Raw genomic sequence first — 72,089 nt, 5'->3', positions numbered from 1 at the left:
AAGTTTTAGTCAAAAACAGCATTTAACTCGACACATGATGACTCACACTGGTGAAAAGCTGTTTTCATGTGTGAACTGTGGAAAAAGTTTTAGTCAAAAACAGGACTTAACTAAGCACATCATGATTCACACTGGTGAAAAGCCGTTTTCATGTGCGATCTGTGGAAAAAGTTTTAGTCAAAAACAATATTTAACTCGGCACATGACGATTCACAATGGTGAAAAACCGTTTTCATGTGTGACCTGTGGAGAAAGTTTTCGTCACAAGGTGAGTTTAATTCACCACTTGAGGCGTCACACAGGTGAAAAGCAGTAGAAGTATTTTCCATACATGTTCTATGTTGAGGTTCACTATAGAACTGATTTGGTTTAAAACTAGAATGAAAGACTGGAGGGGTTTCATGTCTATAAAGCTGAAAATTGTTGTATTTGTTAAATGTGATCATTTGGATACTTGTAGATGTGCAACCATGACACATTTTCCTTCAGAGAGGCTTTCTTGTTTTTTTTTTTGGCATATTCTGTATCAAAAAACAATAATGATAAACTGTATGTTATTGTATTAACATACTGTTTATGTCAAACTGTATGTTGTGTGTGTACAACGTGAAGAGCAGAGGGCTCAGCACACAGCCCTGAGGAGTGCCAGTACTGATGCTGATAGATGAAGAGGCTTGGGGGCCCACTGACTATTTCATGCATTAACAGAGTTTGACCGGACATGGACTACCTTCCAGAACATTCTCACATGATTGGACTTGAGGGATTGATTTGTATTATTCTGTACCATAGAGAGTGAGTGGGGTTTATTTTTGTAGTTTTTTAAATCAACAATAGAATGTATATAATGGTTGAGTGTTTTTAAAAAAAATCTACAAAACAGTATTTGTGTTAATTTTGTGTTTAATGTAAAATGAGATTGAATCTGATTTCATTTCTTTCAAATTATGTTAACCAGTTTTACTCTACCTAATTAAAATCTATTCAAATAAAAAAAAATCATTTGTACTTTAAAGAAATGCAAAGTTAAACAGTGCAAATCTGTCAGCTAAACTGAATAATTTAAAATCAGTACCAACATCCCTGCTTAAAACTTTAAATATGGCATAGAAATGCTTGCAAAGGTAAAATATAAGGTCATATATTGAATAATTTCAGTATTAAAGAGAGTAATAGCATTTAACCCATCTAGTGCAGAAGAAAGAGTGTATAAACTAACATTAGCTAAATAAATATTAGTGAGGCAATCGATGGTAAAAATACACAATTATTTAGTTTGTTGCCAACAACGCCACCTGGCAAAGAATCAAAGAACCGAGCAAAGAATCACCAAACACCGTGACGTCACAAACACTCGTTGGATTTTCCTCCATCGATTTATGTTGATCACAGGACAGCCACAGCAACAGGGGGCGCCACCATCTGGGCCAAACGCACCACCTTCAATCCTGAGAGCTAAAACATAAATAATTACAAACTATTATTAAAATACCGGTAGAAAATTCAAGTAGAAAAACCCATTAAAAGTCCTTTACACTCGACCACCAGCACCGCACATTTAAATGAACGTGATGATCGTAAGATCCACAAGGTGGCGGTAATGCAATGGCATGAATGAACGACAGTCATAAAATCCCAAAGAAGAAGAAGACAAAGGGTTGAAGATGTCGGCGAGATCAGAGGAACTTTACAGTTTGATGCGGAGATGATAGCGTTGAAGCAGAACTAGTCGGCAGAACGAGCAGACAGGAGGAGGGCTACTCTGACGGAGCGTGGTTCGGTCACGAGAAGCTAAGAAGAGGAAGAGCGGTTTAGAGGCATAATCTGGACTGTGAGTGAACTAAGATGGCGAGTAGTAGTGGAGGGTGCTCAGAGGATGAAGGAATGGAAACAAGTTGGTCGGTAGTAGAAAATAAGAAAGGTGGAGGAGGAAAAGATAAGGGCAAGAAAGGGATAAATTACGGTGGCCGACAGGTGCAAATGCGCAGCAAAAGAGAAAACATGCAAACAAACAAAAAACACGCGCATAAATTAAATGCGGCAAGCAAAAAGCGAATAAAATGCAGCAAACAAAAAGAGAGACGCAAACAAAAAAGAAGACACCCCCGAATGAAATGCAGCAAACAAAAAGTGAGACGCAAACAAAAAAGAAGACACCCCCGAATGAAATGCAGCAAACAAAAAGTGTTGAAAACGGAAGTGCTCCAGACCACTAGGGGGAGTCAAAGAAAATAGTATTCATTTCTATGGGACCAGATGCAAGATTCAGAGAAAGAAATTTGAAAGAAAGTAAAGGTACGTATAACTATATTTCTTTTCAGAAATATAGTTATACGTACTATATAACTATATTTAGTACGTATAAATACTATACGTACTTATATTATAAAAAGATACGTCGTCTTTTATAATATTATAGAATAACAGAATAATTTATGGGTAGTGTGATAGACTTTGTGTCAGTCATACCGTTCTGGGCTCGGTCTCGATTTTCTTTGACTCCCCCTAGTGGTCTGGAGCACTTCCGTTTTCAACACTTTTTGTTTGCTGCATTTCATTCGGGGGTGTTTTCTTTTTTGTTTGCTGCATTTCATTCGGGGGTGTCTTCTTTTTTTGTTTGCGTCTCTCTTTTTGTTTGCTGCATTTCATTCGGGGGTGTCTTCTATTTTTTGTTTGCGTCTCTCTTTTTGTTTGCTGCATTTCATTCGGGGGTGTTTTCTTTTTTTGTTTGCGTCTCTCTTTTTGTTTGCTGCATTTCATTCGGGTGTGTTTTCTTTTTTGTTTGCTGCATTTCATTCGGGGGTGTCTTCTTTTTTTGTTTGCGTCTCTCTTTTTGTTTGCTGCATTTCATTCGGGGGTGTTTTCTTTTTTTGTTTGCGTCTCTCTTTTTGTTTGCTGCATTTCATTCGGGGGTGTTTTCTTTTTTGTTTGCTGCATTTTGTTCGCTTTTTGCTTGCCGCATTTAATTTGTGCGCGTGTTTTTTGTTTGTTTGCATGTTTTCTCTTTTGCTGCGCATTTGCACCTGTCGGCCACCGTAATAAATACAGGAAAAAGATCTCTCGAAGATGAGGAGGAAAACGTCGAGACACGAAAGAAAGTAATGATGGAGGAGTTCAAGGTAATTTTGAAGTTCAGAGCTGGACAGGATTTGACAGGAGTGAGTCCATTCACTATCTATTGGTTTAAAGAAAGTAATTGGAGATGTGGATTTAGCTAAAGTGTTAAGAGATGGAAGCCTGTTGATTATCTGTAAAAATGCTGAACAAAAGAACAAAGCGTTAAAATTACAGTCGATTTGTAAAAAAGAAATAACGGAGAGGAAAATAATGGGAGAAGAGAGAGGAATAAAAGGGGTAATATCAGGGATTCCATTAGGAGAAAACTTAGATGAGTTAAAGAAAATCATTAAAGGAGGAGAAGTGACAAATATCAGACGACTGCAGGCTTTTAGAAATGGAGAAAGAGTGGATAGCACTTCTGTGCTATTAGAGTTTAAAGGAAAAGAAAAACCAGATAAAATAATGATTGGTTACCTGAGTTTCAGTGTTAGGAATTATATTCCTCCACCGATGAGATGCTACAAATGTCAGAGATATGGACATACAGCAAAAATATGTAATGGGAAGCAAAGATGTGGTAGGTGTGGAGGAGAACATTCTTATGGGGAATGTGGAGAGAAGCCGATAAGATGTTGCAACTGTGGAGGAGATCATACTGCAGCATATGCAGGGTGTATGGTGAGGAAAGAAGCAGCAGAAATTCAAAAAATAAAAACAGAGAAGAGAATGTCATATGCAGAAGCAGTAAAGGAGGTGAAAAGTGCAGGGGTAAGTCAAAGAGCTAAATTAGAAAAGAAGACGATAGGTAAAGATCAAAATAGTGTCACGCTAGAAAAACTGATCCCGTTCTTAGCTTACATTATAAATTGTTCAGAACAAGCGAGGACTAAAACTGAAAAAATTAAAATCATAGTGAAAGCAGCAGTAAGATTCTTTAATGTTACAGACTTATCATGGGAAAGAATTCAGGATGAACTCAGACAAGGAGAGGGATCAGGTGAAAATGAAGCAAGTCAAATAGTCATATAATTTTAATATTACAATGGAATGCTAGAAGTCTAATTGCTAATGGTCAAGAGTTTAAAGGTTTTATTAATAGATTAAAGGAGAAACCAGATGTAATCTGCATTCAAGAAACTTGGTTAAAACAAACATTACAGTTTAGTATTAGTGGGTATTCAACTATAAGAAGAGACAGAGGAAATGGAAATGGAGGAGGATGTGCTATATGTATAAAAGAAAAGATAACATTTATTAAGATACAATTGGATACGGAATTAGAGGTTAATGGAATTAAAATGTGGACAAAAAATGGAAGTATAGAAATTATAAATTATTATAATCCTTGTAAAAAAATAGATAAAGCAAAGTTAGAAAGTATAATTAAACACAGGGGAGAGAAGCTAATATGGTGTGGGGATTTTAATGCACACAGCACTTTATGGGGTGAGAAAGATGATTATAACGGGGGTATTTTAGAAGGAATAATTGAGGAAAAAGAATTGGTAGTATTAAATAATGGGGAAGGAACTCAGTTGGATATGATTAGTGGTAAGGAATCTGCCATTGATCTCACTCTAGTATCACAAGGTATGGCAGATAGTTGTAAATGGAAAATAAATAAAAATAGTACAATAGGCAGTGATCATTATCCAATATTTATTGAAGTTGAGTTAGATATGGAAAAAGAACAGGTAAATACTCAAGGAAGATGGAGGTTTAAAGACGCTGATTGGAGGAAATATAAAGATATGAGTGAGAATAGATTGATAAATATAGATATAAATAAATCAATAAACGAATTAAATTTAGAAATTTGTAAGAGTATTATTGAAGTAGCAAAAAGAAGCAATCCCAAAAGGTAAAGGGATTAAAAAGAAAAGAATAGTCCCCTGGTGGAATATAGAATGTACAATGGCAATTAAAGCAAGGAATAAGGCTTTTAAAACACTTAAAAAAGATGTTAGTTTCCAAAACCTAATTAGTTATAAGAGGAAACAAGCAGAAGTCAGGAGGAAGATTAGAAATGCGAAAAAGTTTTATTGGAGTAAATACTGTGAGTCATTAGGAAAAACTACAGCATTAGATAGAGTATGGAATACAATTAAGAAAATGTCAGGAAAGTCAAAGGAATATAAATTCTCAATACTACAAAATAATGGAAATATGATTATAGAAGATAAAGATAAGGTAGAGTTATTAGTAAAAGTTTTAGCTAAAGTGCATAGTAATGAAAATCTTAGTAAAGAAGAGAAAGAAGGAAGAGAATTAACGATGAGAAAATATAATGAAAGGATAAATGAGGAAATGGTTGATAATGATTCTATAAATATGAAGTTTTCAATGACAGAATTAAAAAAAGCATTAAAGAATACAAAAAATTCAACACCAGGGGAGGACCAAATAAATTATGTTATGCTTAAAAACTTGAATGAAAGGAGTAAATTAGTTTTACTAAAACTATATAATAAGATATGGGAAGAAGGAACTTTGCCAGAGAAATGGAAGGAATCAATTATTATTCCTATATGTAAACCAGGTAAGGATCCTCAGTTAACTGAAAGTTACAGGCCAATAGCGTTAACATCTTGTGTCGGGAAAGTAATGGAGAAAATGGTGAATAATAGATTAATTTACTTCTTAGAATCGAGAGAAAAAATAAAAAAATATCAATATGGCTTCAGGAAAGGAAGAAGTACAGCAGATCCTATGGTACAGCTTGAAAATGAAATCAGAAAAGCACAGGTGAATAAAGAGGTTTTAATGGTAGTGTTCTTGGATATTGAGAAGGCATATGACATGTTATGGAAGGAAGGTTTACTGATTAAAATTAGACAAATAGGGCTAAGAGGTAAAATTTATAATTGGATTAAAGATTTTTTAACTGATAGAAATATAAGAGTTAAAATAGGAAATGAAGTAAGTTCAAAATGTTTAACTGAAAATGGCACTCCTCAAGGTAGTATTATAAGTCCAATGTTATTTATAATAATGATTAATGATATTTTTAGTAAAATCGAAGGTAAGTTTGGAATGACTTTATTTGCGGATGATGGTCTTATTTGGAAACGGGGAAGAAATGTAAAATTTATAAATGATAAAATGCAAGAAGCGTTAGGTAAAGTAGAAGATTGGGCGCTAGAATGGGGATTTCGAATTTCAAGTTCAAAATCTAAATTTGTTAACTTCACTAATAGGAAGGTAGGCACTAAGATAAAATTAAAAATGTATAATAAAGAAGTAGAAAGGGCAGATAATTTCAAATATTTAGGTTTATGGTTTGATAAAAAGCTTACATGGAAAATACATATTAGTAAAATAATAGAGAGAAGTAAAAAAATATTAAATATCATGAGGTGTTTAAGAGGTAAAGAATGGGGAGCAGGTAGGAAAACTTTAAAGATATTATATATTGGACTTATTAGATCATAGATTATGGATGTGTGGTATATAATTCTGCCTCAAGTAACTTATTAAAAGAAATAGATAAAATACAGTATCAAGCGTTAAGAATTTGCTGTGGGGCAATGAAGACAACACCAGTGTCAACACTACAGGTAGAAATGGGGGAAATGCCATTGGAGTTAAGAAGGAAACAATTAGGAGTAGGGTTTTGGGCAAACGTAAAAGGGCATAAAAAAAGTTATCCTATAAATAATATACTACAACCATGCCAAGAAAGTGTTAAGAATGTAAATGTAAATAGTTTTGGATGGATAATAAATAAAGAAATAAAGGAAATAGGATTAAATCAATGTTTAATTAGCCCGGTGGTGGATTTTTCATGTAATCCGCCTTGGATACAAAAAGAGATGAAAGTTGATTTAACATTGTTGGAGGAAGGAAGACAAACAGTAGAAGGAGAGGTGGAAAGATACATAAGAAGGGTATATGGAGAATACTTACAAATATACACAGATGCATCAAAAAATGGTAAATGATAGAGTAGTGTTGTTGCGCAACACCCCCCCCCCTCCTTTCTGTCTCTACTCTCTCACTCTCGTACTTCCTCTTCTGAGAGGGGAGATGTGCTACCAGCTCTCCGTCTAACGGGTCCGTTGAGTTTCCTAAATCTGCTGGGATTTACCCTGTCCAGAACTGAAGTAAACTCTGTTTAAGCTGGTTTCGAGAAACGATTCGCCTGGTTATCTGACGGCCTACATCCAGGTGTCCCACCCTTCTTCCCCCTGTGAATTAGCCAGACTGAGCAGCCTACAGCCAACTAGTTTCACAGAGCACACCTGTTAACGGTCGCTCGTTCTCTATTTTGCAACTTGCATTTGTTATTGAACCAGGTAGGTTTTAGTGACTCGGTCGAGTCCCAAGGATGAGGTTTTAAATATGGGCTACCAGCAACCTAAAAACATTTTCCACCTCTTCCTCTCCAGAATCAAACATCACAGCTATTTTACAACCATCAAAGAACTTTAAGGTGACTCATTAACTGAATGTCCACAACATCTTTTAGATTTTCTTTATGCTAAATATTTTATTAGTAAGGCATTTTTGCAAGGGTCAGTACAGCTTAATTCAGTAGCAGAAATAATCAAATAAGTAAAATCAATCATCTAGTCTATCTTTCCCTACTGCTGATACTGAGTACTAAAAAAGGGAACCTTTGAGAGAGACGGACGGAGTTTGGCGCCTCGAACCCCAGACCTGGCACGATGATGAAGAAGGTGTTGCAACAGGAGGAAGATGTTGATCGATGAAGGCCAGGATCTCCGCAGGTCTGATGAGCCTCCTCTCCGCATGGATGCTGAGGTCACACAGGACTTGGTGCTGGCAGGAAAAAAGGCACCAGTTCTTCTTCCTTGTCTTTGTCTTCATCTTTGTCTTTGGGGTCAGAACCCAGCCGATGAGAGAAGTGCGATTCGAAGCCACAGATTGTGGGCCAGACGGGTTGGTCTCCATGTGCAGGACAGTCTCCGGCTCCGTGGCCCCGGCTCTTCTTCAGCTGCAGAGTTCTTTGTCCATCTCGATCTTGGCTCGAAGCTGCCCGGAGGATCCAACAAAAGGTTCCTCTTTTGCACCCACCTTATATAGGGTTTATCTGTCTGCTTAGACAGATGATCTCATATCCGTCACTGTCTTAAGAGACATCATGTCATGATGTCTGTGCCAATGTCTCAGGGCTGCTCAACCTCCTGTTTCCATATAAGGTGCTGATCATCTCTGCTCTCCTGTTAGTTCCCCTTTTTCCCTTCCTGTCACCTTTCACCTACCATCTACCTCCAACATATCAGTGATGTTTAATTGCAGTTTTACAACCTTTTACACCATTTCAAGTTCAATGTCAAAATCACATTTATATCACATTTATTTTCTTTAGCTTCTCTGATTTAGCATTCATTTATAATTTTATAACTATAACTTATTAATTATATTTATTATAATCTTAATGTGAGTTATTACAGATGTTTTCTGAAAAGAAACCAAGAATAATCTATTATTCTAATTATTTGATACCAAAGTTACATTTGCTTGTTTTTCTTATAAGTGTTCTCACAAATATAAGTGTAAGTATTATTACAAGTAAATCAATATTAATATAAGTATTTTACTTTGAATCTTATCAAATTACTCAAAATGTTTAGATTTAATTCTTTAAAACTTTCATGCTTTAAACTAAGGAATAGTCTCAGCTATTTTTATAAATCTGCAGGCTGGAAACTTACCTCCTCTTTTTCCAGGAAACCTGCTTTTCTTGTTTAATGACTCTCTCTGACTGACTATGATTTCTTATGATTAGATAGAAAAAAGTAGAATTAAAGCAAAGTTTGCATGAGACAAAAACAACACACACAACTAGATTTATTTTATTGACACTTAAGTCTAATGTTGGGCCTTGATGTCACTTGAGTGATTCATTTTAAAGATAACTTTATTTATTATTACTGTTAAACTAAAATCTCCAGCATGGGGAAGTGGGATGAGCTCGGATTTTCTTGACACCCCCTCCACGAGGTCAGACCTTTCACATGCTGGGAGTCCATCACCCTCCTGCAGTTCGCCGTCCTCATCCCCTAGAAAGAGAAGAAGTTCGTCTGGGATGTGAAGATGCAGATTCTTCATCCTCAGTTTTCACAGAGGGCTCAGTGTAGTCATCAAAACTCCACTTCTCTTGACACCCCCTCCATGGAGTTTTGATTTCCCCCATGAGGTGATGAATGTCGAAGAAAACTTGGATCGCTCTGATTCTTCTACAGGAACCTTCGCTGGATGAACTGTCGGTTCTTCAGGATGTGGAATGATTCTTTAGGGAAGGGAAGATGGGCTGAGACAGAAGGCCTCAAAAAAAAATTTCTGGCTGTTCAGCAGAGCAAAGCAAAAAGCATAAGCATCATGACGCTTTATCCGTAATCATGATCCTTTTCCATTTTAATCCATCAGGTTGTGACAGGAGTTCTTCTTTAGCATAATCCAATTTCTTCACGGCCCTCCCAGTCCAAAGCCTTGAAGTTGTTCTTTGAACGGCAACCTTCCTGTAATAGTGGCCAGTCTAATATAGGATGGCATGGTGCTTGATTCTCTGGCCATCTTCTTGTAATGTTCTGGTTCGCTGTAGCTAAGAACTGGCTTGAGCACTGCTTCCTCATGGACCCCTTTCTTCATCAGTAGTACTGTGTTGAAGTTCAGTACTTACTTTACAAAATCTCGGGCGTTGAATCTCAGCTTGATCACCATAGTTGCAGGCCGATCTTGAGCTTTAATCCAAACTCTCTGCCCTGTTTTCAGTGACAATTTGAGCTGCAACTTCCCTTTTCCTTCTCTAAGCAAAAAGGAGAAGTGTCTTCGCCTCCCTGCTTTCTGTGACGTGAACGGAGTTCCTCTGCAGGGGAAGACCTGCTCTTCTAGCAGTTGTCACTGTGTCCATCAGCACCAAGAGGTACGTCTCACCTCTCTTTTCTGTTATCCCCATTGGCTCTGCTACATCCATGCAGACTGAACCCCATGGGACTGTGCTCTTGATGAACAAACCTTCCATCCGCTGCCCTGGGTGCCCTGCGTATCGACCACATACCTCAAAGTCACACAGCTGCATCGGATGGGCTGAAGGGACATCCAGCAGTCCTGCTTGCTCAGTTCTTCACGGGGGTGTAGCACGCCTGCATATTCGAGGGCCTTATGCACGCACCGTACTACCTGCTCCCCGTGCTACTCTAGGACCACCTGTCCTTAGGTGTTCTGTCCCACCTCGACACCGGCAGAGACAACCTTTCTTAGTGGCACGAAAGGTCGTCATCTTTGCCCCTCCATAGGGCTTTTTCTCAGGTGTGCGCCTTGTCGCTGCACCTCAAGTTTCGGGCGGAGCCTCAGTTCTGCTTTCTTCTTCCATAAGTTGTGATGAGCTACTTGTTTCTCTCTCGCACTCTCAAGCTGCTTCTCTCGGGTCTGCGTGATGACTTTAACCATGTCTGCGTCTGTGGGATGATGTCAGCTGCTGGTGTTTGTTCCTCTGTTGCCGGATGTCTTCTCGATGGCTGCAGTGGAGGACGCGGTGTGCTTCCTCATCCATCGTCGGCTGATGACACCTTTCTCCGTCTCCTGTGCATGCTTGCTGGCTGGTCTGGTCAGCATTACATCACGAACCACTCCAGCAAGAGTGAGCCAGCTTTTCTTTGTCAGGGGTTGATGTTTCAGTTCCTCATTCTTGGAACCAATTTCCCCACTTGCTTCAGGTCTGAGTCACAGTAGCTGTGTAGAAGCTGATGCAGTTCTGTTGAGGTCTCCTCCTTTTCCAAACGATCTGGGCGGCCGGCTTCCTCCGGTTTCTTCCCCAGATTTTCCTCCTCGAAGTGATCATCCATCACTCCGTCTCTCTGTCGGTTCGAGTTGTCTATCCCCCAAAGCCTCTCTTTAGCCTTCGAGCAGGGATGGGTCTAGACTATGTTGGCTACTAGCTTCACTGTCTGGATCCGGTCATTTATCCTCAGTAGAAGCTTTCCCTCACCTGTATGCTATACAGTTACTGCAAGGGTTGTGACTGACGGCCTTATCAGTCACCATTAACTCTATTCCTTAAGAGTTAACAAGCCAAGTGAGCTATTCAGATCCTCACATCTGTTTTTACTAACTTGGCCATAGGGCCCTCCTACTCCGTTGGACTGGGCCCCACGTTGGGCGCCACTTGTTGTTGCGCAACACCCCCCCCCCTCCTTTCTGTCTCTACTCTCTCACTCTCGTACTTCCTCTTCTGAGAGGGGAGATGTGCTACCAGCTCTCCGTCTAACGGGTCCGTTGAGTTTCCTAAATCTGCTGGGATTTACCCTGTCCAGAACTGAAGTAAACTCTGTTTAAGCTGGTTTCGAGAAACGATTCGCCTGGTTATCTGACGGCCTACATCCAGGTGTCCCACCCTTCTTCCCCCTGTGAATTAGCCAGACTGAGCAGCCTACAGCCAACTAGTTTCACAGAGCACACCTGTTAACGGTCGCTCGTTCTCTATTTTGCAACTTGCATTTGTTATTGAACCAGGTAGGTTTTAGTGACTCGGGCGAGTCCCAAGGATGAGGTTTTAAATATGGGCTACCAGCAACCTAAAAACATTTTCCACCTCTTCCTCTCCAGAATCAAACATCACAGCTATTTTACAACCATCAAAGAACTTTAAGGTGACTCATTAACTGAATGTCCACAACATCTTTTAGATTTTCTTTATGCTAAATATTTTATTAGTAAGGCATTTTTGCAAGGGTCAGTACAGCTTAATTCAGTAGCAGAAATAATCAAATAAGTAAAATCAATCATCTAGTCTATCTTTCCCTACTGCTGATACTGAGAACTAAAAAAGGAACCTTAGAGAGAGACGGACGGAGTTTGGCGCCTCGAACCCCAGACCTGGCACGATGATGAAGAAGGTGTTGCAACAGGAGGAAGATGTTGATCGATGAAGGCCAGGATCTCCGCAGGTCTGATGAGCCTCCTCTCCGCATGGATGCTGAGGTCACACAGGACTTGGTGCTGGCAGGAAAAAAGGCACCAGTTCTTCTTCCTTGTCTTTGTCTTCATCTTTGTCTTTGGGGTCAGAACCCAGCCGATGAGAGAAGTGCGATTCGAAGCCACAGATTGTGGGCCAGACGGGTTGGTCTCCATGTGCAGGACAGTCTCCGGCTCCGTGGCCCCGGCTCTTCTTCAGCTGCAGAGTTCTTTGTCCATCTCGATCTTGGCTCGAAGCTGCCCGGAGGATCCAACGAACGGTTCCTCTTTTGCACCCACCTTATATAGGGTTTATCTGTCTGCTTAGACAGATGATCTCATATCCGTCACTGTCTTAAGAGACATCATGTCATGATGTCTGTGCCAATGTCTCAGGGCTGCTCAACCTCCTGTTTCCATATAAGGTGCTGATCATCTCTGCTCTCCTGTTAGTTCCCCTGTTTCCCTTCCTGTCACCTTTCACCTACCATCTACCTCCAACATATCAGTGATGTTTAATTGCAGTTTTACAACCTTTTACACCATTTCAAGTTCAATGTCAAAATCACATTTATATCACATTTATTTTCTTTAGCTTCTCTGATTTAGCATTCATTTATAATTTTATAACTATAACTTATTAATTATATTTATTATAATCTTAATGTGAGTTATTACAGATGTTTTTCTGAAAAGAAACCAAGAATAATCTATTATTCTAATTATTTGATACCAAAGTTACATTTGCTTGTTTTTCTTATAAGTGTTCTCACAAATATAAGTGTAAGTATTATTACAAGTAAATCAATATTAATATAAGTATTTTACTTTGAATCTTATCAAATTACTCAAAATGTTTAGATTTAATTCTTTAAAACTTTCATGCTTTAAAATAGTCTCAGCTATTTTTATAAATCTGCAGGCTGGAAACTTCCTCTTTTTCCAGGAAACCTGCTTTTCCTGTTTAATGACTCTCTCTGACTGACTATGATTTCTTATGATTAGATAGAAAAAAGTAGAATTAAAGCAAAGTTTGCATGAGACAAAAACAACACACACAACTAGATTTATTTTATTGACACTTAAGTCTAATGTTGGGCCTTGATGTCACTTGAGTGATTCATTTTAAAGATAACTTTATTTATTATTACTGTTAAACTAAAATCTCCAGCATGGGGAAGTGGGATGAGCTCGGATTTTCTTGACAGTAGGGATAGCATTTATAATTCCAGATTTAAACATTATGGAAAATAAAAGATTAACGGATAGTTTGAATGTATACACAGGAGAGTTACTGGCTATTTCAATGGCGTTAAAATGGAGTGAAGAATTAAGTGAAAAGAAAGTGTTAATTTGTTCTGATTCGAGTAGTGCATTAAAAAGTATTATGGAACAAGAGTCGGAAGCAAGACAAGACATTCTGATAGATATAAATAAATCAATACATAAAATGGGAATAAATGGATCTACTGTTAAATTTATTTGGATTCCGGCTCATACCGGAATAGTTGGAAATGAATTAGCAGATACATTTGCAAAGAATGCGAGTAAGAGAAATGAAATTGAATTGGAAGTTAAGTATAGTAAAAACAAGATAAGGAGTATAAGTAAAATATATTACAAGAAGAAATGGCAGGAACAATGGGAGGGTGAAAAGAAGGCAAGGTTTTATTATAATATTCAAAAAAAAGTGGGGGAGGGTAGAAAGGAAAATAGGAATAAACAAGAGGAAGATATTATATCTAGGTTAAGATTTGGACATGTAGGGCTAAATAGTACTTTGAAAATAATAAATAAACATAGTACGGGATTATGTAATTTTTGTGGAAAGTTGGAAACAGTTATACATATTTTTATGGAATGTAATAAATATAATCTAGAAAGAGAGGAATTAGTAGAAGAGTTAAATAGGAATAAAGTTAAATTAAATATTAGAGGTCTGCTACAAAAATCATCTGGAGATGTGGTTTTTAATTCCGTGTTTAGGTTTCTTAGAAAAACAGGTCTAATAGGGAGATTATAGGGATTAGGCATCTGGTTCATACTCCAGTCCAGAAGGTGGCGGTAATGCACCTGAAAGTTGCTTGCCAACCGCCATAAAACAAAAAAAAGAAGAAGAAGACAAAGAAAATGGCGCATGGTCTGTTTGGTTGAATGTTCGACTGTTTCTCTAAACGAGTTTATCAACGAGCCGTTAACTGCTGCTGAAGAAACATTCACAGAGTTTAAAGAAATCATCGTCAAGTCGGAGGAAGAGATGGATGATCATCGCAGACTGCTGGATTTCTCCCGGAGGCCCCAGATAATCTTACACCGAATAGGTAGGAACCACCAGCGTTTGGATGCAGGTTAAGGTCTAAATGTCTGCACCTTTCTGTATGAGGATCATTTTAGTAAATGTTCTTTTCCCGTATAAATGTTTTGTTAACCGGTAAATGAACGCAGGAATCACAATTACGCTGTGAAAATGGTTTATTGATGTAGAAATAAAATGACCTTTTATGGCTTTTCCTCCTTTAACTAATCAAACTTACTTTTGAAAACAGGAGAAATGTAAACAATGCAGCGCAAGAAGGTAAAGCAAACAGCATGAAACAATAATAGTGTGTTAGTAGCTGTAAAATGTAATAATTTGTAATAAATAAATTGTAGTGGCGATTGTTTGTCAAACCAAACATCCTATAAAAGTTCAGTCAACAAGCCACTGCTGCACTGAGGTGATGCTTCGTACGAAGGTAAAAGGAGTTCAATGTCCAAAAAACTTGAAAATTGCTTTTATAGTTTATTTTTCAGTTTGACAAGCAAATAACAAAGATCAAATTTTTCATTAGTGATGTGTTGAGTAATGAAGCGAGTAAGACAGAGAACTCACCTAAACCTGAGCAGTTAAAGTTTTTATTTTTTAGTAATAAATCGTTGTCCCTGGTGACATAGCGAGTAACAAGCCAATCACAACCCTCTTTTCTATTTGTTTCTAGTTTTCTTTTGGATCCAGCCATTGTTTCATACAACCAGATTAATCAGAATTTATGTATCAGAATCACAAACATTTTAAACTTGTTTATTCATTGTAAAGCTTCATGTTGTTTTCACGTTGCCTATTTTACATATATTGTCCAGTTGATGTCACAGTAGAGCAAATGAAGCACCGCGGTGCATCGGCTCATGAGTCGAATGATTGGATGGAGTTCCTCAGGGCTTCATGAAGCTGCATCTCACCATCACTACTTTTCAATGTTTCCTTTCCTGCTCTGGTCAAAGCCCAGTGCATGCTGGTCCTATACCAGTCCCTATACTTACAGAAAATGGACCCACAGTTCTTAATGTCTAACTTACAAAAGTAAATAACAAACACAAAGCAACAAAAACTAAACAATTATTAACCTGTAAATAAACTCTGTAAATAAACCCCAAAAATATAAAGTGAACTAAAATCAAATTTTAATACAAATAAAAGTAATGATAGTTCCAAATTAAGTAATATCTTGAAATAATAAAATTTACTTGTAAATATTAACAACATTGGCAACTATTATTAATTTTATAATAAATAAAAAATATTTAATATCTGTACATTTGAGAACTCTCCAATTGTCAGCTGGATTTGTCGCCTGATCTGTCTCTCTGTCTACGCTCTTAAATTTTTCGGTGTGGGTTTTTTCATTTTTTTCATTTCTGTCGTAAACGATGAACGATTTCTCCCATTTACTTCAATAAAATAACGATTGTTTGTTTCCTCTGTTTTCTTGTCCAGATTGCCTGCAGTGTAACATTTATTACCAGGAGAGGAGATCCACTCTGGACCAGGAGGAGTTGGAATCTCTGCAGGTGAAACAAGAACAGGAAGAGCCAGAAGATCATCAGATAAAAGAAGAGCAGGAGGATCTAAAACACCAGCAGATAAAAGTGGAAGAGAAAGAAGTTTACTGCAGTCAGGGTGAAGAACAGATTGGATTAAAACAGGAGACTGATGCCTGCATGGTGGTTCCTGTTGATGAGCAAACAGACCACACTGAATCAGAACCAAACAGGAACCAAGTCATCTTCCAGGAAGCTGCTGAAGCTGAGAACCAAAATCAGGAAAGAAGAAAACCTTTCTCAAGTGTCATCTGTGAAAAGCGTTTGACTTTCAAATCTGTTTTTGATGCTCATATGAGAACTCATACGGGTGAAAAGCCGTTTACGTGTGTGACTTGTGGAAAAAGTTTTCGTCAAAAATCTAATTTAACTCGGCACATGATGATTCACACTGGTGAAAAGCCGTTTTCATGTGTGACCTGTGGAAAAAGTTTTAGGCATAAACAGTATTTAACTCGGCACATTATGATTCACACAGGTGAAAAGCCGTTTTCATGTGTGACCTGTGGGAAAACTTTTAGGCATAAACAGTATTTATCTCAGCACATGATGATTCACACCAGTGAAAGGCCATTTTCATGTGTGACCTGTGGGAAAACTTTTAGTCGAAAATTTACTTTAACTGAGCACATGATGATTCACACTGGTGAAAAGCCGTTTTCATGTGTGACCTGTGGAAACAGTTTTATTCATAAACCGGCTTTAACTGAGCACATGAGGATTCACACTGGTGAAAAGCCGTTTTCATGTGTGAACTGTGGAAAAAGTTTTAGGCATAAACGGCATTTGACTCAGCATATGAGGATTCACACTGGTGAAAAGCTGTTTTCATGTGCGAATTGTGGAAAATGTTTTAGTCAAAAACACGTTTTAACTCGGCACATGAGGATTCACACTGGTGAAAAGCTGTTTTCATGTCTGACCTGTGGAAAATGTTTTCTTCAAAAACAGCATTTATCTCGGCACATGATGATTCACACTGGTGAGAAGCCGTTTTCATGCGTGACCTGTGGAAGAAGTTTTACTCAAAAACATGATTTAACTCATCATGTCATGATTCATACTGGTGAAAAGCCGTTTTTATGTGTGACCTGTGGGAAAAGTTTTCTTCAAAAACAGCATTTATCTCGGCACATGATGATTCATACTGGTGAAAAGCCGTTTTCATGCGTGACCTGTGGAAAAAGTTTTACTCTAAAACATGCTTTAACTATGCACATGAAGATTCACACTGGTGAAAAGCCGTTTTCATGTGTGACCTGTGGGAAACGTTTTATTCGAAAACACAATTTAAGTAAGCACATGATGATTCACACAGGTGAAAAGCCGTTTTCATGTGTGAACTGTGGAAAATGTTTTAGTCAGAAACACGATTTAACTCGGCACATGAGGTTTCACACTGGTGAAAAGCCGTTTTCATGTGTGACCTGTGGAAAAAGTTTTAGTGAAAAACAGAATTTATCTATTCACATGAGGACTCACACTGGTAAAAAGCCTTTTTCATGTGGAAACTGTGGAAAAGGTTTTTTTTTACAAAGTTAGTTTAAATCGGCACATGATGACTCACAGAGGCGACAAGCCGTAGCAGTGTTTTACATGTGTGTCCTATGTTGAGCTTCACTATTAAATTGATTTGGTTAAAAACTAGAATTAAAGACTGGAGAGATTTCATGTCTATAAAGCATCTTGACATTAGGATACGTAGAGATGTGAAGCAATTTCCTTGAGAGATGCTTTGTTTTTTTTCTGGCATATTCTGTAGCAACAATAATGACAAACTGTATTGTTGTTATATAAACCATTCAATAAAATGACATGGATTATAACAAAATTGGGTGATAAATTGTACTAGGTGGCATTTAATGCCCTTATGGCTACTGGGTATAAACTGATCTTCAGTCTGTTTGTCTTTGTTTTAATGCTCCTCTATCTGCAGCCAGTTGGAACAAATTGTAACCTGGGTGTGAGGAGTCTTAAAATGTTCTTGGCTTTCCTGAGGCAACGGACCTGTGGAGTTCCTCGAGAGAAGGCAGAGAGTAGTCGATAGTCCTCTGGGTAGATTTTATGATTCTCTGGAGAGGCTTCCTCTGTGCTGCTATGCAGCTGGAGAACCACGCAGAGGCAATAGCAGAAAATGTCTCTTAGAGGTACCTCCTAAATTACACGGGGAGGCAGCCATTTTGGGTCAAGGGGCAAATTTTGGCCATTTTTCACTTTTATTCAAGTCAAACTTTAACAAACTCCTCCTATGGATTTCGACCTATTGGCTTCATTCTTGGCCAGGATACAGGTAATGAGTGGGGCTTTAAAAGTTATCAAAAAAATTCACTTTTTGTATATGTTCAGGTGGCATGGTAGATTGGCGAATTTGGCGTACTCGCCAATGCAAACAAAACGTTATGACTTTCACTTAAAAAGGTCAATTGGCACCAAACTTGGCATGAATGATCCTGGTTGGATCCCTGACAATCCTATGTCTTCATAATCTGACGTCATCTAATATCAAGGTGGAATAACATCCCCACATAAACTCCCAGGTGCATCAAACTTCATTTGTATCATCACAGACCAGAGCTCATCACATTCACATGGCCAATTAGTGACATCACCACAACCCCTTTCAACAGGAAGTCAGTGTTTTCCCACTCTTTTTCTTCCCTTTACTCGACGGTTCATGCAGATTTCAACCTGTGTTTAATGAAGTAGAACAACATGATGGTAAATCCTTCTCTCAACACTGGCTGGCAGCAGCATGTGGATGTGGCTGAATGGTGAATACTAATCCATCGCTGTTTGCACCTTTATCTCAAAATCATACATGCATCATTGTATTTGCACTAAACTTGTTATGATTGACCTTGGTTAACCTCTTAAGAACCCAATGGCATTAAATTGTCATTTCACTCCACTGCGCCCCCTTGGTTATTTCAACAGCTGTATCTCCTTTTTACATGAACCGATTTGCACCAGATTTTTTGTGCATCATTAGGAAGCACTGCTGAACACATGAGTGTATAACGGACAGGTGTGGGAACTGTAAGAGCGTTGACGGTGGCGCTGATGGAGCTCACGTGGTTTTTGCATTGGTGAAATAAGAACATGTTTAGTTTACATTCAAGGATGTACTTACAGCCAGGCCCTAGCCATACAGGACACAGTCTTTCATCCCTGTTACCTTTTCCCTTTTGGAAGTTACAACAGTAACAACCTGAAGAACTCTTTGATGGAAGAAAACTTTGAACTTAGTGTTCCCTCGCCCGGATGTGGGTCACCGGTGCCCCACTCTGGAGCCAGGCCTGGAGGGGGGTACAATGGCGAGTGCCTGGTGACTGGGCTTTTATCCATGGATCCCGGCCGGGCTCAGCCCAAAGAGGAGACATGGGTCCCCCCTCCCATGGGCCCATCACCTGTGAGAGGGGCAAAAGGGGTCGGGTGCAGTGTGTGATGGATGCCTGCCGAGGGAGGGGGCCCTGGCGGTCCGATCCTCGGTTGCAGAAGCTGGTTCTTGGGACGTGGATTGTCACCTCTCTGGTGGGGAAGGAGCCGGAGCTAGTGTGTGAGGTTGAGAGGCCACCCTAGGCTACAGTTCGATGATCAACTTTGTCACCCTTTCATCGGATCTGCGGCCACAGATGCGGCCCATGTCTTGGACACTCGGGTGAAGAGAGGTGCATAGCTGTCCACTGACCACTACCTGGTGGTGAGTTGGCTCCGGTGGTGGGGGAGGATGCCGGTCAGACCTGGCAGGCCCAAACGTGTTGTGAGGGTCTGCTGGGAACGTCTGGTGGAATCCCCTGTGAGTCGGAGCTTTAACTCCCATCTCCAGCAAAACTTTGAACATGTTCCGGTAGAGATGCGGTACATTGAGTCTGAGTGGACCGTGTTCCGTGCCTCCATTGCGGAGGCGGCTTATCGGAGCTGTGGCCGAAAGGCTGTTGGTGTATTTAACAAGTTATTTACTTGTTTAAAATTGTTGACAGTCTTTTTCTTTTTTTTTTTTGCTTGTCAAATATGAGATTGCTGTAAAGTCAGAAAAACATGCATTATGCTAGCAAAGTTTTTTGTCTCTCTTCTAAAATGTATAAACTTTCAAATTCATCTATGTTATGAATTCGTACTGTTAAATTCTGTGCTATGTCCTGCAAGCAAGAACAGGTAGAAAGAGACAGCTGAGCTCTCTTCTACAATAATGTGCATTATTGCAGAAGATGTTTTTGATGTGTATTAAACACATCAAAAACTGATTGATCCAAACAAATGAAAATGTTTCTTATTGAACATTAAAATCAGCCACTGTTTTTCACACAATTAGAAGAAATCTTTTAGAACAAAAAAAATCATCTGAAAAGAAACACTGAGAGTTAAGTTTCTCCTCTAAATATTATGTGTTGACTTACATCAATCACATTAGTTTATGTGATGTAAATTTTTCACGAGTTACAAACATGAAATCCTTTAAATTTCGGGTTAGGGTTTACTGGACCCTTCCTAGCAGACACACTGATTAGACATAAATGTAATTATATTTGCATAGACATAAAATATTGTGGATCTCACCATAAAGGTTTTCTACAGTTTAACAGGTGGTTTCATCAGATTCATTTACCATGACATTTCTCATGTTGCATCTAGTTTAGGACTATATTTCTATATAAACACAAATGCTTTTAATACATAAATCTATTAGTTAACAGTGATACTAGATACTCAAAAAGGTCCCAGGCTACTTTACTCCCTAATAGTTTAATAGAGTGGTACAAATCATTCCCGGAATAAGACAACTCTAAGTAAGCAAAAATAATAATGTTTTTAAGAGTAAGCTGTAGCAGTTTGTATGTGTTCAATTTAAGAGTAAGTTAAAAAAATGTTGTTTTCTCCTCTGATACATTTTCATTCTTACTATGTCCTATAGTTGTATTTACTTTAATTTCAACAGCGAGGATATGCTAACAAAGGAATCAAGTACCTTAAGTTGCGCTACCCATGTATATTTAATAGGAAGGAATCTGATGGAGGGCTTTTGTGAAAACATGTATATTGGACAGTTAACAGGCTGGAAATTCGAAAAATTTTATAAAAGTTTTTGCTAACCATAAATGTTCCATTCTACACATTCTTCAATCCCTACTGACCTCTTCTAGTCTGAAGAGAAGATACATCCAATTGCAAGCCCACAGTATGCCTGATTTTAGCATTACCAGACATTCAAACCCATGTAGACAATGTCAAAATAAACAAAACAAAAATGGATGCCATACACCCACTTGCATTTCTCATACACAGAGATCCAACAACCAACCAGAACCAGGACCACCAGCTTAGGAATCATTCAAACCAAACCCTTATCCCAAGTCACAAACCCAGCCTGCCAACCAAAGGATCCACCTAGTCCCAGTGAAGAAGATCCAGCAGACATACAGGGCATTGGGTTGACTGAAAGAACCCCAACCCAAGAAATGGACTGACCGACTACTTCTTGAAGCTCATCAAGAAAATGCAGAGTGTGTGCAAAGCAGTAATCACAGCAAAAGGTTGCTACTTTGAAGAAACTAGAATATAAGGGGTATTTTCAGTTGTTTTACACTTTTTTGTTTAGTGCATATTTCCACATGTGTTATTCATAGTTTTGATGCCTTCAGTGTGAATCTACAATGTCAATAGTCATGAAAATAAAGGAAACTCATTGAATTAAAAGGTGTGTCCAAACTTTTGGTCTGTACTGTATATGGTCTAAAAGTGATCTAAGCTTAGATTTAAAACTTATAAGATGATAAGTTTCTCTTTAAAACAAAATGACATTGTAACTGATGCTGTTATTTGTAAAATTATATTAACCAGTTCAACTCCACCTATGTAATAGCTTAATGAATAAATAAAAAATAATTACTTTTAAAATTCATTATAAATTAATTTTCATACATTGATTGTTCTTGATTTTAGAAAGTATGGTTGATTATTATTGTCTTCAGTAATTTAGTGTTTCTGTTGTCTTAGTTATATTTTTCTCTGTTCTGCTGCAGCTGTTTTCTATTATAGATCACCATGTTTCTAATGCTGGAACTAATTTAACCTCCACACATAGATATATTATTAGTGTCTTAGAAAGTAAGTAGAACATTTGCCTTTCCTGTGAAAATGTCGTGTTAGTGCTGAATGTTACTGCTGAAAATTGTAGAAACATTTGAGTTCAACTGCAGAACACTTGCTGAAATGAAATGAGTAGAAGCAGCAGGAAAAAGTTAAACAGTGCAAACCTGTCAGCTAAACTGAATAATTTAAAATCAGTACCAACAACCCTGCTTAAAACTTTAAATATTGCATAGAAATGCTTACAAAAGTAAAGTATAAAGTCATATATTGAATAATAGAACTGCTCTAATTCCAAAACTACAACAACTACATATTTCAAACCTGGACTGGATTATTCTGCTCTAAAAGCAGAATATTTTAATCCATGTTTGGGATTAGTGAAACCTTTACGTGATTTGTGAAACTTCACTAAAGTTTAAATTACTATTCACACTTGTTCCATGAAGTTTTTTCCAATTCTAATTCAAAACCACTTTATTAATCCCTATGGGAAATTAAATGTTGGTGTTACTCATTAATTCTTCAAAAAATTATTGTAGATGGAGATGGCTGTTGGAAGGAAAGATCTTCTGCAGCCGTCTGTTAAGTGAAGTTTCACAAATCAGATAAAAGTTTTACAAATCAGAAACATGGTTTTAAATATTGTGCTTTTAGTTGAGAATAATTTAATTTAGGTTTGAAGTATCTAGGTGTTGTAGTTTTGGAATTAGAGCAAATCTCATGTGATTGAGACCTAAAAAAGGGTAAAAATTGCCCTTCATTGTGGTCGACTATTGTGGCAAATAACTCTAAGTAAGTAAGTAAGTAAGTATCCTCTGGTCTGGAAGAATAGGAGTCTAAAACGTAGTTGCTAAGGTAGTTTTTTCTGGACTCTAAGTTTGTTCTAATCCCTGTTTTGGGTTAGACGTCTGGGTTGCTAGATAATTATAAGTATTCTTTGGACTTTCTAAGTATGCTCTAAATTTGTAAAAGTAATGAGTACTCATCAGTTTCTAAGTAATAATAAAAACTAAATGTTCCTGTTCTGGATTTTATTTTTTCTGGATTCCAAGTTTGTTCTAATTCCTTTTCTGGGTTAAAATGAGTACTCCGCAGTTTCTAATAATATTTTGTTGATAGTGTCAGAGTCTCACTGAGGAAAAAACTGCGTTAGGTTTTCTATCACTTTATTATATAACTGATGTATGTTTGCATATAAAATAAAACAATAGAATTTAATTTACAATTTTTATGTCTTCGTGTCACGAGGTAGATCTCAGCCGGCTGGTGAGAGAAAAAGTAGATCTTGGTCTCAAAAGGTTTGGGCGCCACTAATCTGGGCCAAACTCACCACCTTCAATCCTCAGAGCTAAAAAAGAAATAAATACAAACTATTATTAAAATACCGGTAGAAAATTCAAATAGATAAAACCGTTAAAAGTCATTTACACTCGACCACCAGCACCGCACAATTCAGTGAACAAGCCGGTGCTGATTGGCTCTCAATAAGCCACAGGATGGGCGGAACCAGCGGTAACTCCGAACAAAGCAGCAGCGATCATTGTGGATATACGGAAACTATAGGAAAGGTTCTGATCTGGTGGAGTGAAGAAACTGTGAAACATGTTGCGGGATGTAGGAGATACGAATCAGAAGACAATATTAACTTTGGATTTGTGGAAAACTGGAATACTAATATTGTATTTGTTTTATTTAGATAAAGTGGAAGAAAAGATTTTACGTTTTTCAAAGAGAACTGGCACTGTATGAGAAATCTTTAGATGTGATGATCGTAAGATCCACAAGGTGGCGGTAATGCAATGACATGAATAAACGACAGTCATAAAATCCCGAAGAAGAAGAAGAAGACAAAGAAGAAGAAGACAAAGAAGACGGCACGTGGTTTGTTTGGTTGAGTGTTTCTCTAAAAATATCTTCAGTCCAGCTTGAACGAGTTTATCAACGAGCCGTTAACTGCTGCTGAAGAAACATTCACAGAGTTTAAAGAAATCATCGTCAAGTCGGAGGAAGAGATGGATGATCATCGCAGACTGCTGGATTTCTCCCGGAGGCCCCAGATAATCTTACACCGAATAGGTAGGAACCACCAGCGTTTGGATGCAGGTTAAGGTCTAAATGTCTGCACCTTTCTGTATGAGGATCATTTTAGTAAATGTTCTTTTCCCGTATAAATGTTTTGTTAACAGGTAAATGAACGCAGGAATCACAATTACGCTGTGAAAATGGTTTATATACACGAAGCTGAATTTGGTTTCCGATTCGGGAAATGGCTAAATGGTTATTCCACCTAATTTTTCACTAGCTTCCGCATCTTATTCGATTCTAGTTTAAAAACTACAACACCTGGACTCTTCAGACCTGAGCTGGATTATTCTGCTCTAACAGCAGAATATTCAGAACCTTGTTTGGGATTTGTGAAACCTTTTTCTAATTAGTTAAACTTCAATAAAGGTTGATTTCACCACCTTTTGGATCTCTTTCCCTAACATTGATTTAGATTATTCCACACAAGGTGGCAAAGACTCTTATTTATATGAAATTCTTTCACTCTGTCTAAAGTAAAATAGCTCCTGTTTTTGTTTTGAAGGTTTCATAAAGACCATGTGAGGAAGAAGTGGGGAATGTCTTTAAGGAGAGACGGATTCACTGCACTGATGAATCTCAGCTGCTGAATCTCTCTTAAGCTCCTCCTCGGCTGGAAAACATGAATAAAACCTATATAGATATTATGTATATATGCATGTCCATATAAATATGTGTAGTTTAATGCATATTATTCAGCATTAATAATTATTTAAGCATCTTTATTTCTCTATGATTGTATCATTTTGTGTTTGTATATTTATATAAATATGTATTGATATTACTAAATAACATATTTCAAAAATTATGACTGGTTGTGTGCTTTGTAAAATAATCATAATACAGAAATATCAACACATTCTATTGTGACTCTATTCTGTTTTCCCCACTAAGAATAGTTAAATATGCTCAACCTTATATCAGTCATTCAGAAATACTTTAAAAATCATTTCCTTGTAAATGTTGCTAACCTTTTAATAAGGTTTACAGAAAAATTGGTGAATATCTGTTTAGTGTTTAGTGAGTTATGATTGATAAATGCGCTGATACGTCATTGAGTCTGTTAAACATAAAGCTGAGTGGAACGGTCGACTGCTCCAAGATGGCCGCCCTAAATCTCTTCAGTAACAATAGGCAAGAGCGGTCCATGAGGCGTTTATTTATAGTCTATGGGGAAAAAGGGCACAATGACGTATGGGCAAAGGTGCATTCATGGGCCCAATATGAGTGGGAATTTACAGTTTCTTTATGTTTACGCCGTTTTCAAGTAATACACCAAACAGTTACATAGATAAAAGAAGTTCAATGTCCAAAGAACTTGAAGATTGCTTTTATAGTTTATTTTTTTCCAGTTTGACAAGCAAATAACAAAGATCAAATTTTTCATTAGTGATGTGTTGAGTAATGAAGCGGGTAAGACAGAGAACTCGCCTAAACCTGAGCAGTTAAAGTTTTTATTTTTTAGTAATAAATCGTTGTCCCTGGTGACATAGCGAGTAACAAGCCAATCACAACCCTCTTTTCTTTTTGTTTCTAGTTTCTTTTGGATCCAGCCATTGTTTCATACAACCAGATTAATCAGAATTTATGTATCAGAATCACAAACATTTTAAACTTGTTTATTCATTGTAAAGCTTCATGTTGTTTTCACGTTGCCTATTTTACATATATTGTCCAGTTGATGTCACAGTAGAGCAAATGAAGCACCGCGGTGCATCGGCTCATGAGTCGAATGATTGGATGGAGTTCCTCAGGGCTTTTAAAAATGTGGACTAAAATGAAATTTGAATATAATTTATAGTATTTGTTTAAAATCCGTTCATTTGAGAATTCTCCAAATGTCAGCTGGATATGTCGATTCATCTATATCTCTGTCTACGCTCTTGAATTGTCAATTGTTTTTTTTTTTATTCATTTCTGTCTTGAAAGATGAACAATTACTCGTATTTATTTCAGAAAAGGTAGCAATTACTCTTTCTCTGTTTTCTTGTCCAGATTGCCTGCAGTGTAACGTTTATTACCAGGAGAGGAGATCCACTCTGGACCAGGAGGAGTTAGAACCTCTGCAGGTGAAACAAGAACAGGAAGAGCCAGAAGATCATCAGATAAAAGAAGAGCAGGAGGATCTAAAACACCAGCAGATAAAATTGGAAGAGAAAGAAGTTTACTGCAGTCAGGGTGAAGAACAGATTGAATTAAAACAGGAGACTGATACCTGCATGGTGGTTCCTGTTGATGAGCAAACAGACCACACTGAATCAGAACCAAACAGGAACCAAGTCATCTTCCAGGAAGCTGCTGAAGCTGAGAACCAAAATCAGGAAAGAAGAAAACCTTTCTCATGTGTCATCTGTAAAAAGCGTTTGACTTTCAAATCTGTTTTTGATATTCACATGAGAACTCATACGGGTCAAAACCCGTTTTCATGTGTGAACTGTGGAAAAAGTTTTCGTCAAAAACAGCATTTAACTCGGCATATGATGATTCACACTGGTGAAAAACCGTTTTCATGTGTGAACTGTGGAAAAAGTTTTAGTCAAAAACATAATTTAACTAAGCACATGACGATTCACACTGGTGAAAAGCCGTTTTCATGTGTGAACTGTGGAAAAAGTTTTGGTCAAAAACAGCATTTAACTCGGCATATGATGATTCACACTGGTGAAAAGCCGTTTTCATGTGTGAACTGTGGAAAAGGTTTTTGTCAAAAACGGCTTTTAACTCAGCACATGACGATTCACACTGGTGAAAAGCCGTTTTCATGTGTGAACTGTGGAAAAAGTTTTAGTCAAAAACGGCTTTTAACTCAGCACATGACGATTCACACTGGTGAAAAGCCGTTTTCATGTGTGACCTGTGGAAAAAGTTTTAGTCAAAAACCGACTTTAACTCAGCACATGACGATTCACACTGGTGAAAAGCCGTTTTCATGTGTGAACTGTGGAAAAAGTTTTGGTTATAAACTGGCTTTAACTTGGCACATGATGATTCACACTGGTGAAAAGCCGTTTTCATGTGTGAACTGTGGACAGAGATTTAGTCGAAAACAGGATTTTACTCGGCACATGATGATTCACACTGGTGAAAAGCCGTTTTCATGTGTGACCTGTGGAAAAAGTTTTATTCGAAAACAGGATTTAATTCAGCACATGAGGATTCACACTGGTGAAAAGCCGTTTTCATGTGGAAATTGTGGAAAAAGTTTTTGTCAAAAACAAAGTTTAATTCGGCACATGATGATTCACACTGGTGAAAAGCCGTTTTCATGTGTGACCTGTTTAAAAAGTTTTAGTCATAAACATAGTTTAACTCAGCACATGACGCGTCACACAGTTGAAAAGCTGTAGAAGTATGTTCCATAAATGTCCTATGTTGTATTTGTTAAATGTGATCATTTTGATCTTCACATTTGGATACTTAGAGATGTTCAACCATGACACATTTTCCTTCATTGATGTTTTATTTTTCTGGTATATTCTGTATCAAAAAACAATAATGATAAACTGTATGTTATTGTATTAACATACAGTTTATGTCAAACTGTATGTTGTGTGTGTACAACATGAAGAGCAGAGGGCTCAGCACACAGCCCTGAGGAGTGCCAGTACTGATGCTGATAGATGAAGAGGCTTGGGGGCCCACTGACTATTTCATGCATTAACAGAGTTTGACCGGACATGGACTCCCTTCCAGAACATTCTCACATGATTGGACTTGAGGGATTGATTTGTATTATTGTGTACCATAGAGAGTGAGTGGGGTTTATTTGTGTAGTTTTTTAAATCAACAATAGAATGTATATAATGGTTGAGTGTTTTAAAAAAAAATCTACAAAACAGTATTTGTGTTAATTTTGTGTTTAATGTAAAATGAGATTGAATCTGATTTCATTTATTTCAAATTATGTTAACCAGTTTTACTCTACCTAATTAAAATATTCAAATAAAAAAAATCATTTGTACTTTAAAGAAATGCAAAATTCACCGCAAACTAATTTTCATGCATTGATTGCACAAAGTACATGTAATTATTTTTAATATTTTGCTTTTTTCTCTTGTTTTAGCTGTAATATTTTAATCTGTTCTGCTGCAGCATTTAGATTACTGTATTTTAATGTTGAAACTATTTTTATGTTTATATGTATTTTAGAAAGAAATAAACGTGTAACATTTCATTTAACATTAAAAGTTTTGAGTTTTCCTTTAGTGTATGTTGTGCCTGATCCTTGAACCCAGTAGATGGTGGTAGTACAGCTATACTGGTTGTAGCCACTGTGGTTCCTGTAACTGATGGGTTGCCGGTTCAAACTTCCCACATGTAACCCAGGTGTCCGCCATGACCCAATCACCTTCCCTTTAAGTTGATTCTCATGTGTGCTTCTGGGTTTTGTTTTTTCTTCCCCACCTTGCTGCTACTCACTGTTGGTTGTTTGTAACGACTGCTAATTATATTATCTAGGCAATTTTGAACTTGAATTATGAAGTGCGCTTTTTTTTAAAAAGATTTAAATTATTCTTTTTATCTTCTCCTTTCTTTTTTATTTTTTCTATGAAATTGTTAAAATATAGCAAGTACATATTTAATTGTTTTCTTGTCTCTTCCATTTAGTTTATATAAATATAATGTTTACAAACCAAAGGATCCACCTAGTCCCAATGAAGAAGATCCAGCAGACATACAGCGCACCGGGTTGACTGAAAGAACCCCAACCCAAGAAATGGACCGACCAGCCAGCTCAGCGCAATATCCAGAACAAGAATACCACCCACAGCCCTGAATCCCAGCCCAGCACCAGGCTGTGGCCACAAATAGGCTAGCAAAGCAATAAATCACACCCCATACCAACACCAAGACAGACAGACAGTAAACGATACCAGACCCAAAAAAAGGGGCCAATCAAAATGCAAACACCAGCCAACACAAGCACTTTCACCACTTCATACACAAATAAGCCAAAAACACAAGCCTCTCACCTTGCCGACTACACCACCAGTAGGAAGGATGCTACAGAAATGCCAACGCACCAACTGTGAAAAAGGAAGCAGCCCCTCACAGGTCCATAAACATCCCAGCCGCCAAGTGATAAGTAAAAAAGCCAATCCTAACCTGGTACAAGACGATGGTTGTTGTTGTGAAGTCCAACATAATGAGAGCTCAGCGACCCCAACCCTGACAGACCCACACAGAGACAGGCTCACACAGAGACTGCTGGATCATCCAGACACAGGACCACCACCACCCCACTGCGATCCACCTCACAACTGAGGACAAGACGTGGCATAAAGAGCCTAAAACCATGTTGAAAATTCACAGTGCAAACATGCAGTGCATGAACCGGCCCCAAATCCAGACTACATACGGATCAGAACCCAAGTCTCAGGGTTCAGCCAGGATCCAGGGAAAATACGCCCCCAGAATCCCAAGACTACCCCAGGAACAATACGGCCACCATGCCAGTAACCCATCTCAAGCTGTAAGGAGCCCCAAACTCACCACATGCTGCCGCCAGAAGTCATTCACAGAGTCACTAATATCCCTCCCCAGATGAGGGCCACAGACCCCAGATGCCCAAAACCTAGACCCGTACCAGCAACAATGTCCCACAGGACGGCCAGGTTCTCCAGAGTCGAGCAATTATGTGTATAAATCCAGATTTTCTTCTTTTAGACAAATAAAAAGAAAGCCATAAAAAATGTAATGTTGATATAAAGTTACATTTGTTAAAATCTGAGGGTTAAAGCATAATTTCTGTCATGAGGAGATTGATCCGCTTGACCCACATACAGAACAAACATGAAGCCGGTGAATCAGTTCAATACAGTTTATTTTGTCCAGAGAATTGAATGAAATGTGAATCTTGTTCCGGAGTCCACTGTATAGGATCGACTGCATCCTGGAGGAGGGAAAGGTGAATGGTGAGTCTGCGTTCTTTAATTGAGACTGAAGGAGAGGATTTAATTACTTACTTGATGAGATGCAGTTAATCTGCCAGGGAGGAAGAAGCGGTGGGGGCTGCTGGAGTCGAGGCTGCTTGTTGGTGGCGTGTGGAGTCTCAGAGTTTGGTGTAGATCGCTGGTGGAGGTGGTGTTGGAGGGCGGACAGGTAATCGAGCAAACGGTGACCAGAGGAGCGAGCCTTCGCCGGTTCCCACACAGCAGACCGGCCTGAACCGGATCTGGCATTCTGCTGACACATCTGGCAAACCTCTGGCATGGCAAATTGGATGTCAGCCAGACTCAGGAAAGATCTGGCAGTGATGGCACAGTTCACATGAGGCATGCCTCACCGGGGCCAGATCTGTCCAAGCCAAATACGGGTTAGTTACTGAAGTAGTCATGTCACCATGTGACAATTTATTTTGTCATAAGTCATTTTAGGAAATCAGTTCTTAAACAAAGTTATAAAATGATAATATTTATAATTGATAGAAAAGTTATAATCAATTTATTCACCTCTGTTTATTAGCTCTAATTGAACATTTTCATTAATGGTTGTGCATTCTCAAACATATATACAATAAAATCTTTGATAGGTTTCTCTTTGAAACAAGATGATATTGCAACTTATGCTGTTATTTGTTTCAAATTATATTAACCAGTCTAACTCTTCCTATGTAAAAGCTTTATTAAGAAATTTTTAAAAACGTTTTACTCTATAGAAAATGGAATATTCACTATAAATTGATTTTCATGCATTGATTTTTCTTGATTGTAGAAAATATGGTTGAATATTTTCTTCAATAATTTGTTGTGTCTTTTGTCTTAGTTATATTTTTCTCTGTTCTGCTGCAGATGTTTTCTATTATAGATCACCATGTTTCTAATGCTGGAACTAATTTAACCTCCACACATAGATATATTATTAGTGTCTTAGAAAGTTAGTAGAACATTTGCCTTTCCTGTGAAAATGTCATGTTAGTGCTGAATGTTACTGCTGAAAATTGTAGAAACATTTTAGTTCAACTGCAGAACACTTGCTGAAATGAAATGAGTAGAAGCAGCAGGAAAAAGTTAAACAGTGCAAACCTGTCAGCTAAACTGAATAATTTAAAATCAGTACCAACAACCCTGCTTAAAACTTTAAATGTTGCACAGAAATGCTTGCAAAGGTAAAGTATAAGGTCATATATTGAATAATTTCAGTATTAAAGAGAGTAATGGCATTTAACCCATCTAGTGCAGTAGAAAGAGTGTATAAGCTAACACTAGCTAAATAAATATTAGTGAGGCAATCGATGGTTAAAATACACAATTATTTAGTTTGTTGCCAAAACGCCACCTGGGACTTCCACCCAGGATTTGATTTAGGGCACAGGCACGTTTTTGCAACAGACGCTGTTTCAAAGTGATAATAATTTATTAAAATAAAAGCAGTAAAATTAAATAATACCTCTATGTAGATAAGAAGGAGTTAGAAAAACTAAGCTGAGTTGCCGAGGCTTGGCGGTGGGTGCTAGTGATGTGTCGGTCGCTAACGATCCGGCTCTAAGAGCCGGCTCTTTGGAGTGAACGATTGGAACCGGCTCCACAATGGGAGCCGGGTTTTTTCCTACAGTATATCGCTGTCTCTCCGCCTCCCTGTCGTTGTGCTTGTGCTCTGTAAGTGCCAGAGCTGATAGTTTTTCCCCACATCGTTTTTTTTTGTCCTGCGGTGCCTCGCTGTCTCTCCCCTCCTTCTCCCTCTCCTTGCGCGTTTTGCTCTTCTGCTAGAGCGGAGAGATTTTTTCCCTCGGTCGGTCCACTGCCCTCATGTCAAGCGTGTGCTCCACACATCTGACCAATCACACATAGTTGCCGAGGCTTGGCGGTAGGTGCTGACAGGTTCTGGATCGGAGGCTCCCGAGCAAAGAATCACCAAACACCGTGACGTCACAAACACTCGTTGGATTTCCCTCCATCGATTTATGTTGATCACAGGACAGCCACAGCAACAGGGGGCGCCACCATCTGGGCCAAACGCACCACCTTCAATCCTGAGAGCTAAAAAATAAATAATTACAAACTATTATTAAAATACCGGTAGAAAATTCAAGTAGAAAAACCCATTAAAAGTCCTTTACACTCGACCACCAGCACCGCACATTTAAATGAACGTGATGATCGTAAGATCCACAAGGGGACGAGGATTGGACGAGGGGTGGATCAACGCAGGGCTGTTTGACCTGAAGCTTGGAGACAGGAAGCGTTTATGCGTTATTTTGGCGAGTATTAAGGTGGTTTTTGGCATAATCTGGGCTGTGAGTGGATCTAGATGGCTAGTTGTAGTGGAGGGTGTTCAGAAGATGAAAATATGCATACAGGATGGTCTATGGTAGAAAATAGAAGAGGGGGAGGGGGAAAGGATAAAGGTAAAAAGGGAATAAATGCCGGTAAAAGGTCTCTTGAAGATGAGGAAGAAAGAGTGGAAATAAAAAAGAAAATAATGATGGAAGACTTTAAAGTTATTTTAAAGTTTAAGGCTGGACAAGATATGATTGGGGTAAGTCCTATCAATCTATCAAATGGATTAAAGAAAGTCATCGGAGATGTAGAACTAGCTAAAGTTTTAAGAGATGGGAGCCTGCTTATTATTTGTAAGAATGCTGAACAAAAGAATAAGGCAGTAAAACTACAAATGGTATGCAAAAAAGAAGTGTTAGAAAGAAAGGTAGTGGGGGAAGAAAGAGGGGTGAAAGGGGTAATATCAGGGATCCCTGTTGGAGAAAATTTGGAAGAGCTTAAGAAAGTAATGAAAGGAGGAGAGATTATAGGCATCAAACGATTGCAAGCTTTTAGGAATGGGGAGAAAATGGACAGTACATCTATTCTATTAGATTTCAAAGATAAAGTTCTGCCTGATAAGGTGATGGTTGGTTACATGAGTTTTAATGTAAGAGCCTATATTCCACCGCCTCTCAGATGCTATAAGTGTCAAAGATATGGTCATACTGCGAATGTTTGTAAAGGGAAACAGAGATGTGGTAGATGTGGAGGTGAACATTCGTATGGTGAGTGTGGAAGTAACCCAGTTAAATGTTGTAATTGTGGAGGAAATCATACTGCAGCATATGCAGGATGTATGGTTAGAAAAGAAGCAGCCGAAATTCAAAAAGTTAAAATTGATAGGAGAATTACATATGCTGAAGCAGTGAAAGAGGTGAAAAATATTGGAAATGATCCAAAAACAAATTATGGAAAGGAAGAAGGGATTAATAAAAATCAGGGTAATGTCACGTTAGAAAAACTAATTCCTTTTCTTGCGTATATCATTAATTGCTCAGAACAAGCAAGAACTAAGACTGAAAAAATAAAAATTATAGTAAAGGCAGCTACAAAGTTTTTTAATGTCAAAGATCTGTCATGGGAAAAAATTCATGATGAACTTAGACATGGGGAAGGATCATCTGAAAATGAGGCTTCTCTAATTGTTGCATAATTCAAATTCTACAATGGAACGCTCGAAGTTTAATAGCTAATGGACAGGAATTTAAAGGTTTCATCAACAATTTAAATACAAAACCAGACATAATATGTATTCAAGAAACATGGCTTAAATCATCACTGCAATTTAATATTCATGGTTACTCAGTTTTACGTAAAGATAGAATAAATGGGAATGGAGGAGGATGTGCCATATTTATAAAAGAAAATATTAAATTCATTCAGCTTCAAATAATAACAGACCTAGAAATTATTGCTGTAGAAATTTGGACAAATAATGGAAATATCAAAATAATAAATTATTATAATCCTTGTAAAAAATTGGAAAAATTAAAACTTGAAACAATCCTAAGACATTGGAGAGGGAAGATAATTTGGTGTGGGGATTTTAATGCACACAGTACTTTATGGGGAGAGCAAGATGATTATAATGGAGGAGTTTTAGAAGAAGTGATTGAAGAAAAAGAATTGGTAGTGTTAAATAATGGTGTAGGCACTCGGGTGGATTTGATCAGAGGGAAAGAATCAGTTATTGATCTGACTTTGGTGTCGCAATCTTTTGCGGAAAATTGCAGCTGGAGAATATGCAAAAAAAGTACAATAGGAAGTGATCATTATCCAATTTTTGTTGAGGTAGAAATTGATATAGAGGAAAACCAGATAAAAAGTGAGGGAAAATGGAGATTTGGGGATGCAAATTGGGAAAAATTTAGAATAATAAATTAGATTAATATGGTAAATATAGATACAAGTAAACCAATAAATGAATTGAATTTAGAAATTAGTAAAAGCATTATTAACGCAGCAAAAATAGCCATTCCTAGAAGTAATGGTACAAAAAAAAAAGAGAATAGTTCCTTGGTGGACGTCAGAATGTTCAGGAGCAATTAAAATGCGGAATAAGGCTTTTAAAAGTCTTTAAAAAATTATTTGTTTCCAAAATTTAATAAATTACAAAAGGAGACAGGCAGAAGTCAGGAAAATTATAAGAAATGCTAAAAGGGATTATTGGAGGAAATATTGTGAGTCCTTAGGGAGAAATACTGCATTAGATAAGGTTTGGAATACTATAAAAAAAATGTCCGGTAAATCAAGAGAATATTTCTTTCCAGTATTAAAAGAGGATGATAAAATTATAGTAGATAGTAAAAGTAAAGCAGAATTATTAGCAAGAGTATTTACAAAGATACATAGCACGGAAAATCTAAATAGTAAAGAAAAAAAAGGACGTGAAATTACATTGCAGAATCAAAATGAATTACTGTATAATGATGAAGATAATGAGGACCTTATTAATATAAATTTTCCTTTAATAGAGTTGAATAAAGCATTGAAGAATTCCAGTAAATCAACTCCTGGGAATGATCAAATTAGTTACAGTATGCTAAGTAATCTTAGTGAATTGAGTAAAAAAATATTATTAGAATTATATAATAAGGTATGGAAGGAAGGAATATTACCTGACAAGTGGAAAGAAGCAATTGTTATACCTATTTGTAAACCTGGTAAAGATCCTCACTCAGCTGAGAGTTACAGGCCAATAGCTTTAACATCATGCATTGGTAAGATTATGGAAAAAATGGTAAATAATAGATTAATTTATTATTTAGAGTTGAAAGAAAAGATTAAATCCTATCAATTTGGTTTTAGAAAAGGTAGAAGTACAATAGATTCTGCATTATGTCTGGAATATGAAATTAGACGGGCTCAGATTAATAAGGAGAGTCTAATAGCAATTTTTTTAGATATAGAAAAAGCTTATGATATGGTATGGAAAGAAGGATTGTTAATTAAAATAAAACAAATGGGGATAAGGGGCAGAATATATAGATGGATTAAAAAATTTTTAACGGAAAGAAATATAAAAGTAAAGGTAGGTGGCGTTTTAAGTTCAAGGCATCAAATCGAAAATGGCACTCCCCAAGGTAGTATAATAAGTCCTATGTTATTTATTATAATGATTAATGATATTTTTAATAATATAGATAAATCTTTTGGTGTTTCATTATTTGCAGATGATGGCCTTATCTGGAAGAGGGGAAGAAATATTGAATTTGTAAATAGGAAACTACAAGAGGCATTACATAGTGTAGAAGCTTGGGCTTTAGAATGGGGATTTAGAATCTCAATATCTAAATCTAAAGTTGTTGTTTTTACAAATAGAAAGTTAAATATTATTACAAGTCTGAAATTATATGAGAATGTTATTGAAAGGATAGATCAAATAAAATATTTAGGATTCTGGTTTGATAAAAAACTTACATGGAAGACTCATGTTCAGCTCTACAAGTTGAGATGGGTGAGATGCCGTTGGAGCTCAGAAGGAAACAATTAGCAATAACTTACTGGGCAAATATTAAAGGACATAAAGAAAGTTATCCTCCATATATTATGTTACAATCTTGTCAAGAAAAAGAAAAAAAGCAAATAAATAGTTTTGGATGGTTTATAAAAAATGAAATAAGAGATATAGGAATAAATCATAGTTTAATTAGTCCTGTGATTGTTCTTCCTGTTATCCCACCATGGATAATTGAGATAGCGGAAGTTGATTTAAGTTTACTGGAAAAAGGAAAACAATTAGAAAAGAAAGAGGTGGAAAATTATATTGGAAATGAATATGCGGAATATATAGAAATATATACAGATGCCTCAAAAATGTCAAATAATAATATAGGAATAGCTTTTATAATTCCAGAATTAGATATTATGAGAAATAAAAGAATAGCAGACAAATTGACAGTATGACAGTATACACAGGTGAACTAATGGCTATTTTAATGGCTCTAGAATGGGTTGAGGAAACAAGAGAGAGAGCGGTTGTAATCTGTTCAGATTCAAGTAGTGCATTAGTAAGTATTGTAGAACAAAATTCAGAATCAAGGCAAGATATTATAGTTGATATTAATCAGTTAATGTTTAGGATTAAAAGTTATGGATCTCTGGTCAAATTAGTTTGGGTTCCTGCTCACATTGGAGTAATAGGGAATGAGCTGGCAGATAATTTTGCTAAGAATGCAGCAAAAAAGTGTATTGTTGATTTAAAAATTAAAATGAGTAAAAATGAGGTTAAAAATATTAGTAAAATGTATATTAAGGATAAATGGCAGGAACAGTGGGATAAAGGAAGCAATGCCAGATTTTATTATAGCATCCAAAGAAAAGTTGGAGAATATAGGAAATGTAGCAGGAATAAAAAAGAAGAAGATATTATATCTAGATTAAGGTTTGGACATACAGGTTTAAACAGTACTCTTAAAATAATAAATAAACATGATACAGGTTTCTGTAGTTATTGTGGGAAATTAGAAACAATACAACATTTTTTTTTAGAATGTAGTAAGTATGTTCGAGAAAGGGAGGAGTTAATTAGAAATTTAAATAGGAATAAAAATAAATTAGATATTAGAAGTTTGCTTCAAAGATCATCGGGGGACGTAGTTTTTAATAGTATTTTTAATTTTCTAAGGAGAACAGGTATTATGGGAAGATTATAGTGACTTTACATCTGATCCATACTCCAGTCTAGAAGGTGGCGGTAATGCACCTAAAAGTTGTTTGCCAACCGCCATAAAAAAAAAACAAGAAGAAGAAGAAGACATGAATGAACGACAGTCATAAAATCCCAAAGAAGAAGAAGAAGAAGACAAAGAAAATGGCGCATGGTCTGTTTGGTTGAATGTTCGACTGTTTCTCTAAACGAGTTTATCAACGAGCCGTTAACTGCTGCTGAAGAAACATTCACAGAGTTTAAAGAAATCATCGTCAAGTCGGAGGAAGAGATGGATGATCATCGCAGACTGCTGGATTTCTCCCGGAGGCCCCAGATAATCTTACACCGAATAGGTAGGAACCACCAGCGTTTGGATGCAGGTTAAGGTCTAAATGTCTGCACCTTTCTGTATGAGGATCATTTTAGTAAATGTTCTTTTCCCGTATAAATGTTTTGTTAACCGGTAAATGAACGCAGGAATCAGAATTACGCTGTGAAAATGGCTCATATACACGAAGCTGAATTTGGTTTCCGATTCGGGAAATGGCTAAATGGTTATTCCACCTAATTTTTCACTAGCTTCCGCATCTTATTCGATTCTAGTTTAAAAACTACAACACCTGGACTCTTAAGACCTGAACTGGATTATTCTGCTCTAACAGCAGAATATTCAGAACCTTGTTTGGGATTTGTGAAACCTTTTTCTAATTAGTTAAACTTCAATAAAGGTTGATTTCACCACTTTTTGGATCTCTTTCCCTAACATTGATTTAGATTATTCCACACAAAGTGGCAAAGACTCTTATTTATATGAAATTCTTTCACTCTGTCTAAAGTAAAATAGCTCCTGTTTTAGTTTTGAAGGTTTCATAAAGACCATGTGAGGAAGAAGTGGGGAATGTCTTTAAAGAGAGACGGATTCACTGCACTGATGAATCTCAGCTGCTGAATCTCTCTTAAGCTCCTCCTCGGCTGGAAAACATGAATAAAACCTTTATAGATATTATGTATATACGCATGTCCATATAAATATGTGTAGTTTAATGCATTTAAAAATAATTTCCTTGTAAATGTTGCTAACCTTTTAATAAGGTTTACAGAAAAATTGGTGAATATCTGTTTAGTATTTAGCGAGTTATGATTGATAAATGCGCAGATTTTTTTTTTTCTTTTTTTCTTTCGAAAAATTTTATTGTTACTGTAAACATTTAAAAACATTACATTGTTGCAATTATTCAGAAATTTCTAAAAACTTACAAATTCATCAATTTAGGCTAAAAGAAGTTAAGAACAAGAATTATAAAACATAAAATCTCTGTGTGTTAAAAGTTGAGCAGGACCGGGGTGACTCCTTCCAAAGTCCGGAGCCGTCTCGACCTTCCAAACAGTGCTGGTGCTCAGAGGGGAAACCTGCCCTGAAGCTCCTTCCCTCCTGCCTCAACCGGAGAGCCAGGCCGCCGCTGCTTGGACCTCTACTCGTGGAGCACCGGCTCCTTCGTCCACGGAGGCGCAGGCGATTCTTCTTGGTGGCTGTGTCCTTGGCGCGCCACCTGCAGCCCTTGGTGTTCCTCTTTTTGCTGCTGCCATCCGGATCATAGCCACGGGGGGCATCTGCCTGCGCCTGCTCACCAGCAAGTTTCTGGAGGTCCAAGTGGCGTCTTTGATGGTGGCTGGGGTGAGCCACCTCTCATCGAAGTCTTTTTTAGTCATTTTCAGCTGGCTCACCCCGTACAGCACTAGCTGTACATGAAGGACCTCCCTTGCTGGCAAGTGTGGGAATTGCAAGGAGCCGGCCTTCGCCCACAGGTCCACAGCAGCGCTGCACTCCCACAGCAGGGGCCTCACCGACTCCGGCGCGCCACAACCGGGACGGGGGCAGATGGACGTAGTCTATGGGGAAAAGGGGCACAATGACTATGGGCGAAGGTGCATTCATGGGCCCAATATGAGTGGGAATTTACAGTTTCTTTATGTTTACGCCGTTTTCAACTAATACACCAAACAGTTACATAAATAAAAGATGTTCAATGTCCAAACAACTTGAAAATTGCTTTTATAGTTTATTTTTTCCTGTTTGACAAGCAAATAACAAAGATCAAACTTTTCATTAGTGATGTGTTGAGTAATGAAGCGGGTAAGACAGAGAACTCACCTAAACCTGAGCAGTTAAAGTTTTTATTTTTTAGTAATAAATCGTTGTCCCTGGTGACATAGCGAGTAACAAGCCAATCACAACCCTCTTTTCTATTTGTTTCTAGTTTTCTTTTGGATCCAGCCATTGTTTCATACAACCAGATTAATCAGAATTTATGTATCAGAATCACAAACATTTTAAACTTGTTTATTCATTGTAAAGCTTCATGTTGTTTTCACGTTGCCTATTTTACATATATTGTCCAGTTGATGTCACAGTAGAGCAAATGAAGCACCGCGGTGCATCGGCTCATGAGTCGAATGATTGGATGGAGTTCCTCAGGGCTTCATGAAGCTGCATCTCACCATCACTACTTTTCATTGTTTCCTCTCCTGTTCTGGTCAAAACCCACAGGCCCAACCCAGTGCTTGCTGGTCCTATACCAGTCCCTATACTTACAGAAAATGGACCCACAGTTCTTAATGTCTAACTTACAAATGTTAATAATAAAGTAACAAAAACTAAACAGCTATTAACCTACAAATAAACTCATGTTTATAAATAAACCATAAAGATATAAAGTGAACTAAAGTAAAATTTCAATATAATTTAAAGTAATAAAAATAAATAGTATCTTGAAATAATACAATTTGCAGGTAAATATTAACAATAATCCCTACTACAATTAATTTTGTAATAAAATATTTTTTTTCATATCCGTTAATTTGAGAATTCCCCAAATGTCAGCTGGATATATCGACTGATCTGTCTCTCTGTCTACGCTCTTGAATTATCAATTGGGTTTTTTTTATTCATTTCTGTCTTGAAAGATGAACAATTACTCGTATTTATTTCAGAAAAGGTAACAATTACTCTCTCTGTTTTCTTCTCCAGATTCCCTGAAGTGTAACGTTTATAACCTGGAGAGGAGATCCACTCTGGACCAGGAGGAGTTAGAACCTCTGCAGGTGAAACAAGAACAGGAAGAGCCAGAAGATCATCAGATAAAAGAAGAGCAGGAGGATCTAAAACACCAGCAGATAAAAGTGGAAGAGAAAGAAGTTTACTGCAGTCAGGGTGAAGAACAGATTGAATTAAAACAGGAGACTGATACCTGCATGGTGGTTCCTGTTGATGAGCCATCAGACCACACTGAATCAGAACCAAACAGGAACCAAGACATCTTCCAGGAAGCTGCTGAAGCTGAGAACCAAAATCAGGAAAGAAGAAAACCTTTCTCATGTTACATGTGTAAAAAGCGTTTGACTTCAAAATCTGTTTTTGATGCTCATATGAGAACTCATACGGGTGAAAAGCTGTTTTCATGTGTGACCTGTGGAAAAAGTTTTGGTTATAAACTGGCTTTAACTCAGCACATGATGATTCACACTGGTGAAAAGCCGTTTACATGTGTGAATTGTGGAAAATGTTTTAGTCACAAACAGCATTTAACTAAGCATATGATGATTCACACTGGTGAAAAGCCGTTTTCATGTGTTAACTGTGGAAAAAGCTTTAGTCAAAAACCGCGTTTAACTCGGCACATGAGGATTCACACTGGTGAAAAGCCGTTTTCATGTGTGACCTGTGGAAAAAGTTTTATTCGAAAACAGGATTTAACTCAGCACATGAGAATTCACACTGGTGAAAAGCCGTTTTCATGTGGAAATTGTGGAAAAAGTTTTTGTCAAAAACAACATTTAATTCGGCACTTGAGGATTCACACTGGTGAAAAGCCGTTTTCATGTGTGAACTGTGGAAAACGTTTTGGTTATAAACTGGCTTTAACTCAGCACATGATGATTCACACTGGTGAAAAGCCGTTTACATGTGGGAACTGTGGAAAAAGTTTTAGTCAAAAACAGCATTTAACTAAGCATATGATGATTCACACTGGTGAAAAGCCGTTTTCATGTGTTAACTGTGGAAAAAGTTTTAGTCAAAAACAGGCTTTAACTCAGCACATGATGATTCACACTGGTGAAAAGCCGTTTTCATGTGTGAATTGTGGAAAAAGCTTTCGTCAAAAACCGGGTTTAACTCGGCACATGATGATTCACACTGGTGAAATGCTGTTTTCATGTGTGACCTGTGGAAAAAGTTTTATTCGAAAACAGGATTTAACTCAGCACATGATGATTCACACTGGTGAAAAGCTGTTTTCATGTGGAAATTGTGGAAAAAGTTTTTGTCAAAAACAAAATTTAATTCGGCACATGAGGATTCACACTGGTGAAAAGCCGTTTTCATGTGGAAATTGTGGAAAAAGCTTTAGTAAAAAACATAGTTTAACTCAGCACATGACGCGTCACACAGTTGAAAAGCTGTAGAATTATGTTCCATAAATGTCCTGTGTTGTATTTGTTAAATGTGATTATTTTGATCTTCACATTTGGATACTTAGAGATGTTCAACCATGACACATTTTCCTCCATTGATGTTTTATTTTTCTGGTATATTCTGTATCAAAAAACAATAATGATGAACTGTATGTTATTGTATTAACATACTGTTTATGTCAAACTGTATGTTGTGTGTGTACAACGTGAAGAGCAGAGGGCTCAGCACACAGCCCTGAGGAGTGCCAGTACTGATGCTGATAGATGAAGAGGCTTGGGGGCCCACTGACTATTTCATGCATTAACAGAGTTTGACCGGACATGGACTCCCTTCCAGAACATTCTCCCATGATTGGACTTGAGGGATTGATTTGTATTATTCTGTACCATAGAGAGTGAGTGGGGTTTATTTTTGTAGTTTTTTAAATCAACAATAGAATGTATATAATGGTTGAGTGTTTTTAAAAAAAATCTACAAAACAGTATTTGTGTTAATTTTGTGTTTAATGTAAAATGAGATTGAATCTGATTTCATTTCTTTCAAATTATGTTAACCAGTTTTACTCTACCTAATTAAAATCTATTGAAATAAAAAAAAAATCATTTGTACTTTAAAGAAATGCAAAATTCACCTCAAACTAATTTTCATGCATTGATTGCACAAAGTACATGTAATTATTTTTAATATTTTGCTTTTTTTCTCTTGTTTTAGCTGTAATATTTTAATCTGTTCTGCTGCAGCATTTAGATTACTGTATTTTAATGTTGAAACTATTTTTATGTATATATGTATTTTAGAAAGAAATAAACGTGTAACATTTCATTTAACATTAAAGTTTTGAGTTTTCCTTTAGTGTATGTTGTGCCTTATCCTTGAACCCAGTAGATGGTGGTACTACAGCTATACTGGTTGTAGCCACTGTGGTTCCTGTAACTGATGGGTTGCCGGTTCAAACTTCCCACATGTAACCCAGGTGTCCGCCATGACCCAATCACCTTCCCTTTAAGTTGATTGTCATGTGTGCTTCCGGGTTTTGTTTTTTCTTCCCCACCTTGCTGCTACTCACTGTTGGTTGTTTGTAAAACAACCTGGAGTTTCTGAATCGACTCATCACTCATTTAATCTCTAAAACTTGAAGATTGCGGTGAGTTGTTAAATACCATCTGACTTGACGTTGTATAGTATTTGCAATGATAGCGCCGCTAATATTTCCCTCCTGTTGAATCACTCGCCAGGTTGTGATCCATTGACAGCTGGTGAACCTTCCTGATCTGAGCAAGTTATCATTGCATCCACCTCATCAGATAATCCGTTACTCGACGGTGAGTAGATAATAGGGCGTTATTTTCGCTCTGCTGCGCCAGTTAGCATTAGCATTAGCTCTGATCCATCGACAATCAGTGGCCCACATCAGTTTAGTCTACTTATTAATTACTTACTTAATGAAGAATCACACTGTTGCAGCCGAATTAAAGACCACACCTTTAATATTTAAGGGTTTACCTTTCAACTTTAGATTTGATTATTTTTTCCATGATTTCTTTATTGGTGTTGCATTCCATGTTGGTGCAGCGATGAAATTTGGTACCTAATATGATTTAGTTTGTAGCTACTTTGATCAATCACATTTGTAAGTTGATTGATTCAATATTGGTTGTTTGTAACGACTGCTAATTATATTATCTAGGCAATTTTGAACTTGAATTATGAAGTGCGCTTTTTAAAAAAAAAAAGGATTTAAATTTTTCTTTTTATCTTCTCCTTTCTTTTTTATTTTTTCTATGAAGTTGTTAAAATATAGCAAGTACATATTTAATTGTTTTCTTGTCTCTTCCTTTTAGTTTATATAAATATAATGTTTATATATGAACTTAATGTGTGTTATCTGGCCTTTTAGGTCAGGTTTTTCCCCCTTCCCCTTGCATTGACTCACTTGATGACGGAAGATGGCGAGCTACCCACCCACCATCTGGTGGTAGGAAAACGGAACTACACTTTCCCTACAGAAACGAACTAAACTCTGAGTATTGAAAAGGGAACATAATTATTCTCTTTTTGTTCTTGGATCTATTGTGGACTCTATTACGTTTGAAGTATCACTGATTATTATTATAATTGTTTTTGTTGGTTTGTTTGTTTCCCCTTCTGTTTTTGGAAATTTATTGTTTTGTTGTTTTGGTATTATTATTATTATTATTATTATTATTATTATTGCCACTGCAATAAATAGCAATAATAACAAACTTTACTTTTTTGTATCAGTTGTATTAATTATTCACCCCACTCATGACTCCGTGCCGTACCTACTTCTGATTATACAAACTGGTTAACACTACACCTCGCAGTCAGATCTGCTCAGTTGAGAAAGGCGCTACACACATCCATCTCAGTTGTTGAGTCCTTGAGCAAGGCACCAAACCTGCCTTGCCTGCTGTTAGTCAGAAGTCCGATGGCGCCCATTGTGTAGCAGCTTCTGTCAGTCTGCCCTAGGGCAGCTGGGCTACAATGTAGCTTACCACCATCAACATGTAAAGCACTTTGGCATCCTCTGCACTAGATAAATCGCTATACATACATTTACCATTGACTAAACACTTGCATTTTGTCTTTTTGTTGTGTTTTGTATTAAACTTGTCCTGTCTGACAGTGTGACACTCAGCATTGTCGAGTACCAATGTTAAGCCCTAAAGACTTGCACAAGTGGACCATTATGGTTTCCACCTGATATAATTACATGAAACTTTATTAGAAACTGCTTTGGGGTTATTTTATTAAATTGTAATGAGACGGAGAAGAAAGCGGGAGAGAAAAGAAAGGTGAAAAAAAGGTTTTATAGGGGCCCCCTCCTCTCACCCAACTTGATATAAAGGTGATCACAGAGAGGAGGGAGCCAGAGACCAAACCTGACAGACAGACCAGGCACACAGAGACAAGATCACATGTTCCCATTCTCATGTGTACACCCAGACATTCAAACCCATGTAGACAATGTCAAAATAAACAAAACAAAAATGGATGCCATACACCCACTTGCATTTCTCATACACAGAGATCCAACAACCAACCAGAACCAGGACCACCAGCTTAGGAATCATTCAAACCAAACCCCTATCCCAATTCACAAACCCAGCCTACCAACCAAAGGATCCACCTAGTCCCAATGAAGCAGATCCAGCAGACATACAGCGCACCGGGTTGACTGAAAGAACCCCAACCCAAGAAATGGACCGACCGACTACTTCTTGAAGCCCATCAAGAAAATGCAGAGTGTGTGCAAAGCAGTAATCACAGCAAAAGGTTGCTACTTTGAAGAAACTAGAATATAAGGAGTATTTTCAGTTGTTTTAAACTTTTTTGTTTAGTGCATATTTCCACATGTGTTATTCATAGTTTTGATGCCTTCAGTGTGAATCTACAATGTCAATAGTCATGAAAATAAAGGAAACTCATTGAATTAAAAGGTGTGTCCAAACTTTTGGTCTGTACTGTATATGGTCTAAAAGTGATCTAAGCTTAGATTTAAAACTTAAAAGATGATAAGTTTCTCTTTAAAACAAAATGACATTGTAACTGATGCTGTTATTTGTAAAATTATATTAACCAGTTCAACTCCACCTATGTAATAGCGTAATGAATAAATAAAAAACAATTACTTTTAAAATTCATTATAAATTAATTTTCATACTTTGATGGTTCTTGATTGTAGAAAGTATGGTTGATTATTATTGTCTTCAGTAATTTAGTGTTTCTGTTGTCTTAGTTATATTTTTCTCTGTTCTGCTGCAGCTGTTTTCTATTATAGATCACCATGTTTCTAATGCTGGAACTAATTTAACCTCCACACATAGATATATTATTAGTGTCTTAGAAAGTAAGTAGAACATTTGCCTTTCCTGTGAAAATGTCGTGTTAGTGCTGAATGTTACTGCTGAAAATTGTAGAAACATTTGAGTTCAACTGCAGAACACTTGCTGAAATGAAATGAGTAGAAGCAGCAGGAAAAAGTTAAACAGTGCAAACCTGTCAGCTAAACTGAATAATTTAAAATCAGTACCAACATCCCTGCTTAAAAAATTAAATATGGCATAGAAATGCTTGCAAAGGTAAAATATAAGGTCATATATTGAATAATTTCAGTATTAAAGAGAGTAATAGCATTTAACCCATCTAGTGCAGTAGAAAGAAACTACAGTATTATTTAAATACCGGTAGAAAAATCAAATAGATAAAACCGTTAAAAGTCTTTTACACTCGACCACCAGCACCGCACAATTAAATGAACAAGCCGGTGCTGATTGGCTCTCAATAAGCCACAGGATGGGCGGAACCAGCGGTAACTCCTAACAAAGCAGCAGCGATCATTGTGGATATACGGAAACTATAGGAAAGGTTCTGATCTGGTGGAGTGAAGAAACTGTGAAACATGTTGCGGGATGTAGGAGATACGAATCAGAAGACAATATTAACTTTGGATTTGTGGAAAACTGGAATACTAATATTGTATTTGATTTATTTAGATAAAGTGGAAGAAAAGATTTTACGTCTTTCAAAGAGAACTGGCACTGTATGAGAATCTTTAGATGTGATGATCGTAAGATCCACAAGGTGGCGGTAATGCAATGACATGAATAAACGACAGTCATAAAATCCCAAAGAAGAAGAAGCGGAACGAAAGAAAATGGCGCATGGTCTGTTTGGTTGAATGTTCGACTGTTTCTCTAAACGAGTTTATCAACGAGCCGTTAACTGCTGCTGAAGAAACATTCACAGAGTTTAAAGAAATCATCGTCAAGTCGGAGGAAGAGATGGATGATCATCGCAGACTGCTGGATTTCTCCCGGAGGCCCCAGATAATCTTACACCGAATAGGTAGGAACCACCAGCGTTTGGATGCAGGTTAAGGTCTAAATGTCTGCACCTTTCTGTATGAGGATCATTTTAGTAAATGTTCTTTTCCCGTATAAATGTTTTGTTAACAGGTAAATGAACGCAGGAATCACAATTACGCTGTGAAAATGGCTCATTGATGTAGAAATAAAATGACCTTTTTATGGCTTTTCCTCCTTTAACTAATCAAACTTACTTTTGAAAACAGGAGAAATGTGAACAATGCAGCGCAAGGTTAGTAAAGCAAACAGCATGAAACAATAATAGTGTGTTAGTAGCTGTAAAATGTAATAATTTGTAATAAATAAATTGTAGTGGCGATTGTTTGTCAAACCAAACATCCTATAAAAGTTCAGTCAACAAGCCACTGCTGCACTGAGGTGATGCTTCGTACGAAGGTAAAAGAAGTTCAATGTCCAAAAAACTTGAAGATTGCTTTTATAGTTTATTTTTTCCAGTTTGACAAGCAAATAACAAAGATCAAACTTTACATTAGTGATGTGTTGAGTAATGAAGCGGGTAAGACAGAGAACTCACCTAAACCTGAGCAGTTAAAGTTTTTATTTTTTAGTAATAAATCGTTGTCCCTGGTGACATAGCGAGTAACAAGCCAATCACAACCCTCTTTTCTATTTGTTTCTAGTTTTCTTTTGGATCCAGCCATTGTTTCATACAACCAGATTCATCAGAATTTATGTATCAGAATCACAAACATTTTAAACTTGTTTATTCATTGTAAAACTTCATGTTGTTTTCACGTTGCCTATTTTACATATATTGTCCAGTTGATGTCACAGTAGAGCAAATGAAGCACCGCGGTGCATCGGCTCATGAGTCGAATGATTGGATGGAGTTCCTCAGGGCTTCATGAAGCTGCATCTCACATCACTACTTTTCATTGTTTCCTCTCCTGCTCTGGTCAAAACCCACAGGCCCAACCCAGTGCATGCTGGTCCTATACCAGTCCCTATACTTACAGAAAATGGACCCACAGTTCATAATGTCTAACTTAGAAAAGTTAATAACAAACACAAAGCAACAAAAACTAAACAATTATTAACCTACAAATAAACTCTGTAAATAAACCCCAAAAATATAAAGTGAACTAAAATCAAATTTTAACACAAATAAAAGTAATGATAGTTCCAAAATAAGTAATATCTTTAAATAATAAAATTTACTAGTAAATATTAACAACATTGGCAACTATTATTAATTTTATAATAAATAAAAAATATTTAATATCCGTTCATTTGAGAATTCTCCAATTGTCAGCTGGATTTGTCGCCTGATCTGTCTCTCTGTCTACGCTCTTAAATTTTTCGGTGTGGGTTTTTTCATTCTTTTCATTTCTGTCGTAAACGATGAACGATTTCTCCCATTTACTTCAATAAAATAACGATTGCTTTTTAAATCTGTTTTCTTGTCCAGATTGCCTGCAGTGTAACATTTATTACCAGGAGAGGAGATCCACTTTGGACCAGGAGGAGTTGGAATCTCTGCAGGTGAAACAAGAACAGGAAGAGCCAGAAGATCATCAGATAAAAGAAGAGCAGGAGGATCTAAAACACCAGCAGATAAAAGTGGAAGAGAAAGAAGTTTACTGCAGTCAGGCTGAAGAACAGATTGAATTAAAACAGGAGACTGATACCTGCATGGTGGTTCCTGTTGATGAGCAAACAGACCACACTGAATCAGAACCAAACAGGAACCAAGTCATCTTCCAGGAAGCTGCTGAAGCTGAGAACCAAAATCAGGAAAGAAGAAAACCTTTCTCAAGTGTCATCTCTGAAAAGCGTTTGACTTTCAAATCTGTTTTTGATGCTCATATGAGAACTCATACGGGTGAAAAGCCGTTTACGTGTGTGACTTGTGGAAAAAGTTTTCGTCAAAAATCTAATTTAACTCGGCACATGATGATTCACACTGGTGAAAAGCCGTTTTCATGCGTGACCTGTGGAGAAAGTTTTACTCAAAAACACGATTTAATTCGGCACATGATGATTCACACTGGTGAAAAGCCGTTTTCATGTGTGACCTGTGGAAAAAGTTTTAGGCATAAACAGTATTTAACTCGGCACATTATGATTCACACAGGTGAAAAGCCGTTTTCATGTGTGACCTGTGGGAAAACTTTTAGGCATAAACAGTATTTATCTCAGCACATGATGATTCACACCAGTGAAAGGCCATTTTCATGTGTGACCTGTGGGAAAACTTTTAGTCGAAAATTTACTTTAACTGAGCACATGATGATTCACACTGGTGAAAAGCCGTTTTCATGTGTGACCTGTGGAAACAGTTTTATTCATAAACCGGCTTTAACTGAGCACATGAGGATTCACACTGGTGAAAAGCCGTTTTCATGTGTGAACTGTGGAAAAAGTTTTAGGCATAAACGGCATTTGACTCAGCATATGAGGATTCACACTGGTGAAAAGCCGTTTTCATGTGTGAACTGTGGAAAAGGTTTTGTCAAAAACCAGCTTTAACTCAGCATCTGAGGATTCACACAGTGGAAAAGGCGTTTTCATGTGTGACCTGTGAGAAAAGATTTAGTCGCAAATTCAGTTTATCTCAACACTTGATGCGTCACACAGTTGAAAAGCCGTAGAAGTATTATTCATACATGTCCAATGTTGAGGTTCACTATGGAATTGTTCTGGTTAAGATCTTGAATGAAAGACTGGAGGGGTTTCATGTCTATAAAGCTCAAAATTGTTTTATTTGTTAAGTGTGATAATTTGGATCTTCACTTTTGAATACTTAGAGATGTTCAACCATGACACAATTTCCTTTAGAGATGTTTGTTTTTTTGCATATTCTGTATCACAAAACAATAATGATAAACTGTATGTTATTGTATTAACATGCTGTTTATGTCAAACTGTATGTTGTGTGTGTACAACGTGAAGAGCAGAGGGCTCAGCACACAGCCCTGAGGAGTGCCAGTACTGATGCTGATAGATGAAGTCATTTTTCAATATTTTGCTTTTTTCTGCTGCAGCATTTAGATTACTGTATTTTAATGTTGAAACTATTTTTATGTTTATATGTATTTTAGAAAGAAATAAAGGTGTAACATTTCATTTAACATTAAAGTTTTGAGTTTTTCTTTAGTGTATGTTGTGCCTGATCCTTGAACCCAGTAGATGGTGGTACTACAGCTATACTGGTTGTAGCCACTGTGGTTCCTGTAACTGATGGGTTTCCGGTTCAAACTTCCCACATCCATCTCAGTTGTTGAGTCCTTGAGCAAGGCACCAAACCTGCCTTGCCTGCTGTTAGTCAGAAGTCCGATGGCGCCCATTGTGTAGCAGCTTCTGTCAGTCTTCCCTAGGGCAGCTGGGCTACAATGTAGCTTACCACCATCAACATGTAAAGCACTTTGGCATCCTCTGCACTAGATAAATCGCTATACATACATTTACCATTGACTATACACTTGCATTTTGTCTGTTTGTTGTGTTTTGTATTAAACTTGTCCTGTCTGACAGTGTGACACTCAGCATTGTCGAGTACCAAGGTTAAGCCCTAAAGACTTGCATAAGTGGAGCATTATGGCTTCTCCCTGATATAATTACATGAAACTTTATTAGAAACTGCTTTGGGTTTGTTTTATTAAATTGTAATGAGACGGAGAAGAAAGCGGGAGAGAAAAGAAAGATGAGAATAAAGTTTTATAGGGGCCCCCTCCTCTCACCCAACTTGATATAAAGGTGATCACAGAGAGGAGGGAGCCAGAGACCAAACCTGACAGACAGACTAGGCACACAGAGACAAGATCACATGTTCCCATTCTCATGCGTACACCCAGACATTCAAACCCATGTAGATAATGTCAAAATAAACAAAACAAAAATGGACGCCATACACCCACTTGCATTTCTCATACACAGAGATCCAACCAGAACCAGGACCACCAGCTTAGGAATCATTCAATCCAAATCCCTATCCCATGTCACAAAGCCAGCCTTCCAACCAAAGGATCCACCTAGTCCCAATGAAGAAGATCCAGCAGACATACAGCGCACCGGGTTGACTGAAAGAACCCCAACCCAAGAAATGGACCGACCAGCCAGCTCAGCGCAATATCCAGAACAAGAATACCACCCACAGCCCTGAATCCCAGCCCAGCACCAGGCTGTGGCCACAGATAGGCTAGCAAAGCAATAAATCACACCCCATACCAACACCAAGACAGACAGACAGCAAACGATCCCAGACCCAAAAAAAGGGGCCAATCAAAATGCAAACACCAGCCAACACAAGCACTTTCACCACTTCATACACAAATAAGCCAAAAACACAAGCCTCTCAACTTGCCGACTACACCACCAGTAGGAAGGATGCTACAGAAAAGCCAACGCACCAACTGTGAAAAAGGAAGCAGCCCCTCACAGGTCCATAAACATCCCCGCCGCCAAGTGATAAATAAAAAAGCCAATCCTAACCTGGTACAAGACGATGGTTGTTGTGAAGTCCAACATAATGAGAGCTCAGCGACCCCAACCCTGACAGACCCACACAGAGACAGGCTCACACAGAGACTGCTGGATCATCCAGACACAGGACCACCACCACCCCACTGCGATCCACCTCACAACTGAGGACAAGACGTGGCATAAAGAGCCCAAAACCATGTTGAAAATTCACAGTGCAAACATGCAGTGCATGAACCGGCCCAAAATCCAGACTACATACGGATCAGAATCCAAGTCTCAGGGTTCAGCCAGGATCCAGGGAAAATACGCCCCCAGAATCCCAAGACTACCCCAGGAACAATACGGCCACCATGCCAGTAACCCATCTCAAGCTGTAAGGAGCCCCAAACTCACCACATGCTGCCGCCAGAAGTCATTCACAGAGTCACTAATGTCCCTCCCCAGATGAGGGCCACAGACCCCAGATGCCCAAAACCTAGACCCGTACCAGCAACAATGTCCCACAGGACGGCCAGGTTCTCCAGAGTCGAGCAATTATGTGTATAAATCCAGATTTTCTTCTTTTAGACAAATAAAAAGAAAGCCATAAAAAATGTAATGTTGATATAAAGTTACATTTGTTAAAATCTGAGGTTTAAAGCATAATTTCTGTCATGAGGGGATTGATCCGCTTGACCCACATACAGAACAAACATGAAGCCGGTGAATCAGTTCAATACAGTTTATTTTGTCCAGAGAATTGAATGAAATGTGAATCTTGTTCCGGAGTCCACTGTATAGGATCGACTGCATCCTGGAGGAGGGAAAGGTGAATGGTGAGTCTGCGTTCTTGAATTGAGACTGAAGGAGAGGATTTAATTACTTACTTGATGAAATGCAGTTAATCTGCCAGGGAGGAAGAAGCGGTGGGGGCTGCTGGAGTCGAGGCTGCTTGTTGGTGGCGTGTGGAGTCTCAGAGTTTGGTGTAGATCGCTGGTGGAGGTGGTGTTGGAGGGCGGACAGGTAATCGAGCAAACGGTGACCAGAGGAGCGAGCCTTCGCCGGTTCCCACACAGCAGACCGACCTGAACCGGATCTGGCATTCTGCTGACACATCTGGCAAACCTCTGGCATGGCAAATTGGATGTCAGCCAGACTCAGGAAAGATCTGGCAGTGATGGCACGGTTCACATGAGGCATGCCTCACCTGGGCCAGATCTGTCCAAGCCAAATACGGGTTAGTTACTGAAGTAGTCATGTCACCATGTGACAATTTATTTTGTCATAAGTCATTTTAGGAAATCAGTTCTTAAACAAAGTTATAAAATGATAATATTTATAATTGATAGAAAAGTTATAATCAATTTATTCACCTCTGTTTATTAGCTCTAATTGAACATTTTCATTAATGGTTGTGCATTCTCAAACATATATACAATAAAATCTTTGATAGGTTTCTCTTTGAAACAAGATGATATTGCAACTTATGCTGTTATTTGTTTCAAATTATATTAACCAGTCTAACTCTACCTATGTAAAAGCTTTATAAAGACATTTTTAAAAACGTTTTACTCTATAGAAAATGAAATATTCACTATAAATTAATTTTCATGCATTAATTTTTCTTGATTGTAGAAAATATGGTTGAATATTTTCTTCAATAATTTGTTGTGTCTTTTGTCTTAGTTATATTTTCCTCTGTTCTGCTGCAGCTGTTTTCTATTATAGATCACCATGTTTCTAATGCTGGAACTAATTTAACCTCCACACATAGATATATTATTAGTGTCTTAGAAAGTTAGTAGAACATTTGCCTTTCCTGTGAAAATGTCATGTTAGTGCTGAATGTTACTGCTGAAAATTGTAGAAACATTTGAGTTCAACTGCAGAACACTTGCTGAAATGAAATGAGTAGAAGCAGCAGGAAAAAGTTAAACAGTGCAAATCTGTCAGCTAAACTGAATAACTTAAAATTAGTACCAACAACCCTGCTTAAAACTTTAAATGTTGCATAGAAATGCTTGCAAAGGTAAAGTATAAGGTCATATATTGAATAATTTCAGTATTAAAGAGAGTAATAGCATTTAACCCATCTAGTGCAGAAGAAAGAGTGTATAAACTAACATTAGCTAAATAAATATTAGTGAGGCAATCGATGGTAAAAATACACAATTATTTAGTTTGTTGCCAAAACGCCACCTGGGACTTCCACCCAGGATTTGATTTAGGGCACAGGCACGTTTTTGCAACAGACGCTGTTTCAAAGTGATAATAATTTATTAAAATAAAAGCAGTAAAATTAAATAATACCTCTATGTAGATAAGAAGGAGTTAGAAAAACTAAGCTGAGTTGCCGAGGCTTGGCGGTGGGTGCTAGTGATGTGTCGGTCGCTAACGATCCGGCTCTAAGAGCCGGCTCTTTGGAGTGAACGATTGGAACCGGCTCCACAATGGGAGCCGGGTTTTTTCCTACAGTATATCGCTGTCTCTCCGCCTCCCTGTCGTTGTGCTTGTGCTCTGTAAGTGCCAGAGCTGATAGTTTTTCCCCACATCGTTTTTTTTTGTCCTGCGGTGCCTCGCTGTCTCTCCCCTCCTTCTCCCTCTCCTTGCGCGTTTTGCTCTTCTGCTAGAGCGGAGAGATTTTTTCCCTCGGTCGGTCCACTGCCCTCATGTCAAGCGTGTGCTCCACACATCTGACCAATCACACATAGTTGCCGAGGCTTGGCGGTAGGTGCTGACAGGTTCTGGATCGGAGGCTCCCGAGCAAAGAATCACCAAACACCGTGACGTCACAAACACTCGTTGGATTTCCCTCCATCGATTTATGTTGATCACAGGACAGCCACAGCAACAGGGGGCGCCACCATCTGGGCCAAACGCACCACCTTCAATCCTGAGAGCTAAAAAATAAATAATTACAAACTATTATTAAAATACCGGTAGAAAATTCAAGTAGAAAAACCCATTAAAAGTCCTTTACACTCGACCACCAGCACCGCACATTTAAATGAACGTGATGATCGTAAGATCCACAAGGGGACGAGGATTGGACGAGGGGTGGATCAACGCAGGGCTGTTTGACCTGAAGCTTGGAGACAGGAAGCGTTTATGCGTTATTTTGGCGAGTATTAAGGTGGTTTTTGGCATAATCTGGGCTGTGAGTGGATCTAGATGGCTAGTTGTAGTGGAGGGTGTTCAGAAGATGAAAATATGCATACAGGATGGTCTATGGTAGAAAATAGAAGAGGGGGAGGGGGAAAGGATAAAGGTAAAAAGGGAATAAATGCCGGTAAAAGGTCTCTTGAAGATGAGGAAGAAAGAGTGGAAATAAAAAAGAAAATAATGATGGAAGACTTTAAAGTTATTTTAAAGTTTAAGGCTGGACAAGATATGATTGGGGTAAGTCCTATCAATCTATCAAATGGATTAAAGAAAGTCATCGGAGATGTAGAACTAGCTAAAGTTTTAAGAGATGGGAGCCTGCTTATTATTTGTAAGAATGCTGAACAAAAGAATAAGGCAGTAAAACTACAAATGGTATGCAAAAAAGAAGTGTTAGAAAGAAAGGTAGTGGGGGAAGAAAGAGGGGTGAAAGGGGTAATATCAGGGATCCCTGTTGGAGAAAATTTGGAAGAGCTTAAGAAAGTAATGAAAGGAGGAGAGATTATAGGCATCAAACGATTGCAAGCTTTTAGGAATGGGGAGAAAATGGACAGTACATCTATTCTATTAGATTTCAAAGATAAAGTTCTGCCTGATAAGGTGATGGTTGGTTACATGAGTTTTAATGTAAGAGCCTATATTCCACCGCCTCTCAGATGCTATAAGTGTCAAAGATATGGTCATACTGCGAATGTTTGTAAAGGGAAACAGAGATGTGGTAGATGTGGAGGTGAACATTCGTATGGTGAGTGTGGAAGTAACCCAGTTAAATGTTGTAATTGTGGAGGAAATCATACTGCAGCATATGCAGGATGTATGGTTAGAAAAGAAGCAGCCGAAATTCAAAAAGTTAAAATTGATAGGAGAATTACATATGCTGAAGCAGTGAAAGAGGTGAAAAATATTGGAAATGATCCAAAAACAAATTATGGAAAGGAAGAAGGGATTAATAAAAATCAGGGTAATGTCACGTTAGAAAAACTAATTCCTTTTCTTGCGTATATCATTAATTGCTCAGAACAAGCAAGAACTAAGACTGAAAAAATAAAAATTATAGTAAAGGCAGCTACAAAGTTTTTTAATGTCAAAGATCTGTCATGGGAAAAAATTCATGATGAACTTAGACATGGGGAAGGATCATCTGAAAATGAGGCTTCTCTAATTGTTGCATAATTCAAATTCTACAATGGAACGCTCGAAGTTTAATAGCTAATGGACAGGAATTTAAAGGTTTCATCAACAATTTAAATACAAAACCAGACATAATATGTATTCAAGAAACATGGCTTAAATCATCACTGCAATTTAATATTCATGGTTACTCAGTTTTACGTAAAGATAGAATAAATGGGAATGGAGGAGGATGTGCCATATTTATAAAAGAAAATATTAAATTCATTCAGCTTCAAATAATAACAGACCTAGAAATTATTGCTGTAGAAATTTGGACAAATAATGGAAATATCAAAATAATAAATTATTATAATCCTTGTAAAAAATTGGAAAAATTAAAACTTGAAACAATCCTAAGACATTGGAGAGGGAAGATAATTTGGTGTGGGGATTTTAATGCACACAGTACTTTATGGGGAGAGCAAGATGATTATAATGGAGGAGTTTTAGAAGAAGTGATTGAAGAAAAAGAATTGGTAGTGTTAAATAATGGTGTAGGCACTCGGGTGGATTTGATCAGAGGGAAAGAATCAGTTATTGATCTGACTTTGGTGTCGCAATCTTTTGCGGAAAATTGCAGCTGGAGAATATGCAAAAAAAGTACAATAGGAAGTGATCATTATCCAATTTTTGTTGAGGTAGAAATTGATATAGAGGAAAACCAGATAAAAAGTGAGGGAAAATGGAGATTTGGGGATGCAAATTGGGAAAAATTTAGAATAATAAATGAGATTAATATGGTAAATATAGATACAAGTAAACCAATAAATGAATTGAATTTAGAAATTAGTAAAAGCATTATTAACGCAGCAAAAATAGCCATTCCTAGAAGTAATGGTACAAAAAAAAAAGAGAATAGTTCCTTGGTGGACGTCAGAATGTTCAGGAGCAATTAAAATGCGGAATAAGGCTTTTAAAAGTCTTTAAAAAATTATTTGTTTCCAAAATTTAATAAATTACAAAAGGAGACAGGCAGAAGTCAGGAAAATTATAAGAAATGCTAAAAGGGATTATTGGAGGAAATATTGTGAGTCCTTAGGGAGAAATACTGCATTAGATAAGGTTTGGAATACTATAAAAAAAATGTCCGGTAAATCAAGAGAATATTTCTTTCCAGTATTAAAAGAGGATGATAAAATTATAGTAGATAGTAAAAGTAAAGCAGAATTATTAGCAAGAGTATTTACAAAGATACATAGCACGGAAAATCTAAATAGTAAAGAAAAAAAAAGGACGTGAAATTACATTGCAGAATCAAAATGAATTACTGTATAATGATGAAGATAATGAGGACCTTATTAATATAAATTTTCCTTTAATAGAGTTGAATAAAGCATTGAAGAATTCCAGTAAATCAACTCCTGGGAATGATCAAATTAGTTACAGTATGCTAAGTAATCTTAGTGAATTGAGTAAAAAAATATTATTAGAATTATATAATAAGGTATGGAAGGAAGGAATATTACCTGACAAGTGGAAAGAAGCAATTGTTATACCTATTTGTAAACCTGGTAAAGATCCTCACTCAGCTGAGAGTTACAGGCCAATAGCTTTAACATCATGCATTGGTAAGATTATGGAAAAAATGGTAAATAATAGATTAATTTATTATTTAGAGTTGAAAGAAAAGATTAAATCCTATCAATTTGGTTTTAGAAAAGGTAGAAGTACAATAGATTCTGCATTATGTCTGGAATATGAAATTAGACGGGCTCAGATTAATAAGGAGAGTCTAATAGCAATTTTTTTAGATATAGAAAAAGCTTATGATATGGTATGGAAAGAAGGATTGTTAATTAAAATAAAACAAATGGGGATAAGGGGCAGAATATATAGATGGATTAAAAAATTTTTAACGGAAAGAAATATAAAAGTAAAGGTAGGTGGCGTTTTAAGTTCAAGGCATCAAATCGAAAATGGCACTCCCCAAGGTAGTATAATAAGTCCTATGTTATTTATTATAATGATTAATGATATTTTTAATAATATAGATAAATCTTTTGGTGTTTCATTATTTGCAGATGATGGCCTTATCTGGAAGAGGGGAAGAAATATTGAATTTGTAAATAGGAAACTACAAGAGGCATTACATAGTGTAGAAGCTTGGGCTTTAGAATGGGGATTTAGAATCTCAATATCTAAATCTAAAGTTGTTGTTTTTACAAATAGAAAGTTAAATATTATTACAAGTCTGAAATTATATGAGAATGTTATTGAAAGGATAGATCAAATAAAATATTTAGGATTCTGGTTTGATAAAAAACTTACATGGAAGACTCATGTTCAGCTCTACAAGTTGAGATGGGTGAGATGCCGTTGGAGCTCAGAAGGAAACAATTAGCAATAACTTACTGGGCAAATATTAAAGGACATAAAGAAAGTTATCCTCCATATATTATGTTACAATCTTGTCAAGAAAAAGAAAAAAAGCAAATAAATAGTTTTGGATGGTTTATAAAAAATGAAATAAGAGATATAGGAATAAATCATAGTTTAATTAGTCCTGTGATTGTTCTTCCTGTTATCCCACCATGGATAATTGAGATAGCGGAAGTTGATTTAAGTTTACTGGAAAAAGGAAAACAATTAGAAAAGAAAGAGGTGGAAAATTATATTGGAAATGAATATGCGGAATATATAGAAATATATACAGATGCCTCTAAAATGTAAAATAATAATATAGGAATAGCTTTTATAATTCCGGAATTAGATATTATGAGAAATAAAAGAATAGCAGACAAATTGACAGTATACACAGGTGAACTAATGGCTATTTTAATGGCTCTAGAATGGGTTGAGGAAACAAGAGAGAGAGCGGTTGTAATCTGTTCAGATTCAAGTAGTGCATTAGTAAGTATTGTAGAACAAAATTCAGAATCAAGGCAAGATATTATAGTTGATATTAATCAGTTAATGTTTAGGATTAAAAGTTATGGATCTCTGGTCAAATTAGTTTGGGTTCCTGCTCACATTGGAGTAATAGGGAATGAGCTGGCAGATAATTTTGCTAAGAATGCAGCAAAAAAGTGTATTGTTGATTTAAAAATTAAAATGAGTAAAAATGAGGTTAAAAATATTAGTAAAATGTATATTAAGGATAAATGGCAGGAACAGTGGGATAAAGGAAGCAATGCCAGATTTTATTATAGCATCCAAAGAAAAGTTGGAGAATATAGGAAATGTAGCAGGAATAAAAAAGAAGAAGATATTATATCTAGATTAAGGTTTGGACATACAGGTTTAAACAGTACTCTTAAAATAATAAATAAACATGATACAGGTTTCTGTAGTTATTGTGGGAAATTAGAAACAATACAACATTTTTTTTTAGAATGTAGTAAGTATGTTCGAGAAAGGGAGGAGTTAATTAGAAATTTAAATAGGAATAAAAATAAATTAGATATTAGAAGTTTGCTTCAAAGATCATCGGGGGACGTAGTTTTTAATAGTATTTTTAATTTTCTAAGGAGAACAGGTATTATGGGAAGATTATAGTGACTTTACATCTGATCCATACTCCAGTCTAGAAGGTGGCGGTAATGCACCTAAAAGTTGTTTGCCAACCGCCATAAAAAAAAAACAAGAAGAAGAAGATCCACAAGGTGGCGGTAATGCAATGACATGAATGAACGACAGTCATAAAATCCCAAAGAAGAAGAAGAAGAAGACAAAGAAAATGGCGCATGGTCTGTTTGGTTGAATGTTCGACTGTTTCTCTAAACGAGTTTATCAACGAGCCGTTAACTGCTGCTGAAGAAACATTCACAGAGTTTAAAGAAATCATCGTCAAGTCGGAGGAAGAGATGGATGATCATCGCAGACTGCTGGATTTCTCCCGGAGGCCCCAGATAATCTTACACCGAATAGGTAGGAACCACCAGCGTTTGGATGCAGGTTAAGGTCTAAATGTCTGCACCTTTCTGTATGAGGATCATTTTAGTAAATGTTCTTTTCCCGTATAAATGTTTTGTTAACCGGTAAATGAACGCAGGAATCACAATTACGCTGTGAAAATGGCTCATATACACGAAGCTGAAGTTGGTTTCCGATTCGGGAAATGGCTAAAGGGTTATTCCACCTAATTTTTCACTAGCTTCCGCATCTTATTCGATTCTAGTTTAAAAACTACAACACCTGGAGTCTTCAGACCTGAGCTGGATTATTCTGCTCTAACAGCAGAATATTCAGAACCTTGTTTGGGATTTGTGAAACCTTTTTCTAATTAGTTAAACTTCAATAAAAGTTGATTTCACCACTTTTTGGATCTCTTTCCCTAACATTGATTTAGATTATTCCACACAAGGTGGCAAAGACTCTTATTTATATTAAATTCTTTCACTCTGTCTAAAGTAAAATAGCTCCTGTTTTAGTTTTGAAGGTTTCATAAAGACCATGTGAGGAAGAAGTGGGGAATGTCTTTAAGGAGAGACGGATTCACTGCACTGATGAATCTCAGCTGCTGAATCTCTCTTAAGCTCCTCCTCGGCTGGAAAACATGAATAAAACCTTTATAGATATTATGTATATACGCATGTCCATATAAATATGTGTAGTTTAATGCATTTAAAAATAATTTCCTTGTAAATGTTGCTAACCTTTTAATAAGGTTTACAGAAAAATTGGTGAATATCTGTTTAGTATTTAGCGAGTTATGATTGATAAATGCGCAGATTTTTTTTTTTCTTTTTTTCTTTCGAAAAATTTTATTGTTACTGTAAACATTTAAAAACATTACATTGTTGCAATTATTCAGAAATTTCTAAAAACTTACAAATTCATCAATTTAGGCTAAAAGAAGTTAAGAACAAGAATTATAAAACATAAAATCTCTGTGTGTTAAAAGTTGAGCAGGACCGGGGTGACTCCTTCCAAAGTCCGGAGCCGTCTCGACCTTCCAAACAGTGCTGGTGCTCAGAGGGGAAACCTGCCCTGAAGCTCCTTCCCTCCTGCCTCAACCGGAGAGCCAGGCCGCCGCTGCTTGGACCTCTACTCGTGGAGCACCGGCTCCTTCGTCCACGGAGGCGCAGGCGATTCTTCTTGGTGGCTGTGTCCTTGGCGCGCCACCTGCAGCCCTTGGTGTTCCTCTTTTTGCTGCTGCCATCCGGATCATAGCCACGGGGGGCATCTGCCTGCGCCCGCTCACCAGCAAGTTTCTGGAGGTCCAAGTGGCTGGGGTGAGCCACCTCTCATCGAGGTCTTTTTTAGTCATTTTCAGCTGGCTCACCCCGTACAGCACTAGCTGTACATGAAGGACCTCCCTTGCTGGCAAGTGTGGGAATTGCAAGGAGCCGGCCTTCGCCCACAGGTCCACAGCAGCGCTGCACTCCCACAGCAGGGGCCTCACCGACTCCGGCACGCCACAACCGGGACGGGGGCAGATGGACGTAGTCTATGGGGAAAAGGGGCACAATGACTATGGGCAAAGGTGCATTCATGGGCCCAATATGAGTGGGAATTTACAGTTTCTTTATGTTTACGCCGTTTTCAACTAATACACCAAACAGTTACATAAATAAAAGATGTTCAATGTCCAAACAACTTGAAAATTGCTTTTATAGTTTATTTTTTCCTGTTTGACAAGCAAATAACAAAGATCAAACTTTTCATTAGTGATGTGTTGAGTAATGAAGTGGGTAAGACAGAGAACTCACCTAAACCTGAGCAGTTAAAGTTTTTATTTTTTAGTAATAAATCGTTGTCCCTGGTGACATAGCGAGTAACAAGCCAATCACAACCCTCTTTTCTATTTGTTTCTAGTTTTCTTTTGGATCCAGCCATTGTTTCATACAACCAGATTAATCAGAATTTATGTATCAGAATCACAAACATTTTAAACTTGTTTATTCATTGTAAAGCTTCATGTTGTTTTCACGTTGCCTATTTTACATATATTGTCCAGTTGATGTCACAGTAGAGCAAATGAAGCACCGCGGTGCATCGGCTCATGAGTCGAATGATTGGATGGAGTTCCTCAGGGCTTCATGAAGCTGCATCTCACCATCACTACTTTTCATTGTTTCCTCTCCTGTTCTGGTCAAAACCCACAGGCCCAACCCAGTGCTTGCTGGTCCTATACCAGTCCCTATACTTACAGAAAATGGACCCACAGTTCTTAATGTCTAACTTACAAGTGTTAATAATAAAGTAACAAAAACTAAACAGCTATTAACCTACAAATAAACTCATGTTTATAAATAAACCATAAAGATATAAAGTGAACTAAAGTAAAATTTCAATATAATTTAAAGTAATAAAAATAAATAGTATCTTGAAATAATACAATTTGCAGGTAAATATTAACAATAATCCCTACTACAATTAATTTTGTAATAAAATATTTTTTTTCATATCCGTTAATTTGAGAATTCCCCAAATGTCAGCTGGATATATCGACTGATCTGTCTCTCTGTCTACGCTCTTGAATTATCAATTGGGTTTTTTTTATTCATTTCTGTCTTGAAAGATGAACAATTACTCGTATTTATTTCAGAAAAGGTAACAATTACTCTCTCTGTTTTCTTCTCCAGATTCCCTGAAGTGTAACGTTTATAACCTGGAGAGGAGATCCACTCTGGACCAGGAGGAGTTAGAACCTCTGCAGGTGAAACAAGAACAGGAAGAGCCAGAAGATCATCAGATAAAAGAAGAGCAGGAGGATCTAAAACACCAGCAGATAAAAGTGGAAGAGAAAGAAGTTTACTGCAGTCAGGGTGAAGAACAGATTGAATTAAAACAGGAGACTGATACCTGCATGGTGGTTCCTGTTGATGAGCCATCAGACCACACTGAATCAGAACCAAACAGGAACCAAGACATCTTCCAGGAAGCTGCTGAAGCTGAGAACCAAAATCAGGAAAGAAGAAAACCTTTCTCATGTTACATGTGTAAAAAGCGTTTGACTTCAAAATCTGTTTTTGATGCTCATATGAGAACTCATACGGGTGAAAAGCTGTTTTCATGTGTGACCTGTGGAAAAAGTTTTGGTTATAAACTGGCTTTAACTCAGCACATGATGATTCACACTGGTGAAAAGCCGTTTACATGTGTGAATTGTGGAAAATGTTTTAGTCACAAACAGCATTTAACTAAGCATATGATGATTCACACTGGTGAAAAGCCGTTTTCATGTGTTAACTGTGGAAAAAGCTTTAGTCAAAAACCGCGTTTAACTCGGCACATGAGGATTCACACTGGTGAAAAGCCGTTTTCATGTGTGACCTGTGGAAAATGTTTTGGTTATAAACTGGCTTTAACTCAGCACATGATGATTCACACTGGTGAAAAGCCGTTTTCATGTGTGACCTGTGGAAAAAGTTTTATTCGAAAACAGGATTTAACTCAGCACATGAGAATTCACACTGGTGAAAAGCCGTTTTCATGTGGAAATTGTGGAAAAAGTTTTTGTCAAAAACAACATTTAATTCGGCACTTGAGGATTCACACTGGTGAAAAGCCGTTTTCATGTGTGACCTGTGGAAAACGTTTTGGTTATAAACTGGCTTTAACTCAGCACATGATGATTCACACTGGTGAAAAGCCGTTTACATGTGTTAACTGTGGAAAAAGTTTTAGTCAAAAACAGGCTTTAACTCAGCACATGATGATTCACACTGGTGAAAAGCCGTTTTCATGTGTGAATTGTGGAAAAAGCTTTAGTCAAAAACAGCATTTAACTAAGCATATGATGATTCACACTGGTGAAAAGCCGTTTTCATGTGTTAACTGTGGAAAAAGTTTTAGTCAAAAACAGGCTTTAACTCAGCACATGATGATTCACACTGGTGAAAAGCCGTTTTCATGTGTGAATTGTGGAAAAAGCTTTCGTCAAAAACCGGGTTTAACTCGGCACATGATGATTCACACTGGTGAAATGCTGTTTTCATGTGTGACCTGTGGAAAAAGTTTTATTCGAAAACAGGATTTAACTCAGCACATGATGATTCACACTGGTGAAAAGCTGTTTTCATGTGGAAATTGTGGAAAAAGTTTTTGTCAAAAACAAAATTTAATTCGGCACATGATGATTCACACTGGTGAAAAGCCGTTTTCATGTGTGACCTGTTTAAAAAGTTTTAGTAATAAACATAGTTTAACTAAGCACATGACGCGTCACACAGTTGAAAAGCTGTAGAATTATGTTCCATAAATGTCCTGTGTTGTATTTGTTAAATGTGATTATTTTGATCTTCACATTTGGATACTTAGAGATGTTCAACCATGACACATTTTCCTCCATTGATGTTTTATTTTTCTGGTATATTCTGTATCAAAAAACAATAATGATGAACTGTATGTTATTGTATTAACATACTGTTTATGTCAAACTGTATGTTGTGTGTGTACAACGTGAAGAGCAGAGGGCTCAGCACACAGCCCTGAGGAGTGCCAGTACTGATGCTGATAGATGAAGAGGCTTGGGGGCCCACTGACTATTTCATGCATTAACAGAGTTTGACCGGACATGGACTCCCTTCCAGAACATTCTCCCATGATTGGACTTGAGGGATTGATTTGTATTATTCTGTACCATAGAGAGTGAGTGGGGTTTATTTTTGTAGTTTTTTAAATCAACAATAGAATGTATATAATGGTTGAGTGTTTTTAAAAAAAATCTACAAAACAGTATTTGTGTTAATTTTGTGTTTAATGTAAAATGAGATTGAATCTGATTTCATTTCTTTCAAATTATGTTAACCAGTTTTACTCTACCTAATTAAAATCTATTGAAATAAAAAAAAAATCATTTGTACTTTAAAGAAATGCAAAATTCACCTCAAACTAATTTTCATGCATTGATTGCACAAAGTACATGTAATTATTTTTAATATTTTGCTTTTTTCTCTTGTTTTAGCTGTAATATTTTAATCTGTTCTGCTGCAGCATTTAGATTACTGTATTTTAATGTTGAAACTAATTTTATGTTTATATGTATTTTAGAAAGAAATAAAGGTGTAACATTTCATTTAACATTAAAGTTTTGAGTTTTTCTTTAGTGTATGTTGTGCCTTATCCTTGAACCCAGTAGATGGTGGTACTACAGCTATACTGGTTGTAGCCACTGTGGTTCCTGTAACTGATGGGTTGCCGGTTCAAACTTCCCACATGTAACCCAGGTGTCCGCCATGACCCAATCACCTTCCCTTTAAGTTGATTGTCATGTGTGCTTCCGGGTTTTGTTTTTTCTTCCCCACCTTGCTGCTACTCACTGTTGGTTGTTTGTAAAACAACCTGGAGTTTCTGAATCGACTCATCACTCATTTAATCTCTAAAACTTGAAGATTGCGGTGAGTTGTTAAATACCATCTGACTTGACGTTGTATAGTATTTGCAATGATAGCGCCGCTAATATTTCCCTCCTGTTGAATCACTCGCCAGGTTGTGATCCATTGACAGCTGGTGAACCTTCCTGATCTGAGCAAGTTATCATTGCATCCACCTCATCAGATAATCCGTTACTCGACGGTGAGTAGATAATAGGGCGTTATTTTCGCTCTGCTGCGCCAGTTAGCATTAGCATTAGCTCTGATCCATCGACAATCAGTGGCCCACATCAGTTTAGTCTACTTATTAATTACTTACTTAATGAAGAATCACACTGTTGCAGCCGAATTAAAGACCACACCTTTAATATTTAAGGGTTTACCTTTCAACTTTAGATTTGATTATTTTTTCCATGATTTCTTTATTGGTGTTGCATTCCATGTTGGTGCAGCGATTAAATTTGGTACCTAATATGATTTAGTTTGTAGCTACTTTGATCAATCACATTTGTAAGTTGATTGATTCAATATTGGTTGTTTGTAACGACTGCTAATTATATTATCTAGGCAATTTTGAACTTGAATTATGAAGTGCGCTTTTTAAAAAAAAAAAGGATTTAAATTTTTCTTTTTATCTTCTCCTTTCTTTTTTATTTTTTCTATGAAGTTGTTAAAATATAGCAAGTACATATTTAATTGTTTTCTTGTCTCTTCCATTTAGTTTATATAAATATAATGTTTATATATGAACTTAATGTGTGTTATCTGGCCTTTTAGGTCAGGTTTTTCCCCCTTCCCCTTGCATTGACTCACTTGATGACGGAAGATGGCGAGCTACCCACCCACCATCTGGTGGTAGGAAAACGGAACTACACTTTCCCTACAGAAACGAACTAAACTCTTGAGTATTGAAAAGGGAACATAATTATTCTCTTTTTGTTCTTGGATCTATTGTGGACTCTATTACGTTTGAAGTATCACTGATTATTATTATAATTGTTTTTGTTGGTTTGTTTGTTTCCCCTTCTGTTTTTGGAAATTTATTGTTTTGTTGTTTTGGTATTATTATTATTATTATTATTATTATTATTATTATTGCCACTGCAATAAATAGCAATAATAACAAACTTTACTTTTTTGTATCAGTTGTATTAATTATTCACCCCACTCATGACTCCGTGCCGTACCTACTTCTGATTATACAACCTGGTTAACACTACACCTCGCAGTCAGATCTGCTCAGTTGAGAAAGGCGCTACACACATCCATCTCAGTTGTTGAGTCCTTGAGCAAGGCACCAAACCTGCCTTGCCTGCTGTTAGTCAGAAGTCCGATGGCGCCCATTGTGTAGCAGCTTCTGTCAGTCTGCCCTAGGGCAGCTGGGCTACAATGTAGCTTACCACCATCAACATGTAAAGCACTTTGGCATCCTCTGCACTAGATAAATCGCTATACATACATTTACCATTGACTAAACACTTGCATTTTGTCTTTTTGTTGTGTTTTGTATTAAACTTGTCCTGTCTGACAGTGTGACACTCAGCATTGTCGAGTACCAAGGTTAAGCCCTAAAGACTTGCACAAGTGGACCATTATGGTTTCCACCTGATATAATTACATGAAACTTTATTAGAAACTGCTTTGGGTTTATTTTATTAAATTGTAATGAGACGGAGAAGAAAGCGGGAGAGAAAAGAAAGGTGAAAAAAAGGTTTTATAGGGGCCCCCTCCTCTCACCCAACTTGATATAAAGATGATCACAGAGAGGAGGGAGCCAGAGACCAAACCTGACAGACAGACCAGGCACACAGAGACAAGATCACATGTTCCCATTCTCATGTGTACACCCAGACATTCAAACCCATGTAGACAATGTCAAAATAAACAAAACAAAAATGGATGCCATACACCCACTTGCATTTCTTATACACAGAGATCCAACCAGAACCAGGACCACCAGCTTAGGAATCATTCAAACCAAACCCCTATCCCAATTCACAAACCCAGCCTACCAACCAAAGGATCTACCTAGTCCCAATGAAGCAGATCCAGCAGACATACAGCGCACCGGGTTGACTGAAAGAACCCCAACCCAAGAAATGGACCGACCGACTACTTCTTGAAGCCCATCAAGAAAATGCAGAGTGTGTGCAAAGCAGTAATCACAGCAAAAGGTTGCTACTTTGAAGAAACTAGAATATAAGGGGTATTTTCAGTTGTTTTAAACTTTTTTGTTTAGTGCATATTTCCACATGTGTTATTCATAGTTTTGATGCCTTCAGTGTGAATCTACAATGTCAATAGTCATGAAAATAAAGAAAACTCATTGAATTAAAAGGTGTGTCCAAACTTTTGGTCTGTACTGTATATGGTCTAAAAGTGATCTAAGCTTAGATTTAAAACTTAAAAGATGATAAGTTTCTCTTTAAAACAAAATGACATTGTAACTGATGCTGTTATTTGTAAAATTATATTAACCAGTTCAACTCCACCTATGTAATAGCTTAATGAATAAATAAAAAACATTACTTTTAAAATTCATTATAAATTAATTTTCATACATTGATTGATCTTGATTTTAGAAAGTATGGTTGATTATTATTGTCTTCAGTAATTTAGTGTTTCTGTTGTCTTAGTTATATTTTTCTCTGTTCTGCTGCAGCTGTTTTCTATTATAGATCACCATGTTTCTAATGCTGGAACTAATTTAACCTCCACACATAGATATATTATTAGTGTCTTAGAAAGTAAGTAGAACATTTGCCTTTCCTGTGAAAATGTCGTGTTAGTGCTGAATGTTACTGCTGAAAATTGTAGAAACATTTGAGTTCAACTGCAGAACACTTGCTGAAATGAAATGAGTAGAAGCAGCAGGAAAAAGTTAAACAGTGCAAACCTGTCAGCTAAACTGAATAACTTAAAATCAGTACCAACAACCCTGCTTATAACTTTAAATATTGCATAGAAATGCTTGCAAAGGTAAAATATAAGGTCATATATTGAATAATTTCAGTATTAAAGAGAGTAATGGTATTTAACCCATCTAGTGCAGTAGAAAGAGTGTATAAACTAACATTAGCTAAATAAATATTAGTGAGGCAATCGATGGTAAAAATACACAATTATTTAGTTTGTTGCCAACAACGCTACCTGGGACTTCTTCCCAGGATTTGATTTAGGGCACAGGCACGTTTTTGCAATAGACCCTGTTTCAAAGTTATAATAATTTATTAAAATAAAATCAGTAAAATTAAATAATACCTCTATGTAGATAAGAAGGAGTTAGAAAAACTAAGCTGAGTTGCCGAGGCTTGGCGGTAGGTGCTGACAAGTTCTGGATCGGAGGCTCCCGAGCAAAGAATCACCAAACACCGTGACGTCACAAACACTCGTTGGATTTCCCTCCATCGATTTATGTTGATCACGGGACAGCCACAGCAACAGGGGGCGCCACCATCTGGGCCAAACGCACCACCTTCAAATCCTGAGGGCTAAAAAATAAATAAATACAAACTATTATTAAAATACCGGTAGAAAAATCAAGTAGAAAAACCCATTAAAAGTCCTTTACACTCGACCACCAGCACCGCACATTTAAATGAACGTGATGATCGTAAGATCCACAAGGTGGCGGTAATGCAATGACATGAATGAACGACAGTCATAAAATCCCAAAGAAGAAGACAAAGAAAATGGAGGAGAAGGTGAAAGCGGAAGTGACGAGACCTGTAGTTGAGTTGGAGCCCAGGAGTTCCGAGAAGATGGCGGACAGGGCAGTCATGTTTCTCTGAGCTCCCTGAGAGGTCCCGACTCTAAACTACGTTATGAAGTAAAACTATTAGTAAATATTTGTAAAAATCAGTTCTCAGCTTGAAGTATGAAGAAAAGCAATAAGTTTATGCCACCTGCAGTCAATACTTCGCATTCTAAAAGTGATCACGACTATTCTGTGCCAATGGAATCAGCTGCAGCTAGCAAACGGGAAAGGGAAGCCAATACCCCGACCAGCACTCCGGAAACAAACACACACATGGAAAAAAGAACCAAAGGTACGTCCCAGGATCAAATGAACACTGAGGCTATTTTGAGCGCTATAAGTTCCTTAGGACAGAAATTAGATGACCGCATGGAAGAAGTTGGCATGCAAATAAAGCAGCACAGTGCTATGCTAGCGGCTATTGCTAAATCGGTTCAGCTCAACTCAGAGGAGCTAAACGATTTCAAAAAGAAAATAATAGAATTGGAGAAACAAGTGGATACACTTTCCAAAGAGAACATGAAGGAGTCCTGAACAGTGAAAGATATAAAAGACGGTGGAGCCTCCGCATAAAAGGAAAGAAGGAAAAGTCTGGTGAGAACATCCGAGATGAAGTTGTGGCGCTTCTGGGCAAAATTGCACCTGATTTGGCTTCAAAGATGGATGAAGAGGTTGATGTTGTCCACAGAGTCGGTCGAAAGATGCATGACAGGGACAGACAGATCATCATTCTGTTTGTGAGACGAGCCTTGAGAGACGACATCTGGAAGAGAACTAAAACTTCTCCAGTTTGCAAAGAAGAAGGAGTTCGCTTCTCTGAAGATTTGACACCAGAAGATTGGAAAGCAAGACAAGCTATGTGGCCAAAAATTGAAAAAGCAAGAAAAGAAGGCAAAGCTGCGGGTTTCAGGGGCCCGTTTGGTTTCATTGAAGGAAAACGCATCATGGATATTTCTTCAGCTGAGAACTGAGATGCAGCAGAAATGAATATGGAAAGGTAGAGGACAGTTCTGTTAATGGGACCTCTCACTCAAGGTTTTTTTTCACTCTCCTAAACCGTTTGTTCATGTGTTCATGTGTTCTACTTTTCAGTTAAAAACCGATTTTTCTTTTGTTTCTTTTAACACAAGGGGACTAAAAGACTCACTTAAACGGAAAGCAGTTTTTTTGTTTTGTAAAGGACAACAAGCACACTGCACCTTTCTACAGGAAACTCATTCTGATGCATCTGACGTGAAGTTCTGGTCGCAGCAATGGGGAGATAAAATTCTCTTCAGTCATGGGACAAATCGATCGGCTGGAGTCGCCATCTGCTTTTTCAGGTGTCCCGGTAAGATTTTGAGTGAGAAAGCAGATAAGGATGGACATTGGGTAGCCTGTGTTTTAGAAGTTGATAATGTCCCAATAATTTTGTTAAACATATATGGATATAATAATGATCAATACAACAGGAATCTGTTACATCAAATAACAAGGGTTATTGTGGAGCTCACTGCTAATTTTCCTACTGATCAAATCGTAGTTGGAGGGGATTTCAACTTGGCTCCAGATGAATGTATGGATCGATGGCCTTCACTGCTGGTAAAAGAAACTCCAAATCCTATTCTTAAAGAATTTGTTAGTAACACGAAATTAATAGACGTCTGGAGAGCGCTACACAGTGGAGTCAAACAGTTCACCTGGTACAAACCTAATGGTTATAGTAGATCACGCATTGATTATTGGCTGGTATCTGCTACAGTCTTAGAGTGTATTAAAGAAACAGAGATAGCAAACTGTCCTTTAAGTGATCACTGCATTATCAATTTAAAACTACAAAAACTGGATAAAAGTTCTAAACCCAATAATTACTGGAAATTTAATTCAATGCTTCTTACAAATTTAGAGTTTTGTCAATTTATTAAGGAACTTATTCTAAATATATCAAGTGACAATTCTATTGAAACACCAATTCTTAAATGGGAATACTTGAAATATAGTATTAGAAAATATTCAATTAAATTTGGTCAAGAGTTACATAGAAAAATAAAAGCAGAAGAGACAATGGTGATTAAAGATCTTATGTCACTTTACAGAAAATTAAGTTGGACTGATGAGGATAAAGAAATAATAAATAAATTGCAATCTAAATTAGATGAGATATACATAAATAGGGCAAAAAGTGCTTATGTAAGGTCCAGAGCCAGGTGGATCGAAGAAGGAGAAAAAAATAGTGCTTTTTTTTTGTAACTTAGAAAAACGTAGACAGGAATATAATGCTATTAATAGTCTTATAATTGATGAAGTGGAATGTTCTGAGAATAAGAGAATAACAGAAGAAGTATTTAAGTTTTATAGTAATCTTTATAAATCTTCACATACAGAACAAATTACTTCATCCTTTTTTGATAAAATAAGTAATCTAGTTCCTGTTATTGATGAAAACTTCAAAGAAATTTGTGATGAAGAGCTAAGAATCTCTGAATTTGACATTGCTATAAGAAATATGGCTTCTGACCGCGCCCCTGGGCCAGACGGACTCACAGCTAATCTTTATAAACATTTCTGGGAGGATTTAAAACTTTTGTTGTTTCAGGCTGTAGAAGAATGTGTTAGTAGGAAGGAGCTCATGGAAACTATGAAACAAGGCGTAATTAAACTAATCCCAAAACCTGGTAAAGATAAGAAAAATGTCAATAATTTAAGACCTATCACGCTTTTGAACACTGACTACAAGATCTTAACAAAAGTTTTGGCAATGAGGTTAAAAACTGGTTTACCTAAAATAATTAGTCAAACCCAATCCGGTTTTCTAAAAGGCAGATCCGTCATAACAACATCCGCCTGGTTCTGGACCTTATTGATTATAGTCGCTTAATAAAAGATGATGGTTTTATGTTGCTTTTAGATTTCCACAAAGCATTTGATTCTGTGGAACATCAATTTATTGTTAACACGTTGAGACATTTTGGTTTTGGAAATAGTTTTCTTAATATGATTACCATGTTAAACACCAATATCAACAGCTGTGTGTCTCTGTCACAGGGCACATGCCCCAGATTCAAAGAAAGGGGAATCAGACAAGGTTGCAGTATCTCGCCTCTCTTATTTATTTTAGTCACAGAACTACTTGCAATAACAATTAAAAACTCTAATATTGAAGGTCTGGAAATAAATAACCAGAAAATAATCATTAGCCAATTCGCAGATGATACAACCCTCTTCCTAAAAAACAAAGAACAAATTCCTTTAGCTCTAAAGGAAATAGAAGTGTTCTCTCAAGCCTCAGGGCTGCAGCTAAATGTAAATAAATGTGAAATTATGAGTATCCATAATTGTTCTGATTCTTCAATTTTCAATATTCCAGTTAAAGATGAAGTTAAATACCTAGGCATGTGGATTACTAAGTGTAGAGCTACCAGTGTTAGAAAAAATTTACAAGACAACATTGATAAATGTGGCAAAACCTTTGGCTTCAAAGAGACTTGACGTTGTTTGGTAGAACTTTATTAACAAAAACTGAATCCTTATCCAGGCTGACGTATCCTGCATATTCCTTAGCCGTCCCTCCAAATATCATAAAACAGATTAACAGATGAAATTTTAATTTTATTTGGAAAAATAAGCACCATTACATCAGAAAAAGTGATTTTCTAAAAAATTTTGAGGAAGGTGGTATCAAGGCAATCGATTTTGAAATTATGAATGGTACTTTAAAAATTAGATGGCTTCAGTCCTTTTTAAAAAACAGTGATGTTATTTGGTTTGTTATACCGTCGTTTGTATTTCAAAAAGTTGGAGGTATTGAGCTGTTATTGAAATGTGATTTTGAATTATCAAAACTCCCCCTACAACTCTCTAATTTCCACCAACAGATTTTGTTGCAGTGGAAGTTAATGTTCAAACACAACTTCAGTCCTCATAATGTTCCACTGTGGAACAACAGAGCCATTTTATGTGGTAGAAAATCTATGTTTCTAGAAGATTGGTGGAATAAACAAATCTGGTCAATTACTCATTTACTAGATGGAAATGGTGATATTCTAAGTTTG

At 37.2% G+C, this 72,089-nt stretch overlaps 3 protein-coding genes and 4 long non-coding RNA genes across 10 annotated transcripts; all 7 read left to right on the top strand.

Annotated features, from left to right (window-relative positions):
• Positions 1-14,995: 14,995 nt before the first annotated feature.
• On the top strand, positions 14,996-16,092 carry LOC114155845 (uncharacterized). Its single transcript, XR_003597841.1, has 2 exons — positions 14,996-15,319; positions 15,734-16,092. It is a non-coding gene; the product is annotated as an uncharacterized LOC114155845 (long non-coding RNA).
• Positions 16,093-23,246: 7,154 nt separating this feature from the next.
• Positions 23,247-26,105, top strand: LOC114155837 (uncharacterized). 2 transcript variants are annotated; one of them, XR_003597833.1, is made up of 3 exons: positions 23,247-23,541; positions 23,624-24,003; positions 26,005-26,105. It is a non-coding gene; the product is annotated as an uncharacterized LOC114155837 (long non-coding RNA). The 2 variants fall into 2 exon arrangements; XR_003597832.1 differs by lacking the exons at positions 23,247-23,541; positions 26,005-26,105 and adding an exon at positions 24,515-24,873 and having other exon boundaries at positions 23,804-24,003.
• A 108-nt stretch (positions 26,106-26,213) lies between these two features.
• Positions 26,214-29,557, top strand: LOC114156212 (zinc finger protein OZF-like). Its single transcript, XM_028036502.1, has 2 exons — positions 26,214-27,083; positions 29,186-29,557. Exons 1-2 carry the CDS (start codon positions 26,229-26,231, stop codon positions 29,555-29,557), a joined length of 1,227 nt encoding a protein of 408 aa, XP_027892303.1. The 5' UTR covers positions 26,214-26,228.
• A 10,886-nt stretch (positions 29,558-40,443) lies between these two features.
• On the top strand, positions 40,444-41,828 carry LOC114155828 (gastrula zinc finger protein XlCGF57.1-like; the record flags this gene model as incomplete). The annotated part of the gene is made up of 2 exons (XM_028035940.1): positions 40,444-40,631; positions 40,884-41,828. Coding segments are annotated over 2 exons (690 nt in total), but the record flags the coding sequence as incomplete, so codon positions are not given.
• A 413-nt stretch (positions 41,829-42,241) lies between these two features.
• On the top strand, positions 42,242-43,554 carry LOC114155840 (uncharacterized). Its single transcript, XR_003597836.1, has 3 exons — positions 42,242-42,539; positions 42,631-42,717; positions 43,293-43,554. It is a non-coding gene; the product is annotated as an uncharacterized LOC114155840 (long non-coding RNA).
• Positions 43,555-46,014: 2,460 nt separating this feature from the next.
• LOC114155777 (gastrula zinc finger protein XlCGF57.1-like) lies at positions 46,015-63,615 on the top strand. 3 transcript variants are annotated; one of them, XM_028035860.1, is made up of 3 exons: positions 46,015-46,264; positions 47,714-47,823; positions 61,715-63,615. In XM_028035860.1, the coding sequence occupies exons 1-3, from the start codon at positions 46,081-46,083 to the stop codon at positions 63,170-63,172; spliced, it is 1,752 nt and encodes a 583-aa protein (XP_027891661.1). In that variant the 5' UTR covers positions 46,015-46,080; the 3' UTR covers positions 63,173-63,615. The 3 variants fall into 3 exon arrangements, with proteins under 3 accessions (XP_027891661.1, XP_027891662.1, XP_027891663.1); XM_028035862.1 differs by lacking the exons at positions 46,015-46,264; positions 47,714-47,823 and adding exons at positions 58,853-58,908; positions 61,569-61,678; XM_028035861.1 differs by lacking the exons at positions 46,015-46,264; positions 47,714-47,823 and adding an exon at positions 58,819-58,908 and having other exon boundaries at positions 61,569-63,615.
• Positions 63,616-64,057: 442 nt separating this feature from the next.
• LOC114155841 (uncharacterized) lies at positions 64,058-65,898 on the top strand. The gene is made up of 3 exons (XR_003597837.1): positions 64,058-64,325; positions 64,417-64,503; positions 65,079-65,898. It is a non-coding gene; the product is annotated as an uncharacterized LOC114155841 (long non-coding RNA).
• The last annotated feature ends 6,191 nt before the right edge of the window (positions 65,899-72,089 follow it).

The sequence above is a fragment of the Xiphophorus couchianus genome, chromosome 13 (genome assembly GCF_001444195.1).
Source record: "Xiphophorus couchianus chromosome 13, X_couchianus-1.0, whole genome shotgun sequence".
Lineage (NCBI taxonomy): Eukaryota > Metazoa > Chordata > Actinopteri > Cyprinodontiformes > Poeciliidae > Xiphophorus > Xiphophorus couchianus.
Note: the sequence above shows the minus strand (reverse complement) of the source record. Positions and strands in the feature narration are given on the sequence as shown.

Excerpts from the sequence above, each read along its gene's own strand:
- LOC114155777 (XM_028035860.1), top strand. The coding sequence starts at position 46,081 with ATGGTCTGTTTGGTTGAATGTTCGACTGTTTCTCTAAACGAGTTTATC. Across the intron at positions 46,265-47,713 it reads GATAATCTTACACCGAATAG|ATTGCCTGCAGTGTAACATT; the intron begins GTAGGAACCACC and ends TTTCTTGTCCAG. Across the intron at positions 47,824-61,714 it reads AAGAGCCAGAAGATCATCAG|ATAAAAGTGGAAGAGAAAGA; the intron begins ATAAAAGAAGAG and ends AAACACCAGCAG.
- LOC114156212 (XM_028036502.1), top strand. The coding sequence starts at position 26,229 with ATGGTGGTTCCTGTTGATGAGCAAACAGACCACACTGAATCAGAACCA. Across the intron at positions 27,084-29,185 it reads TTACTCGGCACATGATGATT|ACCCACACAGAGACAGGCTC; the intron begins CACACTGGTGAA and ends CAACCCTGACAG.